Here is a 72,089-nt window from a genome sequence, read left to right on the forward strand (position 1 = left end):
GTACATGCCCCCTTCAATGTAGTGACCAGCATACATTCCCCCTTCAATGCAGTGACCTGCGTACATGCCCCCTTCAATGCAGTGACCAGCATACATGCCCCCTTCAATGTAGTGACCAGCGTACATACCCCTTCAATGCAGTGACAAGCGTACATGCCCCCTTCAATGCAGTGACCAGCATATATGCCCCCTTCAATTTAGTGACCATCGTACATGCCCCCTTCAATGCAGTGACAGGCATACATGCCCCCTTCAATGCAGAGACCAGCGTGCATGCCCCCTTCAATGTAGTGACCAGCGTACATGCCCCTTCAATGCAGTGACCAGCATACATGCCCCCTTCAATGCAGTGACCAGCGTACATGCCCCCTTCAATGTAGTGACCAGCATACATGCACCCTTTAATGCAGTGACCAGCGTACATGCCCCCTTCAATGCAGTGACCAGCGTACATGCCCACTTCAATGCAGTGACCAGCATACATGCCCCCTTCAATGCAGTGAGCAGCGTACATGCCCCCTTCAATGTAGTGACCAGCATACATGCACCCTTCAATGCAATGACCAGCGTACATGCCCCCTTCAATGCAGTGACCAGCGTACATGCCCACTTAAATGCAGTGACCAGCATACATGCCCCCTTCAATGCAGTGACCAGCATGCATTCCTCCTTCAATGCAGTGACCAGAGTACATGCCCCCTTCAATGCAGGGACCAGCATACATGCCCCCTCCAATGCAGTGACTAGTATACATACCCGCCCCCTTCAATGCAGTGACCAACATACATGCCCCCTTCAATGAAGAGACCAGCGTACATGCCCCCTTCAATGCAGTGACCAGCGTACATGCCCCCTTCAATGCAGTGACCAGCATACATGCCCCCTTTAATGCAGTGACCAGCGTACGTGCCCCCTTCAATTCAGAGACCAGCATACATGCCCCCTTCAATGCAGTGACCAGCATACATGCCCCCTTTAATGCAGTGACCAGCGTACGTGCCCCCTTCAGTGCAGAGACCAGCGTGTGTGCCCCCTTCAGTGCGGTGACCAGCATACATGCCCCCTTCAATGCAGTGACTGGCGTACATGCCCCCTTCAATGCACTGACCAGCGTACATTCCCCCTTCAATGCAGTGACCAGCGTATGTGCCCCCTTCAATGCAGAGACCAGCGTGCGTGCCCCCTTCAATGCCGTTGACCAGCGTACATGCCCCCTTCAATGCAGAGACCAGCGTACATGCCCCCTTCAACGCAGTGACCAGCGTACATGCCCCCTTCAATGCAGTGACCAGCATATATGCCCCCTTCAATGCAGTGACCAGCGTACATGCCCCCTTCAATGCAGAGACCAGCATGCGTGCCCCCTTCAATCCAGTGCACTTACCTAGATCAGCAGCGGCGGCGGCGCAGCTTCTCCTCAGTCCCCCATTGCGTCTCCTCGGGTCCTACCGTTCCTGCCTCCTCGGCCAATGGCATGTGGTTTGCCTTGCGGCCAATCAGGATTCAGGTATTATACCCATTCCCTGATTGGCCTGGAGGAGGATCCGTGTGACAATAGCAAATTTTCATTCGCTATTGTCACACAATGGGTGGAGTCGGGGCGCACTGCTCTGCGCCCCCGGTCCACCCTTTGCATCGCCCTATTAGAACCTCTGGCTCTAATCAGGTGATGCAAAAAAAAAAAAAAGCCCCACTGAACTCCATGCATTCGGCGCCCCTACATGCAGAATAGGGGGCCAGATGCATAGATAGGGGGGCGGCGCCCCTGTACCCCCAACACACCAGCTGCCACTGGTCCAGGAGGTTCAGCATTACATAAAGTCTTTCTGAACTGTTCCTTAGTGTGCTGGGGATGCCAAGGGGAAGAGGGCTCATTGCTCCACATATTTTGGTCCTGTCAAAAAATGAAACACTTTTGAGACCAGGTCAAGTGGATCACATATAGATTGACAGATATACAGTTACCAGATGATGCCGCTGACTTCCTCTTCCATTTAGCCATGATGTCCGTAAGAAAAGGAAGGGATGATCAGACAGACAGAAATCTTTTGCACTACTAGGTGAGGTACATAGCACCACATACACCGTGTGCACAATTATTAGGCAAGTGAGAATTTTGACCAAATCTTCATTTTTAATGCATGTCCAACTCCAAGCTGTATAAACTTGAATGCCTATTGGATTTACGCATATCAGGTGATGTGCGTTTGAGGTGTAATGAGGAAGGGTGTGGCCTCCACACACAAGTCAAGGTGTGCATAATTATTATACGGCTTCTTTTCTTCAGGCACAATGGGCAAAAAAAGAGATTTACTTGACTCAATTGTAAAAAGTCTTTCAGAGGGATGCAGCAATTGCTAAGATGTTGGGGCATGGTCAGAGACCATCAAATAGTCAACAGGATCGCAAGAAACGTGTTGAGAAAAAAAAGATGCAGATTAACTGCCAACGATTTGAGAAGAATCAAACGTGATGCTACCAGGGACCCATTATCCTCCAGTGCTGTCATTTCCTAGAACTGAAACCTTCCTGGAGTGCCCAGAAGTACAAGGTTTTTATTGCTCAAAGACATGGCCAAAGTAAGAAAGGCTGAAACCTGACCACTACTAAACAAGACACATAAGTTGAAACGTCAAGACTGGGCCAAGAAATATCTGAAGACAGATTTTTATGGACTGATGAGATGAAAGTGACTTGACGGACCAGATGGATGGGTCTGTGGATGGATTAGTAACCGCACAGAGCTTCACTTCGCCTCAGATGCCAGCAGGGTGGAGCTGGGGTACTGGTATGGGCTGGTATTATTAAAGATGAGCTAGTTGAACCTTTTCGTGTTGAACGTGGACTCAAACTCAAATCCCAAACCTACTGCCAGTTTGCGGAAGACAATTTCTTCAAACAGCAGTACAAGAAAAAGTTTGCATTTTTCAAGAAGACCATGATATTGATGCAGGACAATGCTCCATCACATGCATCCAAGTACTCCACTGCATGGCTAGTCACTAAAGGCCTTAAAGATGAAAGAATAATGACATAACTCCCTTCCCTACCTAATCTAAACCCTATTGAGAACTTGTGGGTCCTTCTTAAAATAGGAGATTTAATGGTAAAAGAAAACCGTACAACTCTCTGAACAGTGTCTGGGAGGCTGTGGTTGCTGCTGCACAAAAGTTGATCGTCAACAGATCAAGAAACGAACAGACTCCCTGAATGGAAGGCTTGTGACGGTTATTGAAAAGAAGGGCGGTGGTCACATTTCATTTAGTTGCATAATAATTCTGCACACTCATAGTTGGCCAATAAGTATGCACACAAATATTCTCCTAAAAAAGACAAAACCTCACTTTTACTTTTTTAAATATTCAGGTTTGAGGTTTTTTAACAACTTGGATTGACCAAGAACACTGTAGTTGTTCAATAATTAAATAAACCCTCAAAAATAATAATAATAATAATTGTGCACACAGTGTATGTGACATGTGTCAATCACAGCCAGTGAGCCAATGAGGAGAGCACAGAGGGTGGGGCTGAGCCGCGGCTCTATGTGTCTTATTGATGCACAGAGCAGGGTTTGGGAGCAAGCATGCACCAGTGCCCCCATAGTGAGCCGCTTGCTTTTGGGGGCACTGGTCAAGGAGGAGGAGCCAGGAACACTGGTGAGGGTCCTGAGAAGAGGGTCAGGGCTGCTCTTTGCAAAACCATTGCAGAGAGCAGGTAAGTATGACATGTTTGTTATTTTCATTTTTAACCACTTCAGCCCCTGGGAGGTTTCCCAACGGCATCCACAGATCGGACCTCCTGAGTGGCTCCCACTGAGTCCAAGATGGGGACAAGGGAGATGCAGGTGCCCAGGGTGCAGTGCAGATATCTACACCCCTACTGGATGATCTCCCTGCAAGCAAGAGAGGCAGAGCCACCTACAGTTTTCAGGGGAGGTACTATAGCTGGCTGGATGCCTAATAAAGCAACAAAAGTAAGATGGTGAAGTTTTTAAGGAATGGGGGGGGGGGGTGTTGGGGCAGTGGAGGGGGAATTGCATTCAGAGGTCAGAGCTAAAGAGGGGTGAAAGTGAGACATGGATTGGGGATGCCGAGGTAGGCAGGTGTGGAAGAGGGCTGTACTCTGTACGTAGCACACTCCTGCACTCTGTGTAACCCCCGCTGCCCCCACCCAAACTCTGCACTTGGAACTAAATGCACTCCTGGTATTTAGTGCCCATTTAAGATCCTCCCACTGTTAGTGAAATTTGACCACACCCACTGGTCATGGTTGAGTTCCTGCACCTATTTCCTGAGAAATATATTGTAGGTTGGGGTGGTTGCCATTTGTTGGCACAGTTTGTGGATTGGTACTGGCACGCATGGGATACCTTCAGCTGCCCTTGCTGGGTGACCTGTGTGTCTCAATACCTGCAACTAAAGCCCTTAGTATGAAACTGAACTGTTAGACTGAGTCAGTCTGGGTTTGTTGCAGATAGCTTGTAAGTGAGCTGGGGATTTTTTTCTGTTTTTTGTACATTTCAGATGCTGTGAATGATCACAAATAAAGATTAAAAAAACAAAAAAACAAAACACACACGCACTCCAGCTCTACATGTTTTAGCATATACATGATTTTACCCATGCCTATTTTACCCATGCCTATTTGACCCATGCCTATTTCACCCATGTCTATTTCACCCATGCCTAATGGCGCTTTTCAACTGCATGGAACCGAACGGTTCGGCTCGCTTTTGCGCTTTTCCACTGCATGGTACCGCATGGTACGGTGTTGGAACGGTTCGGTACAGTACGGCGGCGCTTTTCCACTACATGGAATCGAACGGTGCAGCTCGCTTAAACAGCTCAGTTGTGGTTCCAAAAGGGCCGTACCGGTACCATATCCCACAATCCTTTGCATGCAGCCTTGACTGTTTGTCACTACTAGCCACTGATTGGTCAGAGAATCGTTGTTATCCCACCCACTTTACTTTAGTGGAAAAGCAAACCGTACCAAACCGAACCGTTCCAACACCGTACCATGCAGTACCATGCAGTGGAAAACCAAACAGAGTCAAGCAGGGCCGAGTGGAGCCGAGACGGTACTTGCAGTGGAAAAGTGCCATATTTTACCCATGCTCATGTGGGTTTTTTTTGGCTGTTGTTTCTAGGTGTGTAAAAAATAAATAAATATTGCTTTAGCATTGTAAATGATCAGTAGCATGTGTGACAGGATATAAATAAATAAATAAATATGTGAATTAACCACTTAGGGACCGCCCACCACAGTTATACTGCGGCAGGCAGCCCATCCTGCGCAAACGGACGTAGGTATACATCGGCAGCTAGGAGGCGAGCGCGCCACCGGCGTCGTGCTCCCACCCCCACTCAGCAGCAGGGACTCCGATGCACAGGGTAGGCGGCTCCGATTGCCGCCTGACACCCGCGATCGCTCCGCGCTGAGAGAGAAGAACGGGCAGCTGTTGTAAACACAGCTGACGGTTCTTCTCTCTGGAATGATCACAGGCCTCTATGATCATTTCACAAGCCCCGGCCCATACAGTTAGAATCACTCCCCTAGGCTCACATTTAACCCCTTGATCACACACAGTGTTAACCCCTATCCTGCCAGTGTCATTATTACAGTAACAATTATTACAGTAACAACAGTCGCACAACACTCCCAGTCGCACAACACTCCCAGTCGCACAGCCCGTCAGTCGCACAGCCCGGTCAGTCCCACAGCCTGGTCAGTCGCACAAAACTCACAGTCGCACAGCCCGGTCAGTCGCACAACACTCACAGTCGCACAGCCCGGTCAGTCGCACAGCCCAGTCAGTCGCACAACACTCACAGTCACACAACACTCACAGTCATACAGCCCGGTCAGTCACACAACACTCACAGTCGCCCAGCCCGGTAAGTCGCCCAGACCGGTCAGTTGCAGAGCCCGGTCAGTTGCACAGCGCAGTCAGTCGCAGAGCACAGTCGCACAACATGCACAGTTGCACAGCCCGGTCAGTCGTCCAGCCTAGTCAGTCGCACAGCCCGGTCAGTCGCAGAGCACAGTCAGTCGCAGAGCACAGTCAGTCGCAGTTGCAGAGCACAGTCAGTCGCTTACAGTCCCAAGCTATTCCCCTTTTTTAATTTTGGATAGAGTATGGGAGGGTTATAACCCTTGCAAGGTTTATTTTCGCAATCTTTGTCCCAAGAAGTGAGAGGAAACCCCTGAAAATTAGGAACATTTCTTGGGGATCCCCAGGTCACCAGAACTAGTGTCCCTATTGGAAGAATTCCTCTCTATAACTTTTCTGAGGACAACCCAAAATGTTGGGATTTTCTTATATTTTTACTTTCAATGGTAATGGTAAACAGGACAAAGAGAGGGTGGATCTCCTTAACAGGGGCACAGAAAGCTATAGAACGTAACAGGTATTCTAATTCCTCTCCGCTCCATCCCAAACTAAGAAAAAAGGTTTTACCTTTAGTTATACTTTAATAGGTGAAAAATATGGATGATTTTTACAAATGTTTGATGAAAAAACACAAAAATTTGTGGTCCAATTTGACAAAATTCAAGCTTAGGATAGAACTTTCTATCTGCTCCAGTAATTGGAGAAGAGAAGCCTGTTGGGTATAGATTTTCTACTGGAAATAGTAAAGTGAGTTTTAGCAAGGGCGGAAGCTCCACTGTATGCATCAAAGTCTTCAGTCCTTTTACCCTTTTTTCTAATGGAGTCAGTGGCCGCTGGTCAATAAGGGGCGCAGGGGCACCGCCCCCTCCCCCAAGGCTAGTCACAGTAAAATCAGCATAAAAAAGTGTTCCTTGTTTATTATTGCAGCGGGGAGCCGGACACATTGCTGGCTAAAGGAGGCGTGGGGGTTTAGGCATCATGTGCCTCTTTACTTTTGATGTGATTGGCTGTCCTTTAGAGTGTCCTCGGGGCACAGAGCGATGCGCCCCGGACACTCCCATTCACGATTTCCGTCCTGTGATTGGTCCAGCCTGGACCAATAAGAACGTCTGACATCATAGGGGCGGTGCTTGTGCCGGGCGTCACAGCCTCTCCTCCAGCCTCACAATGGGTTCAGCGTGACCATGAAGGGGAGAGGAGCTAGAGGAGGCAGCTACTGCAGGCACCCCAGATCCTGGATTAAAGAGAACCGTGAGTGTGGCCGCCGCCCCCTTGTGAGCCTTCGGTTGGAGGAATGACAAGGCGGCTGCATTTAGAAGAATCAAGTGCTACATTTCCTTCTGCATCCTCTGAAAGACTGTAGGAGGGAGAGAAGCAGGCATTCTGAGGCTGCAGAAGGAAATGTAGAGCTTGATTCATTAAAATGCAGCCGCCTCTACTGCTCCTCTCATCCAGTGTCTTTTTACTGACCCCCAGTGCTTTCTGACCAGCCCCAGGGCTCCTCAACCCAACTGCTCTCCAACATCCCCCAGTGCTCTCCCCCCCAGGGCTCTCCTACACCCCCAGTGCTCTCCTACACCCCCCCCCCAGAGCTCTCCTACACCACCCAGGACCCTCCTACACCCCCCCCCAGGGCTCTCCTACACCCCCCTACACCCCAGGGCTCTCCTACACCCCCCTAAACCCCCAGGGCTCTCCTACACCCCCAGGGCTCTCCTACACCCCCTACACCCCCCAGGGCTCTCCTACACCCTCCTACACCCCCCAGGGCTCTCCTACAACCCCAAGGCAAACCTTACCTCCCTCTCAATGGATGCAGCAGAGGTATATGCCAATATTCCAGAACAGGGGTCTCCAAAATTTCTAAACAAAGGGCCAGTTTATTGTCCTTCAGACTTAAGGGGGGCCGGACTGTGGCCAGTGGGAGTGGAAATTTTCCTGGCATCAGTGGGAGTGAACATCACCACATTTGGTATTGGTGGGAGGAAAATGTGCCCCAGCATTGGTATTATTGGGAGGAATAGTGCCCCATCATTGGTAATATTGGGAGGAATAGTGCCCCCATCATTGGTATTATTGGGAGGAATAGTGCCCCATCATTGGTATCATTGGGAGGAATAGTGAAAGAGGTAAACTTATGCGCTAAAATGGGGTATAAGACGTGCCAGATATGAGGAAGGGGTAGATAAATACAACAAATAGCGGAACACCACGGATAGAGCAGCCAATTTAGTAGTGTCCCCACATACCACAGAAATTTATAAGATAAAAGAAAATCAGCGCTCAGTTCCTTTTAAAACGATGGACCACTCAAAATAAATAGATAAAAATTGAAGAGAGTTGATGATCAATAATAAATATAGATCCAGGTGCTTGTACAGATAAACGCACAAGCCAGGGAAGATAAAACACTAAATATAAGATGATATATATATGCCGACGTTAAAAAACAATCAAGGGTAAAACAATTCTACTATCCTCAAGGGTATCTAAAAAGGCTGATAATAAGAGTGTAGAATAAATATGGGCGCAATAATAAAAAGGTGACGATGATATTCTATATGTAAACAATAAACAACGATGCCAACTAATTGGTATGGTGATGTATCAAAAAGTGATAAAAGGGTGACAAGAAGTGAAAATATCTTTAAAAGATGTGCAGCAGTAGTTCAGCTTCTTATGATAATATTAAATCAAAATCCAGTGGTGAAAAGCATATATAAAAAAACTATAAGGTATAGTGAATACCAAGTGTCAATATAAAACGTAATGTTGTGAATTCTATACAAAATGTACAAACAATTAATAATAAGTGAGGAAAGTGCTATAGTACTGGAAAAGGTGCAAAAAAGTCCATAAAATCCTTTAACAAATAGTTGCAGTGATTAAAGTGCTCAATGATCCCATGTGAAAATTCGGGTGAGTAGAAAAGTGAGATGCAGCTTCTGATAACAGCCAGGTGCGTGGGTAGGTGAGCTAGCAATCCAACACTAAGTGAAATGGCCGCTCACCTCCATTTACACTCAAGAGAGCGTTTTAGATGCAATCTTTTCCCGTCTCAGACCTCTCAATCTTCTCCAACAACTGTAATCTTTATAGCTCCAATCTTTATGCCGTTTACTCGGGGTAGATATTAGAGTTATCCCAGCACAAATATATCACAATTTTTTCCTTATTCCAACGATCTCCTTATTACCCCACGGTACATTTATCAATCACTCCAATAGGGATACAATAGAAACTCTCATGGTGTAGTATTTAAGGGTAAACTTTTAATGAAAAAAGTGCAGGTCACTTACGCGAACAGTACGCAGAGTAAATACACAGCCGCCGATGCGGTGAACTCCGATACTTCCGGTCTCGGCCGTAGACCGGAAGTGACGTCAATACGGCTTTTCACTGATGCGTTGCGCTACAAATCACATAAATATCCTGAGACTGTCAAGCAACGGCTTACCCTTTGAAGAAGCTACGTGATTTGTAGCGCAACGCAGGGACAGGTCGGAGTGCTGCAGGCAGGGCGAGTTGTTAGGGCATTTTAGGGCGAGGCTGGAGATAGGCAGGGTCAGTGTTCTACAATCGATTTTGCTGTGTGGGGGGGTTTGCAGTGCCGGCAGTGACCGATCTTATCGATCATTTTAGGGCCAGGCTGGAGATAGGCAGGGTCAGTGTTCTACAATCGATTTTGCTGTGTGGGGGGTTTGCAGTGCCGGCAGTGACCGATCTTATCGATCATTTTAGGGCGAGGCTGGAGATAGGCAGGGTCAGTGGTCCACATCAATTTTGCTGTGTGTGGGGTGGTGTGAACACAATCTTTTTGCCCGCTGAGGAGGAGGGAGAAAAAAGTATTTTTTATAAGTCAGTTGTGTGCAGCGTTTTTCCTTCAGTGCTGCTGACTGTGATAATACACTGCTGTGTTCACATGTGCTATTATTGAGTGATTTTAAAATTTATACACTTTTTTCTATTCCACTATTCAATATACACCCTTTTGGGTTAAAAAAATTAAATTGTGGCATAGTCTGTACTAATCTATTTAAAAATTACAAACTTAAAAGGGGAATTTTCTTTTTTTTTTCCCTCCATAGCCTGGCTGATATAAGACACTGCTGTTCACATGTGCTATTGAAAAATCACCAATTTTATATCATATTTTCTACTCCGCTATTCAATCTACACCCTTGGGGTAAAAACAATTAAATTGCGGGATAGTCTGTAACGGTACGTGTGAGATACACCTTTCCAATTTTTGGGGTGCATCTCATACTGCCGAGGATTGCAGGGAGCTTCAGTGTGCCTCCTGCCTGTTCCGAACTCCTCCTACTCCTCATCCTGCCTTTGGGGGTACAAAAAATAGTAATTTGGGCCTAGTCTGGGTCTGTACGTGTGAGATACATACACCTTTTGATATCATATTTTCTATTCTGCTATTCAATCTACACCTTTGGGGTAAAAACAATTAAATTGCGGGACAGTCTGTATCGGTACGTGTGAGATACACCTTTCCAATTTTTGGGGCGCATCTCATACTACCGAGGATTGCAGGGTGCTTCAGTGTGCCTCCTGCCTGTTCCGAACTCCTCCTACTCCTCATCCTGCCTTTGGGGGTACAAAAAATAGTAATTTGGGCCTAGTCTGGGTCTGTACGTGTGAGATACATACACCTTTTGATATCATATTTTCTATTCCGCTATTCAATCTACACCTTTGGGGTAAAAACAATTAAATTGCGGGATAGTCTGTATCAGTACGTGTGAGATACACCTTTCCAATTTTTGGGGCGCATCTCAAACCGCCGAGGATTGCAGGCTGCTTCAGTCTGCCTCCTGCCTGTTCCGAACTCCTCCTACTCCTCATCCTGCGCTTGTGGGTACAAAAAATTGTAATTTTGGCCTAGTCTGGGTCTGTACGTGTGAGATACATACACCTTTTGATATCATATTTTCTATTCCGCTATTCAATCTACACCTTTGGAGTAAAAACAATTCAATTGCGGGATAGTCTGTATCGGTACGTGTGAGATACACCTTTCCAATTTTTGGGGCGCATCTCATACCGCCGAGGATTGCAGGGTGCTTCAGTGTGCCTCCTGCCTGTTCCGAACTCCTCTTACTCCTCATCCTGCCTTTGGGGGTACAAAAAATAGTAATTTGGGCCTAGTCTGGGTCTGTACGTGTGAGATACATACACCTTTTCATATCATATTTTCTATTCCGCTTTTCAATCTACACCCTTGGGGGTAAAAACAATTAAATTGCGGGATAGTCTGTATCGGTATGTGTGAGATACACCTTTCCAATTTTTGGGGCGCATCTCATACCGCCGAGGATTTCAGGGTGCTTCAGTGTGCCTCCTGCCTGTTCCAAACTCCTCCTACTCCTCATCCTGCCTTTGGGGGTACAAAAAATAGTAATTTGGGCCTAATCTGGGTCTGTACGTGTGAGATACATACACCTTTTGATATCATATTTTCTATTAAGCTTTTCAATCTACACCCTTGGGGGTAAAAACAATTAAATTGCGGGATAGTCTGTATCGGTACGCGTGAGATACACCTTTCCAATTTTTGGGGCGCATCTCATACCGCCGAGGATTGCAGGGTGCTTCAGTGTGCCTCCTGCCTGTTCCGAACTCCTCCTACTCCTCATCCTGCCTTTGGGGGTACAAAAAATAGTAATTTGGGCCTAGTCTGGGTCTGTACGTGTGAGATACATACACCTTTGATATCATATTTTCTATTCCGCTATTCAATCTACACCCTTGGGGTAAAAACAATTAAATTGCGGGATAGTCTGTATCGGTACGCGTGAGATACACCTTTCCAATTTTTGGGGCGCATCTCATACCGCCGAGGATTTCAGGGTGCTTCAGTGTGCCTCCTGCCTGTTCCGAACTCCTCCTACTCCTCATCCTGCCTTTGGGGGTACAAAAAATAGTAATTTGGGCCTAATCTGGGTCTGTACGTGTGAGATACATACACCTTTTGATATCATATTCTCTATTAAGCTTTTCAATCTACACCCTTGGGGGTAAAAACAATTAAATTGCGGGATAGTCTGTATCGGTACGCGTGAGATACACCTTTCCAATTTTTGGGGTGCATCTCATACCGCCGAGGATTGCAGGGTGCTTCAGTGTGCCTCCTGCCTGTTCCGAACTCCTCCTACTCCTCATCCTGCCTTTGGGGGTACAAAAAATAGTAATTTGGGCCTAGTCTGGGTCTGTACGTGTGAGATACATACACCTTTTGATATCATATTTTCTATTCCGCTATTCAATCTACACCCTTGGGGTGAAAAAAATTAAATTGCGGGATAGTCTGTATCGGTACGCGTGAGATACACCTTTCCAATTTTTGGGGTGCATCTCATACCGCCGAGGATTGCAGGGTGCTTCATTTTGCCTCTTGTTCGGACCTCCTCCTACTCCTCATCCTCATCTTGCCTTTAGGGTACAAAAAATTGTAATAAGGGCCTAGTCTGTGTTTGTACGTGTGAGATACACCACCATTTTGTAAAATTTTTCCTATTCCGCTATTCAATATACACCCTGTTTGAGTGTAAAATAATTAAATTACGGCATAGTCTGTATCGGTACATGTGAGATACACCTTTTTTAATTTGTTTGGCGCATCTCCTTCCACCGCCGAGGATTGCAGGGCGCTTCAGTTTGCCTCCTGTTCCTAACTCCTCCTACTCCTCTTCCTCATCCTGCCTTTAGGGTACAAATAATTTTAATCGGGGCCTAGTCTGTGTTTGTACGTGTGAGATACACCGTTTTTTATCCTTTTTTTTATTCCGCTATTCAATATACACCCTTTTGGGGTAAAAAAAATTAAATTGCGGCATAGTTTGCATATTTGACTGTGAGATACACCCATGCGATACTGTTGTTGTTTTGTTCCGCTATTCAATAAACACCTTTCTAGGGCAAGATCATAAATTACAGAAATATGAGGAGACCGTCAAATAGGGGCCGTGGCCTGGGTCGTGGTGCTGCTGGTAGAGCTCCTGTTGCAAGGAGAGGACGTGATCGATCTGTGCCAGCTACACGCACAAGTGAAACACCTTCCTCAAGTGTGAGTAGGCGACCGAACCTGCAGCAGTATTTGGTAGGGCATCATGCGCCTCTAGAAGTGATGAGGCCAGAAGAAGTACAGGCGATAGTAGATTGGGTTGCTTACAGTACCTCCAGTTCCTTCACATTGTCTCCCACCCAGTCTACTGCATAAAGGTCAGAGTTGGCACCTGCAGCCAATGTCCAACCGTCTTTCACCTCACCCCCTTGCAAATCAGGCAAGTAGTCTGAGCCCCAAGTCATGCAGCAGTCTCTTCTTCTTTTTGATGACTCTGTCAGCAGGGTTTCCCAGGGCCATCCACCTAGCCCTGCCCCAGAAGTGGAAGAGATTGAGTGCAGCGATGCCCAACCACTTATTTCTCAAGATGAGTACATGTAAGGACCATCGCAGCACGTCTCCGATGATGACGAAACGCAGGTGCCAACTGCTGCGGCATTCAGAATTGTGGAGACCGACAAGGAGGGCAGGGGTGAAGACTGGGTGGAAGATGATGTGGAGGACGATGAGGTCCTCGACCCCACATGGAATGAAGGTCATGCAGGTGACCTGAGTTGTTTGGAGGAAGAGGCGGTGGTCACACAGAGCCACCAGCACAGCAGAAGAGGGAGCAGGGTGCAGAAGCGGAGCGGCCATGCCCTAGACACTACGCCTGCTACTGCCCAACGCAGCAAGGGAACGAGCACACCAAAGCGAGCTCAAAGGAGTTCTCTAGCGTGGAAGTTCTTCAGAAAATGTGCTGATGACAGGACACGAGTGGTTTGCACCCTGTGCAATCAGAGCCTGAAGCGAGGCATAAACCTTCTCAACCTGAGCACAACCTGCATGATCAGGCATCTAAGTGCAAAGCACGAGCTGCAGTGGAGTACACACCTTCAAAACCAAGAAAGGTCTCTGGCTCCTCCTGCTTCCTCTTCTGCTGCAGTCTCGGCCTCTCCATCCACATCTGTAGTGATACCGGCACCTGCCACCCCGCAAACAGACGATCTGTCAGCAACACCACCACCTGGGTCACCAACCATCTCCACAATGTCCCGTGGAAGCATTCAGCTTTCCATCTCCCAAACACTTCAGAGGAAGAGGAAGTACCCCCCTACCCACCCGCGATCCCTGGCCCTGAATGCCAGCATTTCAAAATTATTGGCCTTTGAAATGCTGTCATTCCGTCTGGTGGAGACGCACAGTTTTAAATGCCTTATGTCGGTGGCTGTCCCACAGTACGTCGTGCCCAGCCGCCATTACTTTTCCAGGCAAGCCATCCCTTCCCTGCACAACCAAGTGGGGGGAAAAAATCAGGTGTGCACTGCGCAACGCCATCTGTGCAAAGGTCCACCTAACTACCGATACGTGGACCAGTAAGCACGGTCAGGGGCGTTATATCTCCCTAACGGCACACTGGGTAAATGCAATGGCGGATGGGCCTGAGGCGGATAGCAATTTGGCGCATGTCCTTCCACCACCGAGGATTGCAGGGCGCTTCAGTTTGCCTCCTGTTCCTAACTCCTCCTACTCCACTTCCTCATCCTCTACCGCCTCCTCATCCGGTCAGCGTAACACCTTCACCACCAACTTCAGCACGGCCAGGGGTAAACGACAGCAGGCAGTTTTAAAACTTGCCTGTTTTGGGGACAAACCACACACCGCGCAGGAGTTGTGGAGGAGCATGGAACAGCAGACAAATGAGTGGTTGCTGCCAGCGAGCCTCAAGCCCGGCCTGGTGGTGTGCGATAATGGGTGAAATCTCATAGCAGCTCTGGGCCTAGCCGGTTTGGCGCACATCCCTTGCCTGGCGCATGTGCTGAATTTGGGCGTGCAGAGGTTCCTTAAAAATTACCCCGATATGTCAGAGCTGCTGCAGAAAGTGCGGGCCGTCTGTGCGCTCTTTCGGCGTTCTCACCCTGCTGCTGCTCGCCTGTCAGAGCTGCAGCGTAACTTCGGCCTTCCCGCTCACCGCCTCATATGTGACGTGCCCACAAGGTGGAACTCCACCTTGCACATGCTGGAAAGACTGTGCGAGCAGCAGCAGGCCATAGTGGAGTTTCAGCTGCAGCACGCACGCGTGAGTCGCTCTGCGGAACAGCACCATGCGAGACCTGTGTGCCTTGTTGCGCTGTTTTGAGTACTCCACCAACATGGCCAGTGCCGATGACGCCGTTGTCAGCTTAACTATCCCACTTCTATGCCTCCTTCAAAAAACGATTCGGGCGATGATGGAAGAGGATGTGGCAAAGGATGAGGAGGAGGAGGAGGATGAAGAGGTAACATTTCCAAGGCTTTCAGGGCAGTCATTCGCAAGTGGCTCCGAGGGTGGGTTCCTGCACCCACAAACACCAGGGACACAATTGTCCAGCAGGGGCACAGTTCTGGAGGATGAGGAGGAGGAGATGGAGGAGGAGATGGAACCATGTTCACAGCAGGGTGGCACCCAGGCCAGCTCATGGCCATCACTGGTGCGTGGCTGGGGGGATACAGAGGACACAGTCGATATACCTCCCACAGAGGACAGCCTTTCGTTGCCTCTGGGCAGCCTGGCACACATGAGCGATTACATGCTGCAGTGTCTCCACAACGACCGCCGAGTTGCCTACATTCTAACTTGTGCTGATTACTGGGTGGCCACGCTGCTGGATCCCCATTACAAGGACAACGTACCGTCCTTAATTCACTCACTGGGGCGCGATCGCAAGATGCGCGAGTACAAGCGCACGCTGGTAGACGCAATGCTGCTGGCATTCCCACCTGACAGCGGGGCCACAGTGGAAGCACAAGGCCAAGGCAGAGGAGGAGGAGGAAGAGGTCGCCAACGCAACCAGGGCACCGCCAGCACCTCAGAAGGCAGGGTTAGCATGGCCGAAATGTGGAAAAGCTTTGTCAGCACGCCACAACAAACAGCAGCACCAGCAGCTCATATGGAACGTCTTAGCAGGAGGCAGCATTTCAGCAACATGGTGGAGCAGTATGTGTGCACACCCCATGTAGTGAATGATGGGTCTGCCCCCTTCAAATTCTGGGTCTCCAAATTGGGCACATGGCCTGAGCTTGCCCTTTACGCCTTGGAGGTACTGGCGTGCCCTGCAGCCAGTGTATTATCTGAACATGTATTTAGCACGGCTGGGGGCGTTATCAAAGACAAGCGAAGCCGCCTGTCCAGAGACAATGTGGACAAGCTCACGTTCATTAAAATGAACCAGGCATGGATCCCACAGGACTTTTCCGTACCTTGTGCAGAATAGAGATGGATACCGACCTTACCCAGCCATTGTTCTATTTTTGATCGTTCTCACTCTTTTGGGGTGTACCCTCATTTAAAATGACTGAAAAAAAGCAGTGTTGGCTACCTCATCCTCCTCCACCGCCGCTTCCACCTACACCGTGGCCGCCACATCCACCACCACCTCAACCTCCCTCCTACTCCATATGGGCCTTGTCCTTCACAGATGAAGAACATTGTTTTATTTTTCTGGGTTTTTTTGTTGTTTTAAGTTATTTCCCTATCCACATTTGTTTGCAGAGCACTCACCATGCTCTTAACTACCTTTTGCTGCCATTTGCAGCACTCTAGCCCTTTCCATTGGTGTTTTAGAGCCATTTTAGTGCCTGAAAGTTCGGGTCCCCATTGACTTTAATGGGGTTCGGTGTCCCGGTAAAATTTGGAAAAAGTCCGGGACACGGAACCCGCCGAACACGGACATCCAGGTGTCCGCTCAACTCTATAAACATTACGTTTTATATTGGCAATTGGTATTCACTATATGGGACTTATATTTTTTTTATATATGCTTTTCACCACTGGATTTTGATTTAATATTATCATAAGAAGCTGAACTACTGCTGCACATCTTTTAAAGATATTTTCACTTCTTGTCACCCTTTTATCACTTTTTGATACATCACCATACCAATTAGTTGGCATCATTGTTTATTGTTTACATATAGAATATCATCGTCACCTATTTATTATTGCGCCCATATTTATTCTACACTCTTATTATCAGCCTTTTAAGATACCCTTGAGGATAGTAGAATTGTTTTACCCTTGATTGTTTTTTAAAGTCGGCATATATATATCATCTTATATTTAGTGTTTTATCTTCCCTGGCTTGTGCGTTTATCTGTACAAGCACCTGGATCTATATTTATTATTGATCACCAACTCTCTTCAATTTTTATCTATTTATTTTGAGTGGTCCATCGTTTTTAAAGGAACTGAGCGCTGATTTTCTTTTATCTTATAAATTGGGAGGAATAGTGCCCCATCATTGGTATTATTGGGAGAAATAGTGCTCCATTGTTGGTTTCAGTGGGAGAAATGGTGCCCCATTGTTGGTGTCAGTGGGAGAAATGGTGCCCCATTGTTGGTGTCAGTGGGAGAAATGGTGCCCCATTGTTGGTGTCAATAGGCAGAATAATGTCTTGTATCAGTGGGAGGATTAGTGCCCCAAAAGCCAGGTAAAGTCAAGCAAATGGCCACATCCAGCCCCAGTTTGGAGACCGCTGCTCCAGAAGATTGTGGCATAGGAGGAGATGCAGGATCTGAGGGTGAGATTGTTGTTGCTGCTGATTTTTCTCTGCCATGTGCGGTCCCACCAAGCTCTTTGGTAGAACTGCATTTGGTTTCAGTTGCACATGGTGCCCCAGTGGCTGGTGTTCTTGCTGCTTCTTATCTTCAGCAGACTGTTGAGACACTAAATAAAGGCTCAGAAACTATCAAGCTCTGCTATTATACCAGAGTTTGCTGTGCCATTGAAATTATTTTAGACAGCTTTTTCCTGTGGTCCTCTTCAAAGTGCCCCTGCTCATTATCAACCATTTTTTCATCAATCAGGTTCCACCGCTGCTGCTCCCTAGCTAATTTTTGCTTTGCTCTCCGTGTCCTCTAAGGGGTCTTCAAACTATTGCCCTCCAGTTGTTCAGGAACTACAATTCCCATCATGCCTAGTCATGGCTGTGAATGTCAGAGTTTTACAATGCCTCGTGGAATGTGTAGTTCCTCAACAGCTGGAGAGCTGAAGTTTGAGGATCCCTTATCTAATTATACCAGCACCAACTAAACTATGGTTGTTTTAAGCCTATCCTGTTATAGTGAAGGGATGGGTGCTCCAGCACCCTCAGATTGTCAAAAGGCTTCATCGGACACTGTTGATAAAACTACAAATTTAACATAAATTCAAAATTTGGAATCCTGAAAAATTAAAGTTGACCTGAATTTGAATCTCATCCTGAATGTAAATATAGATTACAGTAATACTACACTTTACAAACTGGTGTTTTTCTTTTAGGATTTACACAATATTCATGTATTTTAATAAGAAATAATGGTTTCTGTTATTTGTTGAGGTTCCACAGTCTCAATGCAATGAGAAGTGTCTTCCTGGATATCGTAAAGCCCCTAAAGAAGTGATTCACTCTTGCTGCTACAATTGTGTTCCATGTGACAAAGGAGAAATTTCCAACAGAACAGGTTAGAGTTTGTTGTTTGTGGTATCAATGTAAATTAATGTAAACCATCAAAAATCATAATTGTGCTGTAATGTATTAGAATTTAAAATTATATTTTTTATTTGATAACAAATTATTTTAATGATAACTTTTTGAAAAGGTACAATCTACGTCACAACAGTATTTTTTACAGTATATAAATTAAAAATAAATATAGAAACAGTAAAAAGTAAAATTACCTAAAGTGTTAATAAAACCCAGGAGCCTGCAGTCACTATATCTGGTCTCCTACAAATAATCAGCTAAATCCCTTTTCTCATCAGTAGTATATTTAGTATCTGACAAAAGTGAGTACACCCCTCACATTTTTGTTAATATTTTATTATACCTTTTCATGTGACAACACTGAAGAAATGACACTTTGCTACAATGTAAAGTAGTGAGTGTACAGCTTGGATAACAGTGTAAATTTGCTGTCCCCTCAAAATAACTCAACACACAGCCATTAATGTCTAAACAGATGACAACAAAAGTGAGTACACCCCTAAGTGCAAAGTCCAAACTGGGCCTAAAGTGTTAATATTTTGTGTGACCACCATTATTTTCCCTTAACCCTCTTGGGAATGGAGTTCACCAGAGCTTCACAGGTTGCCATTGGAGTCCTCTTCCACTCCTCCATGATGACATCACGGGGTTGGTGGATGTTAGAGAATAGAGACCTTGCGCTCCTTCACCTTCCAGTTGGAGATGCCCCACAGATGCTAAATAGGGTTTAGGTCTGGAGACATGCTTGGCCAATCCATCACCCTTACTCTCAGCTTCTTTAGCAAGGCAGTGGTCATCTTGGAGGTGTGTTTAGGGTCGTTTTCATGTTGGAATACTGCCCTGCGGCCTAGTTTACGAAGGAAGGGGATCATGCTCTGCTTCAGTATGTCACAATACATGTTGGCTTTCATGGTTCCCTCAATGAACTAAACAGGCAAAAAATTTGGGGGAGCATACCCATGTATTTCCAAAGCTGCTGCAGCTATGAACCAAAAGACATGTATATTAAAAAAGAATAGCGCGCAAATGCAAAAGAAATTACTACCAAATCTCAAGAGTCCATAAATAAAAATGGGGGTTTGGTCCCACCATATGGCCATATCGTGCTCAAGCCCACAACTGCGTCAAAGTACCCCATTATCAGTGGGTCCTACACTATCCATGAAAAAGAGATGAATCCAGCCCTTCTAACCCTTGGAGACAACACTCCTTGCTGGGAAAAATGTGCAAATGCACTACAGGGGACTCCTCCTATCAGTGTCCACCATCAAATGGATATAGGAGGAGTCCCCTGTAGTGCATTTGCACATTTTTCCCAGCAAGGAGTGTTGTCTCCAAGGGTTAGAAGGGCTGGATTCATCTCTTTTTCATGGATAGTGTAGGACCCACTGATAATGGGGTACTTTGACGCAGTTGTGGGCTTGAGCACGATATGGCCATATGGTGGGACCAAACCCCCATTTTTATTTATGGACTCTTGAGATTTGGTAGTAATTTCTTTTGCATTTGCGCGCTATTCTTTTTTAATATCCCTCAATGAACTGTAGCTCCCCTGTGCAGGCAGCACTCATGTAGCCCCAGGCCATGACACTCCCACCATCATGCTTGACTTTAGGCAAGACACACTTGTCTTTGTACTCCTCACCTGGTTGCCGCCACACACGTTTGACACCATCTGAGCCAAATAACTTTATCTTGGTCTCATCAGACCACAGGACATGGTTCCAGTAATCCATGTCCTTAGCTGCTTGTCTTCAGTAAACTGTTTGTGGGCTTTTTTTTTTAATAAACGTTATTAACACCAAACAGCGGTACATATGAAAGCATGAAACCAATAAACAACATTTTACAATTTTTGAATAGGCATTAGCAGGGCTACAGGCAATGGTTCTGAACGAGTACAAGCAATATAAGGTCCAGACACTAATGCATACATACTAGAATCCTAGTTGGATGGATCTGTATTAATCACCTGTAAGTTGAACCACATTTGGGGAGGGAATGAACAGGGAACTGAAGGAGGAGAGGGTGTGAAGGGGGGAGGGGAGAAGAACAGGAGCAAATCAGGGGCCTACAGTGACTGACCCCTAGCCAGGGGGCGAATATTTGAATGTCCCATTAGTTAAGTCAGATGTCACATCCCTGGGTAGCGAATCCTGAAAATCCTGCCATTTGTCAGTAAAGCGGTCAGAGGATGACTGACAATTAAAGTCTGTATTAATTTGGTCTTTGGATAGAAGGCTCTGAAGTTCTCGATGGACCTGCGATACGGAGGGGTACACCGGAGATATCCAATTTGCAAGGATAACTCTATGAGCCACAAGTAAACAAGTTAGAATCCAGGTGTGAGGATGAGGTGGCGGGCGGTTAGTCCATATATGAACTTGCTTGTCCCAGTAGCCGAATATGAGCAGGAGGGGGTCTTTCGGGAGCTGAATGAGGGTAATCCCTTTAATGAATGAGATCATTTGGTCCCAGAACATGGATATGAAGGAACAGGACCAAAACCTGTGATGCAGGCTAGGTCTGTCGGATTTGCAGAGTGGACAGACACTGCTGTGTGGGTTGTCCTTGTTAGAGAGGAAAGGGATATAAGCCCTATGTAGGATCTTCAATTGCGTTTCCCTCCAGACCTCATTGGGTGTTAAGCATATAGTTCTGTTATAGCCCACAAAGATCTTTGGCACTATGTCCTCTATCGGGAAGTCCTTAGCCCAGTTGGCTGCTGAGGTGGTGGCATGGTAGGAAGAGGAAAGTCGCTGGAATGGTTTGTAAATAGCGGATGTGCTGTATTTCCCGATAGCCAGTAAGGGGTCCGTTAGCGGGTCCTGAAATCTCTGGAGTAAGTCCTTTTGTAATGTTCCGGTACCTTTGGTACCCTAAATTACACTTTCCACAAGTGTATGCGCCCTACCATTTACTTTTGGAAAGGTGCGCATACACCTTTAAGACTGGAGCTGTCATCACTCAGCGCCGGACTAGATGGCTATTTAAGGCGTCGGTTCTCACTCACATGTGTTCGTTCAAACACCCTTATCTGGATGCTAACCTTGCTTGAAGCTTCCATGCTTGCAAGCTTACTTCGCTGACGGAACCTCGCTGCGCTGATCCCTGTATCCCGCTACTGGATCATCCGCCTCTCCTGAACCACCCTTCGGCTGTATCGCTAATAGTGCTAAGTACCCCACAGAGGAATTCTCTATAAACTTATACTAAGCTTACACTATTTAGCTCTGCATAGTAGAGACTGTTTATCACATCTGCATAAACTAGATTGCTAGCTCTTGAGACTACTGCTACTTTTCTGCACTGGGTTGATCTCTTTTGTATGTCCACCTGCTATTCTATCATCTGCTATCATACAACATTGCTAAACCTTCCTGCATCCATCTGCTACTGTCTCACCTTCAAGTGTCTATCACCTACCACCTCCACTCAACCTTCATCATTTTGTTACCACATGCATAAAGTCACTCTAAGAACCAGCTTGCTAATTGTGTGTATTTACTGGCTGAAATAAGACCTTCCACACATGATGAGTCATTGAGGTTGGGAATGGTGTCTCAGCATATCTCTTACATGACTGCTGACGTGGAACTATTTCTGCAGCTGAAAATCCACACCATATAAAAACGCAGGAGCGTTACACCTTTCGGGTAAACTGGAGAAAGCTGAAGCATTGAAGTAAAGAGAAGGTGTGTGATACCGGCAGGTTAAAGTTTTCCAATATATCCCTGATCGCCAGTGGTTTTCCTGAGTTGAGGTCACAGAGGTCAGAGAAGTTTATAAGGTCCTTTTGGTGCCATATGCCAAACACTTTAGAGTGTAGCCCGAGGACAGAATTTGGATTACCCATTATTGACAGATGCTTAGAGACAGAAAGAGATACATGGTCGTTTACCCTTCCAAAGAAATTTAGAAATGACTTTATTGATTTGCTTGGTATCCTTGTGCTTGATCAATAAGGGAATTGTTTGTAGCGGGTATAAAAGTCGGGCAAAGCTGACCATCTTTACTAAGTGGCATCTTCCCAAGAGCGAAAGAGGCAGATCCATCCAACTGTCTAATTCCTGGTAAAGCTTCTGGAAAAGTGGGGTGTAAATGGAGGAGGGAATTTTGCCTATCTTTATGCCCAGATATGTAATATGATTGGATGCCAGTGTGAAAGGGGAGGAGGATGCCCATGCCAGTCTAGATTGGGAGCCCAAGGGAAGAATTTTGCTTTTGGCATAATTTATCCTAAGACCCGAGCAAAGTTTAAATCTGTCGAAGGTGGACACAATCGTATGCATATCCAATGAGGGGTTTCGGGTAAAAGTTAGTACACATCATCCGCAAAAAGAGATATGCGAAGTTCCCGGGAACCTACCATAATCCCATGTAGAGGGGCCACTTCCAGGAGGTACCTAGAAAGGGGATCCAGAGCTAAATTGAAGAGCAGTGTAGACAGAGGCCAACCCTGTCTCGTACCCTTGAATAAGCGGAATTCATTGGTGAGAGATCCGGCCACCCAGAGCCTGGCCGCAGGAGAAGTATACATGGTCTTGATAATATGTGTGAAAGGCCCCGAGAAGCCAAAAGCTGTAAGAACCATAGAGAGCTAGTCAAAGTTCACATTATCAAAAGCTTTCTCCGCGTCCAGGGTTATGATCGCCAGATCACCCACCGATTGAACCCTAGCTTGGTCTAGAGCTAAAAGGACTTTGTGGAGGTTAGAGGCAGCCGATCTGCCCTTGGTAAAACCGGATTGTGCCGGGTGTATCAAGGAGGGCATAATTTGGGCAAGTCTAGATGCAACGATCTTCGATAGAATCTTTACGCCTAGATTCAGAAGAGAAATTGGCCTGTATGAGCCAGGTTCAAGAGGGTCCTTCCCCTTCTTTGCAAGAACTGCCTGGTTGCCAGTGGGAGGGTAGGAACCTCCGGACCAGATAGCGGTGTAATCTTCCAGCAAGGAAGGGGCAATAAACTCCAGTGTGGATTTGTAAAATTCCACTGTGAGTCCATCCGGACCAGTGGCTTTGTTTGGGGCTAGAAGTTTTATGGTAGCTTGGGCTTCTGAGAGGGAGATTGGAGCATTTAACATTTCTAAGTGGTCAGATGAGTTTGTGGGGAGAGTCGTCTTGTCAAGGAAGAAGCGGGCCTGGGTGATATCAAAGGGATCGGGGGAGTATAAAGAGGAATAGAATTTGTGTATAATGGATTTCACCCCTTGCAGAGTAGAGTTTATCATTCCCGTAGGGTCTCTAAGGGATGCTATATGAGTGGGTTTGTAAGGGGCCCCGCAAACTTACCTGCCTTGTTACCAAATTTGTGTAACGTAGCAGAAAAGTGTGCTCGTTTTACATTTTCAAGTTTTTCCGCCCATGTATCAAAAGTTTTTTTAGCATTAGCCCAGTCCTGTCTATTGGCAGGGGAATCCTGGGACAGGAGCGTAAGTTGGGCATGGCGTAAGCGTTCGCTAGCCTGGAGATAATGTTTGGCAGTGGACTTTTTATATGCCAAGGCATAAGAAATAATTTTCCCTCATAGTAAGGCCTTACCAGCTTCCCAGAAAAGGTTGGGTTCGGACATGTGAGAAACGTTATCTATGGAGTATTCAGACCATGCCCGTGTTAAATAGGATTGAAAGTCTGGGTTGTTATTCAGATATCCAGGGAATCTCCACAGATGGGAATCGCTCTGTTTATCCGTGGGGTCCAGTATCAATGAAATAGGGGCATGATCGGATATGACAATGTCATGGATCTCCGGGTCCTCAATCCTAGGGGTGACCGCATCAGAACAAAAAAAGTAATCTATTCTAGTGAATACATTGTGGGGATGAGAATAAAAGGTGTATGCCCTATCAATGGGACGGTGAATGTGCCAAACATCCATAAGGCCTAGGGAGTCCATGGTTGTAGCTAAAGGCGTCAGGGCAGGGGTATTGTGTTGTTGAGCCTTAGACCCAGTCATAGATTTATCCAATAACAGATCCATGAGAGAGTTAAAGTCACCGCCGATCAGGTGGGGGGTATGTGGAGTTCGGAGAAGGGGTGCGGACAGTTCCCGATAGAAAGATTGGTCGGGGCTATTGGGAGCATAGATATTCATCAGCAACAGTTCTCTATTGTTTAACTGCAGATGAGCAGAAACATATCGGCCATTATCGTCAGAGTTGTGGGACAATATTTCGCAGGATATGGGTTTGTGGATCAAGATTAAGACACCAGCTCTGCGCCCCACCGCCGCTGATCCAAGAACCGCACCCACCCATAGTTTCTTCATACGAAAAAAGTAATTTGCTGGCAGGTGAGATTCCTGGATGAGAGCGATGTCAGCTCCAAGCCGCTTAAGGTGTCTCAGAACCTTCATCCTTTTGATGGGGGACCTCAGGCCCTTAACATTCCAGGAAATAAATTTCATGGAGGGTCAGGAGGACAGGGATGTATTGCCGGTATAATTAAACTGACAAAGGAGGGTAAGGCAGGTGTACGTGGAGCCGGGTGCGGCATGACCGTAGGTGAATTGGCGAGGATGATGGGAGGTGAAGGGGTGGAATCAGTGAGGTGTGAGTGGGGATAACGACCCAAAATAGTATTGACAAGAAACAGTAAAGAAAATATTGGAAATACACAGGAAGCATCGTGTGACTTCTCTTTTTTCTGGATGCTGTACTGTGGGAGGCGGCAATCCCTTGGCATAGACTAGGGCATGCCTGGGTATCTACCTCTGTGAAACACCACGGTATAGTGTAGAGCAGCAGAATGATTGACCCAAGAGGGAGTTTACCTGAGGCTGCCACAGTGACAGCATGTTGCAACTAATAAAAGGCCAGAGCCTGCACAAAACATAGAAATAACAGGACACATAAAGAAAATTTGTTGCCACAACAGTGCGTTAGATGAATCAACCAAAGCGGGTGAGTCTTAGGCTGCTCATGGCGACCCAGAATGTAATTTAAATTTGTAGGGGGTCAGAGCCCAGAATCATCTCCATGGCAACATAGAAAAGGAAGAATATTTAGCTCGCAGTGAGAAGACTTCAACGATGAGGGTTTGAACGAATACTGGTGACCGCTTCTGAGTATTTCTGACGTTTAGGAGAATCCTTGCGGGGACTTCTTTGGACTAGTGGACGAGGGACTGAGGAAGGTTTGGAAGCCAGGGAACCAGAACCAACCACATGAGGAGAGCGCAGGAAAGACTCCGCTTCTGAGGGATCCTGAAAAGACAGTTGTTTGCCGGAAGGTGAACGTAGTCAAAGGGTGGCAGGGTATGCCAGAGTAAATTTGATCTGCGGCTGGTGAAGTTTTAAGCAGACGGTCTGGAAAGCCTTGCGCTTTTTGGCCACTTCGACTGAGTAGTCAGCAAAGATCAGGATTTTCATTCCGTCGAGCTGGAAAGATTTCGACTGTCTGAATCTCTGGAGAATTGCAGATTTTTCGGCGCAGTTGAGATATTTTGCTATAATCGGTCGCGGGGTAGATCGCTCAGACGAATGTATCCCCATACGGTGGGCCAGCTCCACCACACATATGCCTTGCAAGCCTAAGGCCTCTGGAATTTTCTTGGCACACAAGTCAAGGATAGTGGAAGAAGGCATAGATTCCGGTACCCCAATAAAACGAAGGTTGCTTCTGCAAGCCCTCTTTTCAAGGTCCTCCAGATTTTGCAGGATTAATTGGTTGGACTTGTCCTGAGTTTGCTCAAAGTTGTGTGATTGGTATACCTCCTCTTCTATATTGGACACCCTGTATTCTACTTCTTGCAGCCCAAGGGAATGTTCGGTAAGCTGTTTTTTGATGTCCTGCATCCCTGCAGTTATGGCTGTCTGCACCACTGCAGTTATTGTGGGGGATAGGAGCGCAACCACAGCATGAGCTATACGGTCCGATTGTGGGTCCCCAGGGATGGCACTGTGTCAGCCGAAGGAGCAGCAGTGTCCATGACGGATGCGTCCGCATCTCCAGGGGGAAGGCCGAGACCGCGGCCTCGATTTGCGGCGGGTCCGGCCAGGCGCGCGGGACGTTTTTTTTCAAAGAACTTGTCCATGGTCAGTATGATACCAGGCTAGGTAAGTACCTGGAGGCGGATGGATGTTTTGGGTCTCAGGGAGGTGCTCGGAGGGTTTTTACAAGCAGATTTGGAGTCCTGCCGTGGGAGCCGAGGGAAGACGCGGCTACAGCATTCGGCGCCGGAACCGGAAGTCTTTGTGGGCTTTCTTGTGCATCATCTTTAGAAGAGGCTTCCTTCTGGGATGACAGCCATGCAGACCAGTTTGATGCAGTGTGCAGCATATGGTCTGAGCACTGACAGGCTGACCCCCCACCCCTTCAACCTCTGCAGCAATGCTGGCAGCACTCAAACATCTATTTCCCAAAGACAACCTCTGGATATGACGCTGAGCATGTGCACTCAACCTCTTTGGCCGACCATGGTGAGGCCTGTTCTGTCCTGTTAAACCGCTGTATGATCTTGGCCACCCTGCTGCAGCTCAGTTTCAGGGTCATCAGTTGGCAATCTTCTTATAGCCTAGGCCATCTTTGTGTAGATCAACAATTCTTTTTTTCAGATCCTCAGAGAGATCTTTGCCATGAGGTGCCATGTTAAACTTACAGTGACCAGTATGGGAGAGTGCGAGTAATAACACCAAATTGAACACACCTGCTCCCCATTAACACCTGAGACCTTGTAACACTAACCAGTCACATGACACCAGGGAGGAAAAATGGCTAAATGGGTCCAATTTTGTCATTTTCCCTTAGGGGTGTACTCACTTTTGTTGCCAATGGTTTAGACATTAATGGCCGTGTGTTGAGTTATTTTGAGTGGACAGCAAAATTACACTGTTATACAAGCTTTACACTCACTGTGTACTCAATGTGAGCTGTACACTCCCATTGTAGAAAAGTGTTATTTTTACAGTGTTGTCACATGAAAAGATACAATACAATATTTACAAAAATGTGAGGAGTGTACTCACTTTTGTAAGATACTGTAGCAATCTTATGATTTCTATCAGTTCATGATAAAGCATGTAGGAGGAGTTTTCATACTGTACTGAGCTGTTCTATCAGGATCTAGGACCCTCTGTCTGGACAGTGCTGATTGGCAGAGGTGTACCTAGGGTCTCCAGCGCCCTTGGTGGGGAGCTGTATTGGAGCTGTAGCGGCAGGCGGCTGCTCCTGGGCAAACCGACGTAGTACTACGTCACTCGCTCAGGAGACTCGTCACTCGCTCCCACCCCCGCTTGTCAGCCGGGAAGCCAGTGCATGTGACAGGCAGCTCAGATGGCCGCCGGCCACTCGCTATCTCCCACCGCTGACAGAGAAGGACAGACGGCTGATGTAAACACAGCCGTCTGTCCTTCTCCCTGAAGTGATCACAGAGGCTATGTGATCCTGCTATATAGGATCACATGTCTCTGTGATGATCTCACAAGCCCAACCCCCCCCCCCACGCAGTTAGAATCACTCATCTAGGCTTACCATTTAACCCCTTGATCACTAATAGTATTAACCCCTTACCTGCCAATGGCATTATTGCAGTAACAGTGCATATTTATAGCACTGATTACTGTAGTAATGTCACTGGTACCCCCAAAAGTGTCAAAAATGTCAGCTAGGAGTCCGATCTGTCCGCCGCAATGTCGCAGCCCCGCAAAAAATCGCAGATCGCCGCCATTACTAGTAAAAAAAAAACAATAAAAATGACATAAATCTTTCCCGTAGTTAGTAGACGCAATAACTTTTGCGCAAACCAATCAAAATACGCTTATTGTGATTTTTTTTACCAGAAATATGTAGCAGAAAACAAATTGGCCTAAATGTATAAAAAAAAAAATTGTTTTTTTTTTTTTTTTGGGGGGGGGGGGGAGTTGTATAGCAGAATGTGAAAAATATGTTTTTTTTTTTTTTTTTTTTTTTTTTAGAATTGTCGCTTTTTTATGTTTATAGCGCAAAAAATAAAAATCGCACAGGTAATCAAATACCACCAAAAGAAAGTTCTGTTTGTGGGGAAAAAAAAAGGACATCAATTTTATTTGGGTACAGCGTCGCATGACCGCGCAATTGTACATTAAAGTAACGCAGTGCCGAATCGCAAAATAGGGCCTGGTCATTAGGCAGCAATTATCTTCCGGTCCTGGTCCTTAAGTGGTTAAGCATATACAGATTGATTTTACTGTTGTGGGTTTAGTAACACTTTAACCACTTGAGCTACGTAAGGTTTTTATTTTTTGCTATTTAGCGCGGCACCAAAAATAAAAGAAGAAAAATACCGCGCTAGTGCAAAAACTAATAAATCAAAGTGAGCTCCAACTATTTAGTGAGATATGCACCACTGGTATTTTTATTTCTATTATATACATGTAAAAAGACCAAAAATTCTGAAAAAAAACCCATAAAACATATAAAGATAAAACATACAGTATCAATAAAAAAAAAAATACATTTCTTCATCAATTTAAAGTAAAATGTCTTTGGTAAAGAAAATAAAAATCCCAATAAGTGTAAAGTCATTGGTTTGTGTAAAAGTTATAGTGTCTACAAACTATAATATATATACAGTATGCTGGATTTTTTTCTTTACAGTGAGGGGGAAAAAAGTATTTGATCCCCTGCTGATTTTGTACATTTGCTCCCTGACAATGATCAGTCTATAGTTTTAATGGTCGGTTTATTTTAACAGTGAGGGACAGAATAACAACAAAAATATCCATAAAGACGCATTTTAAAAAAGTTCTAAATTAAATCGCATTTTAATGAGTGAAATATGTATTTGATCCCCTATCAATCAGCAGGGTTTCTGGCTCCCAGGTGTCTTCTATGTAGGTAACAAACTGACATTAAGAGCACTCTCTTAAAGGGAGTGCTCCTAATCTCAGCTTGTTACCTGTATAAAAGACACCTGTCCAGAATAGCAATCATTCAATCAGCTTCCAACCTCTCCACCATGGCCAAAACCAAAGAGCTATCCAAGAATGTCAGGGACAAGATTGTAGACCTACACAAGGCTGGAATGGGCTACAAGATCATCGCCAAGCAGCTTGGTGAGAGGGTGACAACAGTTGGTGCTTATATTCGCAAATGGAAGAAACAAAAACTAACTGTCAATCTCTCTCGGTCTGGGGCTCCATGGAAGATCTCACCTCGTGGAGTTTCAATGATCATGAGAATGGTGTGGAATCAGCCCAGAGCTACACAGGAGAATCTTGTCAATGATTTCAAAGCAGTTGGGACCATAGTCACCAAGAAAACAACTGGTAACACACTACGCCGTGAAGGTCCCCCTGCTCAGGAAAGCACATGTACCGGCCCGTCTGAAGTTTGCTAATGAACATCTGAATGATTCAGAGGAATGGTGTCGTGGTCAAATGAGACCAAATTTGAGTTCTTTGGCATCAACTCAACTCACCGTGTTTGGAGAAGGAGGAATGCCGCCTATGACCCCAAGAACACCACCCCCACCATCAAACATGGAGATTAAAACATTATGCTTTGGGGGTGTTTTTTTTACTAAGGGGACAGGACAATTTTACAAATGATGGATGGGGCTGTACTTGGGTGAGAGCCTCCTTCCCTCAGCCAGGGCATTAAAAAATGGGTGGTGGGTGGGTATTCCAGCATGACAATGACCCAAGGCACCAAAAGAAGTGGCTCAAGAAGAAGCACATTGAGGTCCTGGAGTGGCCTAGCCAGACCTTAATTCCATAGCAAATATGTGGAGGGAGCTGGAGGTTCAAGTTACCAAATGTCAGCCCTGAAACCTCAATGAATTAGGGAGGATATGCAAAGAGTAGTGGGACAAAATCCCTCCTGAGATGTGTGCAAACCTGGTGGCCAACTACAAGAAATGTCTGACCTCTGTGATTGCCAACAAGGGTTTTGCCAGCAAGTACTAAGATATGTTTTGCGAAGGGGTCAAATACTTATTTCACTCATTAAAATGCAAATCAATTTATGATTTTTTGGGAATGTGTTTTTCTGGATATTTTTGTTGTTTTTCTGTCTCTCACTGTTAAAATAAACCCACCATTAAAATTATAGACTGATTGTTTATTTTTCAGTGGGCAAACGTACAAAATCAGCAGGGGATCAAATACTTTTTTCCCTCACTGTATACCTAACTAATTAAATAATTATACTTGTAATGTTGGTGATCAGAGACTTATAGTGGGACTGTGATAGTGTGGTGGGAAATCTGACGCTACCGGATGCTTGGTGGGAGCTAGGTAACTGACACTCACATCACCAGTTACACTACAGTGATCAGTGCTAATACTATACACTGGCACTGTACTAATGACACTTGCTGGGAAGGGGTTAACATCTCAGGGTAATAAAAGGGATAAGTGTGCACCTAACAAGTGTTAATGTGTGTAAAATGTGCTGCAAATCTTTTTGCAGGGAGAGGAAACAAAGATTGTCTCACCTGTACAGGGCCCTGTGTTGTTTGTCAACACAGGGCTCTGGGCTGTGATTGGACTTAGTTGATCAGCAGGTCTCAGCCCTGAATCATTGGCTGGGACCTGCTGATGAAATCCTGCTGGGTCCAGTCACAGCTGGAGTCAGTAGGGGGGGTTTTGGGGGGACGCGCATGCTCTTAACCCTGAATAAAGCAGTGACATACAGGTACTTTGCTGTGCCTGTAGGAGCTGTCCATCCACAGTACCATGCCGGCGGGTGGTCCTAATGGAGTTAAGATTATCCTGTTTAAATAAAGCGTAGTGCAATATTTTTCATAAATGATGAAAAAACTTAAGTTTTTCTTTTTGTACATTTAAGGTTCTATTTATAAATGTTTTTACAAAAGAATCACACAACTTTCAACCAAGTTTCACAAAAAGCTTTAATGAACCAGATTAGAAAATGTGCCCAAAGTTTAGGCTAGGTTCACGTATATTCAGGTGCAGAAGTGCGTGTAAACCGCACACATTCCCGCACCGGCATGTAGTAACCTTCACTCTGATACTGTTAGCATCTTCATGAGCGCCATTTCCCGGAAAGCATTCCACCATCAGAAGCAGGCCGAAGACACCAAAAAAGTTACGTATGCAGCAAAGGAGGAGTTAGAAGAGATACCAGCTATCATTGTCCTCAGTGTCCCTCCCAACACGATCTATGCATTGGAGAATGCTTCTGACATTTTTACACATTCCTAAGAAATTAGCCCATATTTTTTACAGCCCACCATTTCCCCATTCCCAACATCTGTGCTGACCATTTTTCTGCTGCCTCAACTAACCATGCCACTGCCTTCCACGTGAACTGACCCTAGCCTGTTTATCGACCAGGCATCTGCCTGCCATCTACATTGTTGATCCACCACGTTTATGCCTTCCACGTAAACTGACTCTGGCCTGTTTTTTGACCATGCCTCTGCTTGCCGTCTACACTGTTGATCCACCACGTTTCTGCCTTACACGTGAACTGACCCTAGCCTGTTTATTGACTATGCTTCTGCCTGCCGTCTAAATGGTTTATCCACCACGTTTCTGCCTTCCCGGTGAGGTGACCTCAGCCTGTTACTTGACAATGTTTTTGCCTGCCGCTTGGACTGATCTTCTGCTCTGCTACTGCAGTACACAAGGGTCTAACATATGTGAGGGGCTCCAGAATTGTTTTTCCCGATGGAGAAAATTATTTTTTGGCTTTCTTTGGATATTGTAATTTCTGCATTAAGGTCTGGAGATTAGAGGCTTCAAGGAGATTATAGTGGGAGATGCCTCTATCCTGTGCATAGGCCTTACCTGATGCCCTAAGCCTGATATTATTGCCTGCTGCTGATTTACTGCAATCATGCCCCTGCCTGCTGCAGGAACTGATCACCCACCTCTGCCTGCTACCTGTACTATGGACCATGTTTCTGCCTACTACCAGGACCAATATTTTGGCTGTGCTGACCATGTCCCTGCCAAGACAATTCCTTTGGCTGTTGCTGATCACATCTCTGCCTACTGCCTGGACTAATGCTTTGGCTGTGCTGACAATATCTCTGCCTGCTGCCTATTCTGACTATTGATAATATTCTTGCTTGCTGCCTGGACAAGTGCTTTCATTTTCACTGACTACGTCTCGGCCTGCTGCCAGGACCAATGCTCTCCTCTGTGGACAACTGCACTATTAAAACCACAGATAATATTTTGTTTACCTTTTGCTCAGCAGAATATAATTTGGGGTGTAATTCTTGGTATGTACAGTATATGCTATGTGTTAGAAATATAAAGGGCCTTCAAAAATGATAGGTTGTCAGGAAATTAGATGTGTAATTTATGTCCCTAGAACACCTGATGAGGCTCCTTGCATGTTGGGCCTCTGTATGTGGCCAGGCTGTGAAAAAATCTCACACATGTGGTATCACCATACTCAGGAGAAGTAGCAGAATGTATTTTTGGATGTAATTTTTGGTATGTACATGTTATGTTTTGGAAATATCTCATTTTCTTTCTACATATTCCAAATACTTATGGAACAAAATTAAATGTTCAAAAGACTCATTATGCCTCACAGAATATACGTTGGGGTGTTTGCTTTCCAAAATGGAGTCATTTTTGAGGACGTTCCCGTTGTCCTGGTGCTCCAGGGCCTTCAAAATTGTGATAGTTTGTCAGAAAATTAGATGTGTAATATACAGTATGCTCCTAGAATGCCTGGCGGTGCTACTTGGATGTTGGGCCTCTGTATATGGCCAGGCTGCAAAAAATCTCACACATGTGATACTTTTACCATACTCAGGAGGAGTAGCAGAATGCATTTTGGGGTGTAATTTTTGGTTTGTACATGTTATGTTTTATAAATATCTTATAAATGGACAAGTTTGCGTAAAAAAAAAAAATGCATTTTCATCTTTTTTTCTACATTTTGCAAAAACTTATGTAAAAAAATGACATGTTCAAAAGACTCAATGTGCCTCATAGAAAACTTTTCTTTAAAAAAAAGGGTAATTTTGTGAGCATTTCCAATGTCCTGGTGCTCCAAGGCTTTCAGAAGTATAGTCAAGAAATGAGATGTGTAATTTATGTCCTACAACACCTGACGGTGTTCCCTGAATGTTGGGCCTCTCTAAGTGGCTAGACTGTGAAAAAGTCCCACACATGTGGAATCGCCATACTCAGAAGGAGTAGCAGAATGTGTTTTGGGGTGTAGTTGCAAGTATGCATATGCCATGTGATGGAAATAACCTTTTAATATGTCAATTTTGTGAAAACAATTCTTTATTTTGCAAGAAAATCAAGAAATGAGATCAGTACATCAGATGTGATCAGGTTTGATCAATTTTCAGTGATTGGCACCATAACTTGTAGACTCTATAACTTTCACAAAAACCAAATAATATACACAGATTTATTTTTTTTTTTAACTAAAGATATGTAGCAGTGTAAATTTGGTCCAAACATATGAATTACTATTTTGCAAAATGTAGAAGAGAAACAAAGAAAAATTTATTTTTTCACAAAATGGTCATTATTTTTAGATTTATAGCACAAAAAAAACAGTGATTAAATACCACCAAAAGAAAGCTCTTTTTGTGTGAAAAAGGGACACAGATTGTAAATGGGTACAGTATTGCATGACTGAGTAATTGTCATTCAAAATGTGAGAGTAGTAAAATGCACAAAATTGGTCTGGATAGGAAGGGGGTATAAGTGCCCACCCAGTAGGCAAGTGGTTAAAGTTCACATGAATTGCACAGTCTTCTTGGACCCCAATGTATTATTACAAAAAAATAACATTAATTTTTAAAAATTACAAATTGAGAAGTATAGAAAAACTCTCAATTTAGCTAATTTCTGGTATTGTTACCCAGAGATCCAGGTATCTATTACCTACTTGCAGAATACACAGCAGTTAGGCAATACAGCCTGGTCTAGAGCCCACCCCATTCTGTGATTGGGCAATAAAGAAGCAATAGCAACTAACAGTGCTAATAGTAATGACTGACTATATGTAAATTTCTTTGAATGGATCCATAACCGGATTACACAAACTTATTATCACATAATTCAATTATATCAAACTTCTGTTATACTGACCAAATAGAAATGTGCTCAGAAGTTTGAAACATACAGTAGGGTCTATTTAACAATGTTTTTACTCAAAAATCACTCAACTTTCACCTAAGATTTCACCCATTTTCTAATAGAAGTTTGCTCACATTCTGCATATTTGTTCCAGTCAGAGACCCATAAAGCACCAAAATCATTGGACCAGAATGACATCCCATCTACAGCCAAAGTATTTCTCCAATGATAAGTTTTCTTTTTTAATAAAAAAAGGCTTCCGTGTAAAAATGTATCTTTTTTTTTAATTTTCAGACAGTGAAATTTGCCATAAATGTCCCGATGAAGAGTGGCCGGACAAGAAAAAAATGACATGTATTCCCAAGACACATGAGTTTCTGTCATATGAAAATGATGAGCTGGTTTTAGTTTTATCGTCAGTAGCTGTATTCCTTTGTGTCATAACTTTAGCTGTATTTCATTTGTTATTGGGATACACCCATTGTGAAAGCCAATAACCGGACTGTGAGCTTCATCCTCCTGATCTCCATCTTGCTGAGCTTCCTCTGTGTCTTCTTGTTCCTCGGACGTCCTGTGGATATAACCTGCATGCTGAGACAAAGTTTATTTGGAATCTTCTTCTCAATCGCTGTCTCTTCTGTTCTGGCCAAGACTATCATGGTCTACATTGCCTTTAAAGCCTCCAAACCCGGCAGTGTATGGACAAAGTGGGTGGGAGTTAAAGCAGCTAATGTTGTAGTTCTGACCTGTTCCTCTGTCCAAGTTTTGATCTGTGTTATTTGGTTGTCATTGTCCCCTCCCTACCAAGAGTATGACATGCACTCCTATCCTGGGAAGATCCTCATTCAGTGTAATGAAGGGTCAGTTATTGGGTTCTACTCTATGTTGGGTTATTTGGGGTTTCTGGCAGCTGTGAGTTTTGTTCTGGCTTTCATGGTGAGGACATTACCGGACAGTTTTAATGAGGCCAAGTACATCACCTTCAGCATGCTGGTGTTCTGCAGTGTCTGGATTGCCATGATCCCGGCCTATCTGAGCACCAGAGGGAAATACATGGTGGCTGTTGAGATATTCGCCATATTGACCTCCAGTGCTGGAATATTGGGTTTTATATTTTTTCCAAAGTGTATGTTTTGATGGTTAAACCCTATCTCAACTCCAGACATCATGTTCTGCAGACAAGCAGTTAACATAAAATATATGTTAACAATATTTAGTAAAATACAGTAAAGTTTGATTGTTGGGTAAAACATGTAATTTGTCTTTAATGTGACAGAAATAACCATTTATAGAGAGCTGAGTGCTCCTCACATCATTAAAATCACAATAATAAAATATCAATCGGGCCAATTAAGTGATAAAGGGCATAGAAATAGATGTTAAGGAAAATAAGGTGTCTGTATTTGCAGATGATATTATGCTCTATGTATCTAACCCAAGACAAACGCTGCCTACTATCCTAATGGAGCAAAAAAAAAAATAAGGCAAGATTTCAAATTTAAAGGATAATGTAGAAACGTCTGAAATATTTACCATCCCCATTTCCCAGGGGGAGTTTAGGGATCTTAGACCTATGTACTCATTTGAACGGAAACACAGAGGCTTGAAATAGTTGGGTATAAAATTCTCTACCCAATAATTCCAAAAAATCTTTCAATCAATCCTCTTTAAACATCTACAGATGGGTAGAAATATGGGTGTCTTATCCTCTAAAACCGCTGAATATATTTTTGTGGACAAACCTATGGTGCGGGTCTTCCATCATCTCCCCAAGATTCATAAGGTAGAATGTCCTTTGCAGGGACGACCTATTGTAGCTGGAATTGTCTCCTTATCTGAGTGTTTGGGAGAATGGGTATATCAGCACCTTTGGTCCAAAGACTGCCTGGTTACATTAGGGACACCAGCAAAGTTCTATCCCATATTACATCGGTTAAATGGGTGTCAAACTATGTATGGGCCACTTTGGATGTTAGGGCGCTCTATTCTTTATTCTCCACAGCGCTGGACTGCAGGCAATTCAGTGTCACCTTCGGCATTACAGCTCTTATTCTCTAGAATTACATGAGTTTATTCTATTGAGTGTTGAGTTCTTATTAACTCGTAATTATTATTTTTTTGATGGTGTATACTATATCCATTGTTGTGGGGCATTGATGGGTGCCAGATTTTCACCATCAATGATGAACCCTTACATGGACAGGTGGGAGGAATGTTTTTTGTTCTCCCCCAGCAATTGTTTTGCTAGACAGAATGTTTGGTATGGTCGCTACATTGACGACCTCCTGATGGTGTGGGATGGTGACACTGTAGAATTGCATGAATTCTGTGAGTATCTTAAAGACAACCAGCTAAATCTATATTTTCAATTGAACACAACAATTCTAGTATTAACTTTCTTGACCTCACACTGCAGAGCGATTCTACCACAGGCAGCGTTTCAACATGTACTTACAGAAAATCATGCTCTGGCAATACAACATTGTGTGCAGTTAGTTGTCATCCATCCCACACCATCAATGCCATCTCTTATGGGGAATTTATTTGAGCTAGATGTAATTGTTCAACAGATGAAGCCTTTAAACAGGAATGTAGGGTTATTCATCATTGCCTACAAAAGAGAGGGTGTAGCATTTCCAATATACATTAAGGACTAGAAAGAGCTCTGATGAAGAATAGAGAGGAATTGCTAGTAGACACGTTCAGGAATAGAAAAGGCAACCTCATACTATCAGAAACAATGTTACCTTTGTAACTACATTTTCCTCAAGAATATTATCGAATAACTAAAATAAAAAAAAAGGAATTTGCCTATATTATACACAGACAAAGGTTTAAATGGGATATCGCAAGCAGGCTGGTGCTTTTCCAGTCAAAGAGCACCCACATTAGGAAATGCTTTAACACCTAATATTTTCTCATCCAAGTAATGCCAGCCCACCTGGTTGGCATACCCTGGGAACTATCCTTGTAATATTAAGACTTGTAGGTACTGTCATTTGAGTGTGCCAGGCAAAAACTTTTATAGCCATGGCTACGAGTGAGGAGTTTACCATACAACAATATGTAAACTGTGGCACAAATTTTGTAGTTTATCTGATTAATTGTATATCATGCAATCTACAGCATGTGGGCTTCACCACCTGTCCCTTTAGAGCCCGAATAGGGGAACACTACTGTGACACAAGTTATTTAAATGTTAAAAATACTTCCATAGCAACACGCCACTTTAGGGAACGCCATCAGGGTGATCTTTCCTCATTTCATTTTAGAAGAATAGAACAGCTGTCTCACTCACCTAGAGGAGGTGCTAGGGAGAGAAGGTTACTGGGAAGAGAGGCATGGTGGGCTTTTAAGACTCAATTCTAGATTGCCTCAGGGGTTGAACCTGAGATGGGAATCTAGATCTGCACCTACAATACATTGTCTCTCTCCAGCATCTCTCCTGGTCTCTTTATAACTTTTTTAATCACTCTCACTAACTTTTCATTGTTTATTTTTTCTCTATATATACTATTATTGTGTAGTTTATGAACATTAGTGGCACAGACATGGGACTCCCTAGTATATACTATATTTGATTTTGTGATATGTAGGGCCTCTATATATTTCAAAGTTTTGTGTCTAAATGTAGTTATGATTAAGGCATTATAGGCTGAAACCCATCAACTGATCTTATCAGCAGTTGTGTACTGTGGTTTTTGAATAAAGGTGACGATTTTTTAAGAGCTACTACTGGTGTGTGGATCATCTTTTTATGTATAAAATTGTCTCCCTTAGTAAAGGATGTGTATAATTATATACCTCTTTTGAACAGAATTAAACAGGATTTGAATGGTTACCCTACCAGCAGGCTATCTTGGATGGGCGATGGGGTTTAACATAATTAAATAATGGTGACTCTCCCTATGGCTCTCTATGTATTCCGGACTCTTTTGATAAATTATTATTAACCACTTCCAGGCCGCCTACCGCAGTTTTACGTCGGTATTTTGACTCTAAATACTGGTGTTATGGCAGCAGATAGATTCCATAACCCCAGTATTTTCTTACTCAGCCGGCGGTCCTCTTTCACATAAAAGTGGTTCCAGTGGCAGATTTTCTGCAAGTTCACTTTTATGGGCGGCGGGAGGGGGGGCACCCCGGTCAATTTTTATCTTGTAAACAACAAGAGTCAGAAAAGGACTGGCCCTTAAGTGTTTAAATTATTAAAAGTAAAAAAAAAACTTTTTGCACTTTTCCTGTGTACAAACCACCTATTACTCAACTCTATATACTATAGGAAGCAGCTAGCACCACTATGCATCCAACTATCTGTACAAAATGCAATAAATATATATAGTCACAATGAAGTTCATTAAAATTATAGTGCATAAATAAATAGTGTAAAAATCATCTATATATAATACATTTATATGAGTCCATCTTTTCTTTTTTCTTTTTTTTTGTACAATAAAACTTTTATTGAATTTAAGAAAATAACATATAGTATGGATAAATTCACATAAACAGCATAAATAACACATTTCCGATAGCAGTAGGCATATCACAAAAGATAAAGGTAAAGCTTCTTGAGATATAATCAAGAGAAGGGAGGGAAAGAGAACTGTAGGGAATGGTGATGGGAGAGTTGATGGCATACTATACAGTTTATGCAAGACTATGGGTGTAAAAGTGTATTTACGCTTCATAAAAGGTATGGAGATTTCTGCAGTTAAGCGCTTTTATTTATCTAAGGAAAGAGGAGTAGAAGTACTGTTGACTAGAGTCTGCCCCACTCAGCCCTGGTGTGGGAGGGGAGACCCAACGTCAACATCTGTGGGTGCTAAGAACAAAAAGGTAAGTAATATTCAGATTTGTAAGGACTGATCCCTGGAGTTAGTTAGGTGATATCATCCTTAGTCCTGGACATGTATTGATCTGTAGTTCAGAAATGTATCCAGCATGCCCAAGTCTGGTAAAATTTTGTGGGGGTATCTCTAGCTATATGTATAAGTTCCTCCATGTCCGCTATTTTGTTTATCTTGTGGAACCATTCGGATATGGAGGGAGCATGGTGGGAGCCCCAGTGAATAGGAATACACAGTTTGACTTCATTGATCATGTGTAAGGGAAGGGTTTTGCGGTATTCAGAAATTAAAGTAGGAGAAATATGTAGCAGGAATTGTGCTGGGGTGTACTCCAATGAGAGAGTAGAGACTTGTGATGTAATTTGGTGGACTTGAGACCAAAAAGTTTGGATGCGTGGGCAGGACCACAGGATGTACAGAAGCAACCCTGATTCCTGGGAACATCTCCAGCATTGGTCAGGTATGTCAGGGTTAAATTTGTGAAGCAACGTAGGTGTTGTGTACCATCGGGTCAAGGTTTTATAACTATTTTCCTGTATCGCCACGTTAATGGACCCTTTGTGGGCTATGGTGAAAATACGCTCCCAGTCCTTTTCTGACAAGTCCATCTGTAGGTCGTTGTCCTATATGTGGCATGCCTTCCCCATTTCCCGGGAGGTGTTTGTGAAGAACACGTTGTGTAACATGGATATTACATGTCTTTGGGGAGTGAGTTGGGAGCACAGTGTTTCAAATGGTGTGAGTTGACAGGAAAGTGATCCAGAGATGTCAGTAACTTTAGGAAGTGTCTTGTTTGCAGGTAGATCCAAAACGGGAAAGATTTATCTTGCGTGAGGAGATGGAGTTCAGGTCTCTGGGTATCCCATCTGAGAAGAAATGTTTCACTAGGATTTTGTTATATGGCCAATTGTGCTGGATGTGAGGTATTGCTATTCCTGGGAGGAAAGCTGGATTATTTGTGATGGGCATTAGGGGCCCTGGATTATTAAAGAGATCAAGTTTCGAGCAGACTGACTTGAAAGCGCTGAGTGTATGGCCATTTAAAGGATGAGCCGTAGGTAATGGTGGTAAGTGAGCATAAAGGAGCCATGGCGTGGCAGCAAGTTTAAGAGAGCTAAATGTGCCTTGAGTGTAGCGTGGACTGACCAGTCTACGATTCTGGTCAAGTGACATGCCCAATAGTAGTTTCGCAGGCCGGGTATGCCAATGCTACCTTTTTGTTTGGGCCTTGTCAGCTGATCAAAACTAATCCTTGGTCTTTTCCTATTCCATATAATTTGTATGCACATAGACCGAAAGGTCGTAAAGAATGTCAGGGGAATTGCTATGGGGACCGCCTGAAGGATGTATAAAATTCTTGAAAGGACATTCTTTTTTTTTTTTGGAAAGGACATTTATTTTAACTAGAGCTGCTCGACTGAACCAACAGAAAAAGGAGCAGTTCCATTTACTCAGGTCTGCAGAAATGGAGCATAATATGGTTAAATGATTTTCCTTAAAAAAGGTCACACAGCTTTGTAGGAAGGAAAATACCTAAATATTTGAGTGCAGTGGTTTTCCACTTGAACGGGAAGTTATTTTTACATTGAAAAACTGTTGCAACTGGGAGAGAGACATTTAAAGCCTTTGATTTTGAGAAATTTATTTTGAGGTTTGAGATCCGTTGGAACTCCTTAAGTAGATTGGGAATGGACATGTGAGGGTCCTGCAGGAAAAGAAGAATATCATCTTCAAAAGCAGCAATTTTGTAGGTACGGTCCTTAACCTTCAGGCTCCTAACATCTGAGTTGGATCTGAGACATCGCAGAAGGGGTTCCAAAGTAAGGATAAAGAGAATTGGTGAGAGGGGACAGCCCTGTCTTGTACCATTGTGGATGGTGAAGGCGTTCGACAGGTGGCCATTTACTCGGACTCTGGCTGTGGGGGAGGTATATAATGACATGATAAATGTCAACATCCTATTTCCGAGTCCCAAATGCTGGAGCACTGCTGTCAAATAGTCCCATGCCAGCCTGTTGAATGCCTTCTCTGCGTTCAATGACAAGAAGAAACCAGGAGTGCAGGATGTGGTGAGTCAATGATGTAGGTTAATCGCCTTTATGGTGTTGTCCCTCGCCTCCCTCCCAGGGACAAAGCCGACTTGATCGTTCGTAAATAGGGATGTTAGAAGTGGTTGAATGCGGTTTGCCAGGATCTTGGCAAATAGTTTTACATCCATGTTTAGTAGGTAGTAGTAGTTGACAACTAATGTCGCATCTTTCCCTGCTTTGGGTATAACTGCTATATGTACCTCCAGTAGCCTGTGGGAGTGGGGTGATGTGGAAGACAGAGAGTTGAAAGCTTTGAGGAAGGGTCCGCTAAGTTGATCTAGAAATGTTTTAAAATATACTGCAGTGAACCTGTCTGGGCCTGGACTTTTACCAATTTTCAATTGTTTAATGGCTTATTTGAGTTCTGTCTCTGAAATGGGGCTTTCTATCAGTTTTGCGTTGTCTGTGGAGATTGGGGTAGGGCTGTGTTTCTCGAGGAATTTTTGTATCAGTGTCGACTTGTGAGAAGTTCCCTAAGTGTTGTCGTTGTTCCTGTGTAAATTGTATAGGTCAGAATAATATTGTTCAAATTAGGCCACTTTGTCCGGTGTTTTTATGCTGGGTCTGCCTTGAGGGTCTTTGATGCAATGAATAGTGGAGTTGGATTTTTTTATTTGTACACTTCTGGCTAGCAGTTTGCCGCATTTATTTCCGTGTTCATAGAACAGTTTTTGTGTTAGCATGGCTTTGTGCCTATGTTTGCCAGTTAAAAGTTCATGTAGGGCCAGCCTGACCTGGATTAGTTCTTGATAGGTGTGTTGGGCTCTAGTTTGTTTGTGAAGCGTTTCAAGAGAACTTATTTTAGTCAATAGGTCTGTCATTTCTGTGTGTTGTGTTTTATTTTTGGTTGCTTTCAACGCTAGGAGGATGGCTCTAATTGTGCATTTGTGGGCCTCTCATTGGGAGATCGCAGAGGTGTCAGGAGTGTTATTGTCACTGAAAAAGTTTTGAATATTAAGGCGAATCTGGGAAACATCATGTTCCGAAGTCAGTAAAGAAGGGTCCAAATGCCAAATTTTGGTAAAAGGGGTCTTCTCAGGTAAGGTCAGTGTTTGATTGGTTGGTGATCTGACAGGAGCATTAATTCTATAGATGCGTCAGTTATATATGGGAGGTCCTTTTGGGAGAGGGACAGGTAATCCATCCTGGAGTATCTGTTGTGCGGTGGGGAGTAGAAAAAATAGTCTTTCTCATTTGGGTTTTGAAATCTCCAGGAATCGTGGAGTGATCGTTGTTGCAGGGATTTTTTGATTTTTGAAAAGAACTTGGTATGGTATGGATGACGTACCTGTAGAGGTATCTAAAAGTGGGTTTAGGGCAATGTTAAAGTAGCCTCCCAGGATAGTAATCCCCATTTCAAAGCTAACTAGTAGTGATGAGCCGAGCACCCCCCCCCGGTTCGGTTCACACCAGAACACCGCAAACAGAGGATAAGTTCGTTCGAACAAACAAACCCCATTGAAGTCTATGGGACTCGAACCTTGAAAATCAAATTGCCTCATTTTGAAGGCTTAAATGCAAGTTATTTCCCCAAAAAAGTTTATGGGGGTCCGGGTCTTGTCCTGGGGAATATGTAGCAATGGAAAAAAAGTTTTTAAAAATGATCGTTTTTAAAGGAGCACTGATTTACTGATTTTAATGAGGCTTAAAGTGAAGCTATAAAAATGAAAAAATCCTTCAAATATTGTGCCTGGGAGGTACCCTGAATGTGCCTGTAAAGTAGTGCATCTCTATGATGTATGTAGCCTGCTGCAGCAATACTGACATTTCAAAAGCAAAAAATGTCATATATAACATACATACAATTTTCAAATCGCATGTACTTGTCATACAGGTGCAGAAAAAATGTGCCTTGTTTGTTGGTGGTGCCTGAACACCGTAACCCCTCGCAGATACTCTTGCTGGGCGCAGGAATGGGACCTGCTGGTAAAAATTCCATACAAATTTGAAATTGCATATGCTATACAGGTGCCAAAAATTGGGCCTTTGCTGTTGGTGGTGCCTGAACACTGTAACCAAGCCCTTGCAGATATTCTTGCTGGGTGCAGGAATGGGACATGCTTGTAAGAATTCCATACATATTAAAAATTGCATGTGCTATACAAGTGTCAAAAACTGGGCCTTTGCCGTAGGGAGTGCCTGAACACCGTAACCAAGCCCTCGCAGTTACTCTTGCTGGGTGCAGGAATGGGACCTGCTGGTAAGAATTCCATAAAAATTTGAAATTGCATGTGCTATACAGGTGCCAAAAATTGGGCCTTTGCCGTTGGTGGTGCCTGGACACCATAACCAAGCCCTTGCAGTTACTCTTGTCATACAGGTGCCAAAAATTGGGCCTTTTCTGTTGGTGGTGCCTGAGCACCGTAACCAAGGCCTTGCAGTTACTATTGCTGGGCGCAGGAATGGGACCTGCTGGTAAGAATTCCATACAAATTTGAAATTACATGTACTACAGGTGCCAAAAATTGGGCCTTTGGTGTTGGTGGTGCCTGAACACCGTAAACCCTCACAGTTAGCAGGGGACAGGGCCTGCTGTTAAAAATTACATACAAGATTTCAATTGTAACCTGTCATACAAGTGCAGAAAAATTAAGCCTTGGGGATTGGTAGTGACCTAAACCAAAAACATTGTTGGAAGCTAGCAGAATAAAAGTAGAGGAATAGGATAGGCAGCATATGCAGTCTTCAAGGGATGGCAGACCCCTAGCAAATTCAATGAGTTACATCAGCATCAGGGGCCTGATAGCTCTTGTTGATCCAGGACTGGTTAATTGTGATAAAAGTCAGCTGGTCTACAGAGTCTGTGGACAGACGCACTTTTTTGTCCGTCACAAAACCTCCAGCAGCACTGAACATCCGTTCGTAAAGCACGCTGAAAGCAGTACAGGCCAGTAGCTCCATTGCATATTGAGCAAGTTCTGGCCAGTGGTCCATCCTCAAGACCCAGTAAGCCAGTGAATGCGCAGCTGGAAAGGTCTCCAAGTCTGCTGTTGTGCCTAGATAATCATGCACCATATGATGGAGACGCTGCCAATGTTTGCTTAAAACGAACAGCCTTGGGTGCTGCTGAGGACAAAAGAACTGTTTAAAGGCATCGGTCAGCCGGCCGCCTTCTCCACCGCTCCTCCTTTGGCTGAACGATGCCTCCTGAACACGTCCACAGAATGTTGACCTCCCACCGTCTGGAAAGGCGGTACACAAATGTTTTTTTCAAGGCCTCCTCAAGATGTTTCATCCTCTGCTCCCTCTGTGAAGGCAGGATGAGCTCTGCAACTTTACCCTTGTAACGTGGATCAAGAAGGGTTGCCAACCAGTAATTATCCCTCTCCTTGATAGCACGAATTTTCAAGTCCCTTCGCAGTCTTTGCAGAATCAGGGAGCCCATGCAACATAAGTTCGGGGGGCATGAGCTTCTGAGTCCTCTGGGTCACTAAGGATGACATTGTCAGCAGGAGCAACCTCTCCCCAACCACGTACAACTCCTGGGGTTTCTGAGGAATCAAAACCATCCCTTGAAGACTGCTGTATGCTATCCTCTTGCTCTACATCCATGCTGCTGAAATCCTCCTCCTCCTCTTCTTTGTGTGTGTTTTGTGACCCTGCAGGAATGATATCTGCATAAAGGGGGCCAAGTGAGGAAAGGAAGTCCTCCTCTTCCTGCCCCTGTTCTGCCTCAAGTGCCCTGTCCATGGTTTCACGCAGCATGTGCTCCAGCAGGTAGACTAGTGTCACTAGGATAGTGTCACTGATGCATGCATCTTCCCAAATCAGCATCCTTGTGGCCTCCTCAAATGGTGACAGGACGATGCATGCATCCTCAATCAAAAACCATTGGCGTAGCAAAAAAAAGCCAAGCTCCCCTGACCCTGTCCTTGTGCCATACTCACACAGGTACTGATTGTTGGCCCTCTGCTGCGTGTGCAGCTGCTGCAGATTTGCTAACGTTGTGTTCCACCTGGTGGCCATGTCACAAATGAGGCGATTAGTGGGCAGGTTGAATTCCCCTTGAATGTCAGATAAGCGAGCACTGGCATTGAAAGAACAGCGGAGATGGCCACAGACTTTCCTGGCTTGCCTCAGGAGATCTTGGAAGCTCGGGTATCTGCTCAAGAAATGCTGCACCACCAGATTCAGAACATGTGTCAAGCATGGAACATGTGTCAAGTGTCCCTGTTGGAGGGCGGAGAGAAGGTTGGTGCCATTATCACATACAACCATTCCTGGCTCAAGCTGTCGTGGCGTCAACCATCTCTGAGCCTGCTCCTGCAGAGCTGACAGAATCTCTACACCGGTGTGACTCCTATCCCCTAGACAGACCAACTGAAGCACAGCATGGCATCTTTTAGCCTGACTGCTTGCGTAGCCCCTTCAACGCTTAGGGAGCACTGCTGCTGCAGAGGACAATTGAGCATAAGAGGTCATGGAGGCGGAGGAGGAGGTGGTGGAGTAGCCAGATGTGGCAGAACCAGCACCAGCTTTTTGGAGGCGTGGTGGCAAAACAAGCTGAAACACCGAACCCTGTCCTGCATGCTTCCCAGCTGCCAGCAGAGTTACCAGTGTGCCATAAAAATAAATGTAATGTCCATGTCCATGCCTGCTGGACCAAGAGTCAGCAGTAATGTGTACCTTCCTGCTTTCCGCTTTTGTCCAACGAGGCCAAAACACTACCTTCCACATGACGGTAGAGAGCCGGAATGGCCTTACGCAAAAATAAATGCCTTTCTGGGACCTGCCAGTGTGGTGCAGCACATTCCACAAATTTGCGAAAGGGAGCCGAGTCTACCAGATGAAAAGGCAGCAACTGTAATGCTAGCAAGTTGGTCAAACTAGCATTAAGACGCTGAGCATGTGGATGGCTGGGACAGTATTTATTTCTATGGTTCAGCAACTGGGGTAGTAAAACTTGCCTACTGCTCAAATCAAGTGGTGGTGTACTGTTAGCAGATTGGGTGCAAGTCTCTGTGGCAGTCATTGCTATACCATCATCCCTCTCAACGCAGGTTTTTGAGAAGACATGAGGTATAGTAGGGTTAGAAATCCCAGATGAGGAGCAAGGTGCAGTATGCTTGTTTTGATCTTGTGGCTCTTTCAGGTGCTGTTGCCAACGAACTGCATGGCAGGTCATCATATGTCTTGTAAAGCATGTGGTTCCCAAGCGGCTTGTGTTCTGGCCACGCTTGATCCACTTCAGGCAGATGTTGCAAACAGCAACACTGTGGTCTACTGCACATGTGCTGAAAAAAGCCCACACTAATGAACTTTTGGAAGTCTGCGGGGAGTTTGCAGCACCCTGCAACTGTGGAGCTCTGTGCTGTGATGCAATAGGTTGGCTACTCCTATGGCGGCCCCTGGAGCACATTCTGCCTTGTTGGAGTTGTGCCTCCTTCCTTCACTTTTTCTTCCTCTGTTCTGTCAGGCACCCAAGTACAGTCAATGACCTCATCATCCCCTCCCTCCTCATCACTGGAGCAAACTTGGCAGTATGCTGCAGCTGTGGCAAAATGACTGCTAGTTTCTTGTCCGTCATTGTCACCCCCTCTCTCTAGGCTCACGTTATTCCCTTCCATCAACCTGGGAATCAACACCACAGCTTTCAAATTCCTGCCCATCCTCCAGCAGTATGTCACTGACACTATGATCAAATAGTTCTGGTGACTCCAGTGACTGATGAGGATGGCTTATTTATCCATTCCACCAACTTTTCTACATGTTGTGGCTGAATAACATGGCCAGCATCGAAAAAAAAGGATGGGTGTGCCCTGCCTGCAGAGGATGCACTATGTCTGTGACCACCACTTTTCACTGTGGGCACAGAGGCTGCGTGCCCTCTTTTTGTGGCCTGTGAGCATCTGCCTCTCCTTGTCGGCCGTGGATGTGGAGTTTGTGTGTGTGTGTGTGTGTGGGGGGGGGGGATTGTTACTGGTTGATCAATATATGATCTATTAATCTATATATAATGCACTGCTGATATGTACTGAATGGCCTGATATATAATCAAGTGGCCTATACATATAAGATATCAATGTATGCTATACTGAACTGATCGATAGATACTCAATGGCCTAATATATGTAATCAATTGTCCTATATATAGAGAGAGATCAATGTATGCTCTATACTGAACTGACCGATAGATACTCAATGACTTAATATATGTAATCAATTGTCCTATACAGTGCATTGCGAAAGTATTTGACCCCCATGAACTTTTTGACCTTTTGCCACATTTCAGGCTTCAAACATAAAGATATAAAACTGTAATTTTTTTTGAAGAATCAACAAGTGGGACACGATCATGAAGTGGAACGAAATTTGTTAACAAATAAAAAAAAATAAGAAAAATTGGGCGTGCAAAATTATTCAGCCCCTTTACTTTCAGTGCAGCAAACTTTCTCCAGAAGTTCAGTGAGGATCTCTGAATGATCCAATGTTGACCTAAATGACTAATGATGATAAATAGAATCCACCTGTGTGTAATCAAGTCTCCCTATAAATGCACCTGCACTGTGATCGTCTCAGAGGTCTGTTTAAAGCGCAGAGAGCATCATGAAGAACAAGGAACACACCAGGCAGGTCCGAGATACTGTTGTGGAGAAGTTTAAAGCTGGATTTGGATACAAAAATATTTCCCAAGCTTTAAAACATGAAAAAAAGGGTTTCAAGGCTAAATAAGGGGGCTATATCGGTGCTGTTTATCCCGACCCACGAGACAAAATAATTTTTTCAAGCAAAATAGATAAAAAACATCTTTATTTTAAGATACATTTGCTAAAATTTGATACAACAGACGTACATTGATACAACCACAGACATATATCTGAAAAAAACCATGTATGTGGACCTCTATGAAACACCTTTCCCACACCCAGCCCCACATGTGTATAGGATTATCCTACAGTGGTGCAGGGTGGGGGACAACTGCACCCTGTTGGAGGCAGGGGTGCAGCGCAAGGTAGTGATTCCGATAGCTGACTGCTGCGGATGGACCGGAAAGTGAGCCCAAGATTCCCCAGGCAGACGAGGGTAACCAAGGGACAGGCCGAAGGCCAGGGTAACAGGCAAACAGGAATAGTCAGAGACAAGCCAAAGTCGGTACACAGAAAGATAGATCAAGCACACGGCAGACAGGAAGACAACTAACAAGCACTATTGAACAGCAAAGTAGACCTGCAGTGCACTGGTTAATATAGACTTCCTGTGATGGCCTGGGGTGGGGCCGAACAGGAAGGAGAGATGATAAAAAGGAATCAGAAAGGGAATCTGGCCTCTAATGCAGACATGAAGGAACAGGTAAGCTGCCAAACGCTATTGCAAGTTCATGACATCAATGCACTGTATATATATATATATATATATATATATATATAGAGAGAGAGAGAGATCAATGTATGCTCTATACTGAACTGGCCGATAGATACTCAGTGGCCTAATATATAATCAATTGATAAACTGCAAATTACTTTCCTCTCAATGCCTCAATCACAATCTTTTCCCTGTCTAACTACTGCTAGCGATGTCTCTAATTAGACTACACTGCACTGTCTGATAGACTGCAAATCACTCTCCTCTCCCTTCCTCAATCATGTTCCTCCCCCTGCCTCAACCACTTGCTATCTCGCCCGCACAGTCACACTACACGTGTGAGCAGCCTTTATATAGTGTGGGGCTTGTACTTAGCCCCTGAGCCATGATTGGCTAAAGGCAGCCTGCCTTTGTCCAATCATAGCAGAGATCATTTGATTGGTCAAAGCATGGAGGTCAGAGTGTATGCTTTGGTCAATTACATAACGCGCCGCGCGTGCGCAGTGCATTATGGATGCGGGCACTCAAATTTCCCACAAAGAAGCACATTTGTTCCTCATTCGATGAATGAGCGAACAGCCAATGTTTGAGCCGAACTCAGGTTCAACTTGAACTCACAGCTGATCCCTAGTCATGATGTGTGGAGTCCAGTTTGGTAAAGATGTCTCTTTTGAAATGTACTTGTCCCGCCCTCTTGTCTGCTTTTTCTGTGCCTTACAGTGAAGGTAATCGTCCCGTGATCGCTGTTTCCTAAATGATCGCTTTCTCCCACATCCACTATCAGCTCTGAATTATTACTAATTAGTAGGTCAGGCAGAGCCGTGTTCCCAGCCAGGGTGACCTCCAACTGACACATAAAAGTGTCCCGCAAGAAGTATTGAACCTTAGAGGAGTGGGTCATTGTCAAATACATTGTCTATCAGACTGCTTATGGACCCAATATTGTAACACGTTTTTTTTTTTTTTTTTTTTTTTTTGTAAACTAGAAAAATTATTATATAAATAATTAAACAATTCAATTATTATTATTATTATTTTTTTGGTTTGCTTATTTTGACTTTTAAATAAACAGATAATTAGATCACTCTTTGGTGACAATATCATCAAATTAAAACATTCCCCCCAATAACTAAATAATTAAATTCCTAATTTTTGTATCATAACTAATAAAAGTGATTGGTGAATGGATAGGCCCATAGCTGGAATGTGAAAATGGATCTGGAGCCTAACTGGTTAACAATAATTATATAAGTTTGATCATAAATCTCATTTTCTGTAAACTTTATTTTTTAAAATCACACAGGGATGTCTTCTGTCTGTCAATCTGTATAATCAGATCAGAGAAAATAATTGTATGAGCAGCTGGCAGACTGCGCTCCCCCACCCTCCATCCTCACCATTCTATCAGTACACAGTAATTGTTGTGTCCATACACAGAGGACGGTGTCACCTGGATACATAATTACAGAGGTGTCACCTTCATTGACAGATCACAGCTCCTCCCCCTCCTCCCTGCCGAGACCCTGGGGCCCCTCCCAGCTAAGTGATGATTATTGATTACAATGAATGGCAATGGGGTTGTTTCCATAGCAGAATACAATGAGTTTATTATAACTTTATCCGTACCTTCCCGGGGGACGCTGACACTGAACACTCCCAGCACAGCGAGGAGCACATGAGACACACAGACAGGAAAATACCTTCCAATACAGAAACCTTCTACACAAGTTATGTCTGATCAAATCATTCATTATCATAGATAGATAGATAGATAGATAGATAGATAGATAGATAGATAGATAGATAGATAGATAGATAGATAGATAGATAGATAGATAGATAGATAGATAGATAGATAGATAGATAGATAGATAGATAGATAGATAGATAGATAGATAGATAGATAGATAGATAGATAGATAGATAGATAGATAGATAGATAGATAGATAGATAGATAGATAGATAGATAGATAGATAGATAGATAGATAGAGCGCGATAGATAGATAGATAGATAGATAGATAGATAGATAGATAGATAGATAGATAGATAGATAGATAGATAGATAGAGAGATAGATAGATAGATAGATAGATAGATAGATAGATAGATAGATAGATAGATAGATAGATAGATAGATAGATAGATTTGTAAAAACAAAAAAAAAGTAACATACAATGTATCAATGGTAACAGATAATACAATAAACTTCATTAAATACCCATCTAAGCCCAATCCCAGCTGGAATTTGCTGAATTTGATGTATACATTTTTTTTTTTTTATCTATTTAAATTATTTATTAAATGTTTTAATGCTCTTCCTCCAAAAAAAAAAAAAACCTACCATAAATTGCATCAACTTTCCATACATAAATAAATATAGGAATGAAAATTTGTATATATGTTCTACACAAACAACATCATATCCACTTCCTGACCAGCGGTGTACCGGTACAATGCTGGATTTTGGATGGTTATACTGGGATCACCCCATTACCATTTTTTGGAGCTGGCAGTCGGCTCTCTTGTAAAAGCAATCCTAGGGGTTAATTAGCCACTGGATTGCTTTAACCACCTTCTGCGGCTTGCTCGGGTTCTCCCATCCCACTAGGATCGGCTTTGATCGACTCTCCGCTATAATAACCCAGAAGTAATAACCTGACCTTCTGGTTTACCTGGATGTCAACATCAACATTTAAAAAAAGAAATAAATCAAAGCGTTTGAAAACACTGATCTTGATGTTTTTAACCACTTAAGCCCCGGAAGATTTTACCCCCATTCCGACCAGGGGGTATTTTGCGATTCGGCACTGCGTGACTTTAACGGACAATTGCGCGGTCGTGCGACGCTGTACCTAAACGAATTTGGCGTCCTTTTTTTCCCACAAACAGAGCTTTCTTTTGGCGGTATTTGATCACCTGTGCGATTTTTTGATCATGCGCTATAAACAAAAAAAGAGCGTCAATTTTGCAAAAATAGCAATATTTTTCAAATTTTTTTATATGAAATTCCCCCCCCAAAAAAATGTAAAAATCAAAATTTTTTAACATTTTCGGCCAATTTGTTTTATGCTACCTATGTTTGGTAAAAAAAATCACAAAAAGCGTATTTTGATTGGTTTGCGCAAAAGTTATCGCATTTACTAACAAAGGGAAAGATTTTTGTCATTTTTGTTGTTTTTTTTTTAACGCGTAATGGCGGCGATCTGCGATTTTTTTGCGGTACTGCGACATTGCGGCGGACAGATCGGACCCTTGACTGACATTTTTGACACTTTTGGGGTTACCAGTGACATTTCTACAGTAATCAGTGCTATATATATGCACTGTTACTGTAAAAATACACTGGTAGTGAAGGGGTTAACTTTATTTGGGAGGGAGGGGCTGTGTGTGTCCCTAGGGGCGTGCTTTCTACTGTGATTGGCTGCGGCTTGAGCTGTAAGGACACTGATCAACGGATCTACATAGTAGATCCATGTGATCAGTGTCTTTACAGCGAGGAGAATGACAGGTGGCTTGTTTACACAAGCTGCCTGACATTCTCCCTCTACCCCGCCGATCGCCGAGTGGCCGGCGGACATCGGGTCCGCTGGTCACACGCGCGGGGGGGTCCGTAACCACGCGGGAGCGCGCCTCCGGCGGCGCGCGCTCGCTCCCTAGACCCTCACAAGCAAGCAACGTAGCCCTACGTTAGTTTGCCTGTGAGGGGCTGACAGCCGACGTAGATAGTCGTACGGCGGTCGGCAAGTGGTTAATGCTTTTAAGGGCAGAAGAGATATTTGGGGTCTTATACCCAGATTTTTCCATAAGGGCTCTTTCAGACGGCCGCTCCGCTGCTTTTCTCCGCTGCGGGACTTTTTTTTTTTTTTTTCACGGAGCGGATGACATTTGTGTCATCGGCTCCGTGTGCCCGCATATCATCCCATCCGTTTGCGGATGATATGCGGACATAATGTAAGTATATGGCACTGCGGATGTCAGCGGATGACACCGCTGACATCTGATTTTCCTTCCTTTCCGTTTTTTGCATGATGAAAAAATAGGGTTCTGTTCCGTTCCAAAAAACGGAACAGAACTGAAAGGAAGAAAATCGGATGTCAGCGGATGGTATTCCGCTGACATCCGCAATGCCATTGACAAGCATTATGTCCGCAAATCATCAGCAAAAAAATAGGATGATTTGCAGACAAGTGGAGCGGCCGTGTGAAAGAGCCCTAAAGAGTACCTGTCACATGCCTATTACTATCACAAGGATGTTTACATTCAATACAATACAAGTGATAAATAAATAAATAAATAAATGAAGCAACAATGTAAACATAAAAAAATACAAGAAATTACTTATGCGCAAATGTGCGCACTGTCTGTCCTGCACGCACACAAACAGCGTTTGGCCCATACATGTGAGGTATCACCACGAAAGTCAGATCATGGGCAGTAATTCTAGCACTAGACCTCCTCTGTAAATCTAAAATAGTGACCTGTAAAGGCTTTAATAGCATTGCATATGGATAGTAAAATTTAGGTTGTTTGGGATTAGCGATACACTGAATGCACCTGGGTTAGGTTCAAAGTAGGTTTGGGGAACCCCACTGGGAACAATGGGAGATGAACCTTAGAAATCAGTAATGGCCGTTTCTAGGCTAATAGGCAAATGATTGTCCAGGGATTCAGATCCATGTCAATAGCAATGAACAATGCTTGCTGACCTGCTGAAAGAAAGAAAAAAAATGTTGGCCGCTGACACAATCTGCTTCTATCTGCTCACCATCAATGGAAGGGTTGGTGTGTTTTACCTACTAGGGTCATTCATCGTGATTGCCATAGATTTAAATCCCTGGACAACTTGACTGACAATGGATTTATGTGTTTGTGACAATGGATTTATGAGTGATACTTATTCATGTGTGGGGGCAAATGTTACAGAGACCCCCCCTCATATTTTCATATAAGCCCCTCACTGACCCCCACCTCCACCAGGCCTCACCTTAACATTGGGAAAGGTACTTTGCCAAAGGGGTCTCCAAGGCATACAGTATATGGTTGATAAGGGGGGCATACATTTCCTTCCTTCCACAGCTTACTTCTGCAAAGCTAAGGATCACAGCCATGGCGGGTGTACACCCCCAGCCGCTGTCTCTACAGCTAAAGAGGGTAGTTGTTGAGAGGTGGTAAAACCATGTCTAAACCACAGGGTTTTACCATCCTCCAACCTCATGTGTGAATGAGCCCTAAAGATGCAGCCAGTCACAGTTCTGCGATCACCACCGCACCAGCCAAATTGTTGCCAGACCAGAGTAGCTAGAATCAGTGTTCCTGATTTGCCTGTTTATTATTCACGTTTCTTCCTGTTGCCTGGACCGATCCTTTGCCTGTATGCTGACCATGTCTCTGCCTGTACATAAACTGACCCGTCTGCACATCTTACTGTCTACGTTCCTGTGAGACACCAGTCCCAAACATCTCCTGTGGACAACTGCACTCCTGGAACCACAGGGACTCTTTTGTTTTTCCTTTCTTCGGCCTCCTGTACTCCCTGGCCAGGGAACATGGCATTCCTGGGGGCAGCCATGTACCAGTAGGCTAGGCTGGCTTGGCTTATAGAAACAGGGAGTGCTATAGGTGACGCTACACTAAGCTAAATTCCCTGATCACTCGTGCAGAGGCGACCATTACCAAACATTGGTGTTGATACAATTGGCGGATTTGTGTGATACACAAGATACAACGTCCGGTACATAATCAGTCCAGATGGTGAAAACGTCTCACACATGTGGGATCCCCATACTCAGGAGGAGGAGCAATGTTTAGGGATGTAATTCTTTGTATACCCAAGATGTGTGTGAGAAATATCTTACTAAATTCACCACTTTGTGTAAAAAAATACATTTTTATTTTTTTTCCAAATTTTAAAAAAGTTCAACCACTTCACTTCCAGAAAGTTCACCCACCTTATGACCCCTATTGCTCTGGCGATACCTCACATGTGTGGTTTAAACACCATTTTCATTTGCGGGCACGACTTACATATGCATTTTCTTTTGTGTGCAAGCTCACAGCGACAGGGACGCTTTCATTTTTTTTTTATTTGATTTCATTTTTTATTTTTAACACTGTTTTTTTTTTTTTTTGGAATCTGGAAACATCTCTTGTGACAGTAATAGACAGTGACAGGTACTCTTTATGGAGGGAGCGGGGGTCTAAACCAAACCCCTCCACTGCACTTCAAAGTATTCAAAATGCTGAAATCTGTATTTTTGAATACTGAAAGTTTTTTAAATTTGGCGTCATTAGCCGCTGAGTAAACAGTAAGTGGCGTCATGACGCCGCTTCCGGGTTTATACATCAGAGACTCCAACCAGCCAGCGGACATGCCCGCTGGTTGCTCGGGTCCCCCGGTGCTACGGGAGACCCGGGCAGAGCTGCAGATGGCAGCGGGAGAGGGGGGACGTCCCCTCCTGCTCTCTGGGATAACGAGCCGCATCGACTGTTATCTCCTGGAAGACAACCGTCGGCTCTAAAGAACGGTACCGGGGTGATGCCTGCAGCTGCAGATCATCCCGCTACAACCACTTCTCTGAGCCGATGTACAGGGACAGGTACAGGGACAGGGACAGGGACAGGTACAGGTACATCGATTAGCAAGAAGTGATTAACTGACAATTGAGAAATGGTATGAGGCTGTACCCAAATAATATTGATGTCCTTTTTAACCACAAATAGAGCTTTCTTCTGGTGGTATTTGGTCACCTTTGCAGTTTTTATTTTTTGCGGATTGTCTATAAATGGGGGAACCCTATGAAACTTTTGAAAAAAAAAAAAAAAACAATATTTTTTACTTTCTGCTATAAAACATCCAATAACAAAATGTAAAAAATCCAATTTCTTCATCAATTTAGAATGAAAAATAAATCTGCTTGCAATAAAGGAAAACACACTACCTTCAATCCAAAAATACTAAAGATTGCAGCGCTTCTATAAAATCATAAAAGACCAAATGAAGTCCATAAAGTCCAACTGTGACCCTCCTTCATTCAAAATTAAAGTCACTCACCAAAAGCTGAAAAGGCTCTGTATACCTATGAAGATACCTGTGTAGGTTCCCAAAGGGGCCCATTTTTGTTGAAGTGTGCTTGCCTCTCTTTCACCATTATACCATAAAAAAATATGAATAATGTTCATAGTGCAGTATGTTATTTAAATGTTAGCAAAGGGGGGCGTGGCTAGCTGCGTAACATGGCGGACGCTTAGCTCCTGAGCTCCAGCAAGGCTCCAGCTTAGCAGACCCAAGCAACTGAGGGAGGCTTTGTTTTTCCCCCTAACCACCACCTGCTGACTCTCCACACCCTGGGCCACCATGCTGCGCCGATAAAAGGAGCAGTCCAAACCGAGGAAGCTGATCTCCTTCTTCTTCCAGGTGGGAGGTGGGGAATCCCAAGATGGCGCCAGCTCTCCGGCCTCCACACGCAGCAGTGACCACTCTCCTCCTCGGTCCTATGCGGAGGCATTATCCCACGAGAGAGTCCCAAATCTACCATCATCCCCTACAGCTTCTACACCCCTAAGCAGGAGCCCCTCTAAATCGAGACCCAGACTGGATGACCGGGCACCATTTCTAGGTGAGCTACATAGCCCTGATTTTTTTGGACAGTACCAGAGAGCTCCCAGACTCCATATTATCCTTCCCTACTTCTAATCAGCCATTGATGGACACAACCATGAAAGACATCCTGGTGTCTCTCAGCAGCTCGATCCATTCTGATATAATGCAACTGACCAAACATTTCACCTCTGAGATTAACGCTTTGGGCTCCAGGGTGGATCATATAGAAAACAAGATGGACGAATTTGCCCACACTGTGAATGATTTGATTGATGCACATAAGGAACAAACAGAGGATCAGACCTGGATCAAAGCAAAGTTAGCGGTCCTGGAGGATAGGTCCAGAAGGAATAATCTAAAGATTACAGACTTTCCTGAATCGGTCCAGGCTCCAGAGATAGCCAATACGCACTGGACCTGTTCAAAGCTCTGCTACCAGACACACCTGATCTGATTCCTGAGCTACTTATTGACAGAATTTACCATATACCCAAACCGTCCTTTCTGCCTGATTAGGTGCCCAGAGACGTGCTGTTGCACGTCCACTTTTTCCATGTGAAAGACCAACTAATGGCGGTCTCACACAAGCAAGGATCCTTTCCTTCCCCTTATACCAACGTCCAATTTTTTGCAGACTTTTCTCAGTTCACTATGCAACTTCGGAGAAAGCTGACTACAATCACCAAGGCCTTGCGGAATCACTCTATTGTCTATAAATGGGGCAACCCTACAAAACTTTTAGTAACCAAAGATGGCCATCACCACTCCATTTCCTCGCTGGAAGTGGGTATTCAGCTCCTTAAGAGTTGGGGTATTGTCCCAGACCACCTGCAGCGAGAGAGAGATTGTGCTAATCTTACCCACTGAGATGTGCCTTGAACCAGGGGTGTGGGACACCTCCTACTAAAGCCTTTACCCCCCTGCCCAACATGGCTGGATAGCCCTCCACAGGAGGCCTTGACTTTTTACAGTTAGCCAGTAGACTGACCCCCTCACTACTGGAGCAGTTATCTGTTATACTGCTTACGGATCTTTGATCCAACCTTTTACCATGCCTTACCCTTTTTCCATTTCCATGTGTTTCGTTGTTTTTTCTATGTTCTTCCCTATACAGAGTTCACCATAATGCCTCGACTGCTTTGAGGCCCTTCATCAGAATCTTTCCAGTGGCTGACATCACAACTTCTGATTGTCCAGGTCCTGCTACCTATCGCCTGACTCCCTTTCGTAAGTTCAAAAGCATCACTCATAGCACAGATTTTCTACGTTGGACATGTCGATTACACTTATGTCCCTGGATGTCAGGGGTTTAAACCACCCTGCCAAACGGAAATTCCTCTGGCGGGAGTCCATGAATCAAAAAGCAGATATTCTCTGAATCCAGGAGACTCATTTTCACCAGGTCTCCATAACAGTTTCCCACACATATTTATGGCTTCAATGCCAGCAAAAAAAGGGGAGTCCTAATAGCACCAAGAGACTCTCTTTCCTTTAAACTGTTATCCAAGGTCGAAGATCCAGCGGGCAGGTATCTTATTCTGGTCTATACGATCAACTCCTCCACATACACCATTGTTAATCTGTATGCCCCTAACACCCATCAGCTCCGTTTTCTATGGAAACTAATATGGAAAGTTGAGACCATTAAGCAAAGATTGACTCTCTTGTGTGGAGACTTCAACTTGACACCGAATCCCCAAATTGACTCTACCTCTCTATGTAAACGCAACCCTCTGTCGTTACAGTAGCCATTACATGACTGTGATCAGGGCCAGCCTTCGGTGTTCAGGCACCCTGTTCGAGCTAATCCTGTGGTGCCCCCCCGCGCGCGCGCATTTTATTGCACCTTTTTTGCACTTTATTTTACTTTTCTTTTTATGATCACTAATAACTTAGCCCCCCTTACATCAGAGACCCCTCACACAGAGCCCCCTTTACATCAGAGACCCCCCACACAAAGTCCCCCTTAATTTAGAGCCTCCCTACATCAGAGAGCCCCCACACAGAGCCCCCCTCACATCAGAGACCCACCACACAAAGCCCCCCTCACATCAGAGACCCCCCACACAAAGCCCCCCTCACATCAGAGACCCCACACACAGAGCCCCCTTACATCAGAGACCCCATACACAAAGCCCCCCTCAAATCAGTGACCCCACACACAGAGCCCCCTTACATCAGAGACCCCCCACACAAAGCCCCCCTTACATCAGAGACCCCCACATCAGAGAACCCCCACACAGAGCCCCCCTCACATCAGAGACCCCCCACAAAAAGCTCCCCTCACATCAGAGACCTCCACACAAAGCCCCCCTCACATCAGAGACCCCCTACACAAAGCCCCCCTCACATCAGAGACCCCACACACAGAGCCCCCTTACATCAGAGACCCCCCACACAAAGCCCCACTTACATCAGAAACCCCCCACACATCAGAGACCCCCCACACAAAGCCCCCCTTACATCAGAGACCCCCACATCAGAGAACCCCCACACAGAGCCCCCCTCACATCAGCGACCCCCCACACCAAGCCCCCCTGACATCAGAGACCCCACACACAGAGCCGCCTTACATCAGAGACCCCCCACACAAAGCCCCCCTTACATCAGAGACCCCCCACACAAAGCCCCCTTAACATCAGAGACCCCCACACAGAGCCCCCCCTCACATCAGAGACCCCACACAAAGAGCCACCTTACATCAGAGACCCCCACACAAAGCCCCCCTTACATCAGAGACCCCCACACAAAGCCCCCCTAACATCAGAGACCCCCCACACAGAGCCCTCCTCACATCAAAGACCCCACACAAAGAGCCCCCCTCACATCAGTGACCCCACACAAAGAGCCCCTTTACATCAGAGACCCCCCACACAAAGCCTCCCTTACATCAGAGACCCCCCACACAAAGCCCCCCTTACATCAGAGACCCCCCACACACAGAGCCCCCACACATCAGAGACCCCCCACACAAAGCCCCCCTAACATCAGAGACCCCCTACACACACACACACAAAGCCCCCCTTACATCAGAGACCCCCCACATCAGAGACTCCCCTTACATCAGAGCCCCCCCACACAGAGCCCCTCTTACATCACAGACCCCCCACACAAAGCCCCCTTACATCAGAGCCCCCCACATCAGAGAGCCCCCCTTACATCACAGACCCCCCACACAAAGCCCCCTTACATCAGAGCCCCCCCCCCACAGAGCCCCCACATCAGAGAGCCCCCTTACATCACAGACCCCGCACACAAAGCCCCCTTACATCAGAGCCCCCCCACACAGAGCCCCCCACATCAGAGAGCCCCCCTTACATCACAAACCCCCTACAAAAACCCTACAAAAAGCCCCCTTACAGCAGAGCCCCCCCCCACACACACAGAGCCCCTCTTACAAAGCCCCCCTCACACAGAGCCCCCCACATCAGAGAGCCCCCCTCACACAGAGCCCCCCACATCAGGAGACCTCACTTACCTCACGCTGTCTGCACTCAGCCTTTTTTTTTTTTCTTTAAACTTCCCGCCCACACATCCCCGGGGAGTGTGGACGGGGTGGGAGGAGGAGGATAAGGGCGGGGCGAGGAGGAGCTGACGATCCCTGCAGGGAGGAGGGATCTGTCACCGTGGATCGGAGGCTGAGCTGTGTGTGATACATAGCTCGCCTCAGACTGTCTGCAGCAGTAGGTGAGGTGACCGAGGCACAGCCGCTTAACCCTGTCCAGGCTGCGGTCGCCGCTTACCTCCCACTGAGCGGCCTGAATTGCCTGATCTTCTGCGAGCTGTGATGGCCGCACGGCGCCCTTGTTGCCCATGGCGCCCTGTGCGGCCGCACAGCTCACACACCCCAAAGGCCGGCCCTGACTGTGATTTATATGATACTTGCCGCTGCTTTCATACTGTTGAAAGACTACACTTACTTCTCCACTGCCCATAGCTCCTACTCCAGGATCAACCTATTCTTAACAGATAGGTGGCTTCTGCAGAAAGTTCAGGCAGTTGAGATTGGTGAAATTTATTGGTCTGACCATGCGCCTCTGATGCTCACCCTTGGTGACTCCTTTCCACCCACTTCAGCATTTGTTTGGCGAATTAACCAGTCATTGCTACAATGCTCTGACACCAGAGGTACCTTGGAAAGCAACCTAAAAGCCTTTTTTGATTCGAAAGATGGCTCTGTTGAGGACCCCTGCATCCTGTGGAATACCCACAAATCATACATATGTGGCATATTTATAAATCTGGGCTCTAGCGTTAGGCGGGCAAGGCAGCAGCGTATATATTCTATTCTATCAGATATTAAAACACATGAAAATCAAAACAAACTTAATCCGATCCCTGACCTTTCGGTTCGCTTGATATCCCTTAGGAATGATCTCCGAGACCTCCTGATAGAATCGTATGAGAAATCTATTAGACATCTAAAAATTACTCACTATGTTAGTGGAAATAAAGCGGGCAAGCTTTTGACCCGCAGGCTCCAGGAACATAGAAACAAGACCAAGATTGACCACCTCTCCCACCATGCCACTGGAACCAAAGCTTACAACCCCCAAGACATAGCTGACACTTTAAGTGACCATTATGGGTCACTATATAACCTGGAGATGGGCATACACACTCCCCAAACCACTCCGACTATGATTATAACTTCTTGGACTGAGTCAATCTTCCTAGACTGTCTGACGCTCAGCTACAAAAACTTAACTCTCCCTTTATGATCCCTGAAATCTCTAAACTTATAGGATCACTACCGTGCAACAAATGTCCTGGCCCTGATGGCTATGCCGGAGAATATTACAAATCGTTCCGAGACATACTATCCCCCTATTTATGTGGGGTTTTTAAGTCTGCTGTTGTCTCGTCCTCCTTCCCTAAAGAAATGTTAGATGCTCTTATAGTGACATTGCCTAGGCTGGGAAAATTACCAGAAAGCTGGGTAAATCAGCTGACGTTCCCCAAAATTTTAGACCGATCTCAGTTGTATGCAAAACTGTTGGCTTCTAAACTGGCGGAAGTGCTGCTGGACCTGGTGCACCCAGATCAGACTGGCTTTAATAGGGGCAGGCAGGCTACCGATGCCACCAGGAGGGTTATTGATTTGATTCATTTTGCTAACATCTCCAAGACGCCCTCTATACTTTTGGCTTTAGACACAGAAAAAGCATTTGACCGCATTCACAGGGTTACCTGTTGAAAGTATTGCAAAAATTTGGGTTCAAAGGTCAAATATTGTCATCCATGCCAGCCTTATATACTGAGCCCTCTGCCCAAGTGTACACGGGCAGCATGCTATCTCGGTCATTTTCTATTACCAACGGTACCCGGCAAGGGTGTCCTTTATCCCCGTTGATATTCAACTTACTAATTGAACCCCTGGCTTTCTATATCAGATCCCATCCCAACATCAGAGGACTTGAAATAGCAGGCCGACCTCATGTTATTGGCCTATTTGCCAATGACATTCTTCTGATGCTGTCAGACATGGAATCTTCCCTTAAGGAAGTTTATGATGCCTTACTATTGTTCCAGGAAGTGTCCTACTACAAGCTGAATGCTACTAAATCCCATATCTTAAACCTAGGGATCGCTGCAGAGGTGAAATTGAGGTTAGAATCACTCTACCCTTTACTATGAAGAGACGTAAGTATAGACTATTTAGGGATAAAGCTCACGAGAGCGAATGATTTGTTTTTAGAGCTAACTACTCCCCCTTTCTGGCCGAACTACAAACTCATTTGTTGAGCATTTCCAAGGTAGAGCTATCATGGCTAGGCTTGGTGGCCTTCAAAATGCTAGTCCTACCTAGACTCCTCTACCTGTTTCGGACGCTGCCGATCCTTCTCCCCAGGTAGTTCCTTGCTAAACTACAGACTACAGTCAATAAATTTCTTTTGCAAAATAAGCGCTCTAGATGTGCTTTTAGCAAACTTACCCATCACAGGAGGGCTGAGGGCTTGGGACATGTAAATCTCTAGAATACTATTTGGCCTCTATCATAACCCAACTGAGGTGTTGGTTCGTGCCATCCCCATGCTCTTCTTGGGTGCACTTTGAATCTGACCTAACGCCGGGCAAACACCTATGCGCTTTACTACTTTCTCAGCCGTTTAAAAAAATTCTCCCATTTAGACCTTCCATTGCCAGTTCGGGCCATATTGCAGGTCTGGAGCCACCTAACCATCTCTGCGAGGAGTGGCATTGTGGATGCCATTCCAGTACCCCTGGAAGTGTGCTCCCTGGTGATCCCTAACATCAACCTTAGACTATGGCTAGAAAGAGGAATAGATACTGTCCAGGACTTATTGGAAAATGACACGATTAAACCCTTTTCAAAGCTCCAAAGTGTTTATGACCTTCCACACAATGAATATTTTACATATATGCAAATTTCCTCCCTACTGCGTTCTTGCCCCAAAAAACACTGTCTTATCCCGACTAAAATAGCCAATTTTCTACAAGCCCCTGCCCTTGCCGAGAAAGGGATATCTTTAATATACCTTCACCTAGGAGACAAAATGACCTTTGTCAAAAATAATTCCCACCTTGCGTGGGAACGAGATTTGGCCACGCAATATACATTAAAACAATTGCAGAATGCAACAACGGCTGTATACTCTTTCACTAAGTATTTGAATATGTGGGAAATGATGCATAAAATTACCTATCACTGGTATTTGACCCCATCTCGCTTAGCCAAGTTTTATCCCCATACATCAAATCTTTGCTGGCATGCTGTGGGCAGGTGGGCACACTGTTCCACCTTCCGTGGTCCTGCAGATGTTTGGCCACCTACTGGCTGAAGGTCTTTCGAATTATATTAGATATTAGTGGTATACTACCACAATTGACCCCTGAACTAGCATTACTAAACTTGGGTATTGATCTGATTTCATATCCCCTGAGAACGACAATTATTAATCTGTTCCTGGCAGCTAGGCTTACCCTATTAAGGAACTGGAAGTCTATAAGAGTTCCCTCGCTTAGTGAAGTACTTACTCACATCAACAATATGTGTATGAGAAAATGTATGCCCTGGCCTCTGACAACTGCCATAAAATGATTACATTCTGGCATCCCTGGGCAGAGTGGTATGGTAGCTAAGTCCGGACTCCAGCTTACTATAGCTGAGGTAACTTATTTCAGAAGGTATGCTAATGGTACTGTGATGTGCTGATACTGATATGTACTAGAGATCTTAACTCCTGTCCCCCCCCCCCCTAATTGTATGAGGTTGGGTTGTAATGTTATGCTCTTTATGATTATTTTGTAGCATCCCAGGATGCGGGCTAATGCCTCAATGTGTGGTCATCTGGCTCTGTTCAATCCTAGCCCATATCTCGACTTTGTTGTACGGTTGTACATTGTTATTCGCTATTGTGTGAAGCTGTTTTTTTGTGTATGTTAAAACCTTGTGAAGCCTGGCAAGTCTAGCAATAGCTTAGCAAGTCATTTTCAAGCTTTCAGCTTAATGCTTACTATCTAGGGATGAGTCTTGCGTGTATCCTTTGCTCCCTTCACCCTCTTTCCCATGTCATTAGGCACATGTGAAATAAACCTTCAAAACCAAAGCAAGTGACTTGAACCCATTATTTTAACCAACATCAATACAGGAATTTTACCTTGAGAGGAACATGTCCGGTACTGTACATTTATCACCAAGTAAGCTGGTCTGGGAAATTTGTAATGTACTGTAGCTAGTAGGTAGCAGAAGGATCATATTAGATTCCTTTAAAACGTGTCTTCCTGCTTCATAATGGTTCTACACAATCTATGTTACAATCATTGTCAAAGGCAGTACTATTGCTATAAGTTGCAAACAGATTTCGATAATTTCTTGTCAAGACTGTCACCAAGCCAATAGACAGGAATTGAGGAGAAATGTATCCAATGGGGACACACTATTACCTTGCTAATGCGTTGTTGGAGGGACACTGGTTTCTTAGAAAAAAACCCTATCCTACACCTCTATATTCACTCTGTCATTAAGCCCTAGTCCTTCCTCCTGAGCAAGTGGCACTGGAATGACTAGTGTGGGGACTCTGGAGGAGCAGTGATGTCCCTCTTCCAGCCATGTAACATCACTTAAGCCAAGAAACTGCCTGATAGACACAAGTACTGTTACAGCGGAGGACGACACATGCTTATCAACACTACATGGGTATTGTGGATGGATATGGAGGAGGAATCAAGTAAATGAGCACTGGTAAGCAAGGTGAGATTTTGTTTTTATTTCAATATCCATTCCATGTGGAAAAATATCTTTTCCACACCTACATAAAATTGCAAATGAAACATTTTCAAGAGAAAGATTATCTTTAAACAAAATAATGAATATAGTTAAAGTTACTATCAAGTAATTAATGTGAGATGTGAACATTTTTAGCATAATAACAACTATGACTCGTGTTATTTAAAGAGAGCTTGTAATCTTGTACTATGTATAATTAACCATAACTAAGAAGTCACACATCAGTAGAAGGGATTCTTCTGTTGTACATTGTAAAAACTCTACTGATAATTCTGACCACCTAATGGAGTATTCATTTTATACAATCTAGTGTTCAGCTCAGGTCTGAAAATTATAATATAACATTTAGGAAAAAATATACATCCTAACAATCCAGCACTGGAAGTCAGTATGGCGAATATCTCCACAGCCACCATGTATTTCCCTCTGGTGCTCAGATAGGCTGGGATCATGGCAATCCAGACACTGCAGAACACCAGCATGCTGAAGGTGATGTACTTGGCCTCATTAAAACTGTCCGGTAATGTCCTCACCATGAAAGCCAGAACAAAACTCACAGCTGCCAGAAACCCCATATAACCCAACATAGAGTAGAACCCAATAACTGACCCTTCATTACACTGAATGATGATCTTCCCAGGATAGGTGCGCATGTCATACTCTTGGTAGGGAGGAGACACTGACAGCCAAATAACACAGATCAGAACTTGGACAGAAGAACAGGTCAGGACCAAAGAATTAGATACTTTGACTGTGACCCATTTTTTCCAGGGACTGCCAGGTTTGGTGGCTTTGAAAGCAATGAAGACAATAATGGTCTTGGCCAGAACAGAAGAGACAGCGATGGAGAAGAAGATGCCAAATAAAGTTTGTCTCAGTATGCAGGTTATATCCACAGGACGTCCGAGGAAGAAGAAGACACAGAGGAAGCTCAGCAAGATGGAGGTCAGGAGGATGAAGCTCACAGTGCGGTTATTGGCTTTTACAATTGGAGTGTCCCAATGATAAATAAAGTTTTTCAATGCAAATAATGTAATGACTGAAAATAATGAAGACACTAATGAAAAAACTAAAACCAGCACATCATTTTCATAGGACAGGAATTCATATGTTTTGGAAACACATTTTACTTTCTTCTCATCGGGCCACTCTTCATCAGGACATTGGAAGCAGTTTTCACTATCTGCAATGAAAAATAATACTGTCAGGAATTTTTTTCCGGCATTTCCTAAATCTCTCAGTGTCTTTATTGATTAGATAATCCAACCATCAATCCCAAATATTGTGGCAGGCTCAGATCCATGGGAGTTGATTTACTAAAACTGGAGAGTGCAAAATCTGGTGCAGCTCTGCATAGAAACCAATCAGCTTCCAGATTTTTTTGTCAAATTGAACATGCTGAAGTTAGAAGCTGATTGTTAACCATGCAAAACTGCACCAGATTGTACACTCTCTAGGTTTAGTAAATCAACACCATGGTGTCATTGCTCTATGATAGGCTTTCTGTAATATACAATGAACAAGCAAATACCCGATCAATCTATGAGATTTCTAAGACATTGCTATCTTGTGGAAGGAGACAGATACACAAACCTCTTTCTTCCAGAGTTCCCAAGCATATAATAAACTAGCAAGCTTATGAACCACCTATACCCTACCTATAGAAAGAAATATTAGTGTTTATCACATAAAATGTGCGTATACTACCACAACAAATTCCTCTACAAATATAGCACAGTATTTTTTTAATCAAAGAAGGTTAACACAATTTGCTGCTAATAATATAGATAGGGAATTCCACGCTTATGGAGATGGTAATTGGCTGCAGCCTACCTCAAAAATATAGACTATGCAGTCTGTATTCAGTAAAAGTGTGGGGATGGTGAGGTGGGGGGCGCTGCCTAAAAGTATTGAGGTATAAGAGTGTAGTACTGATTGAATAGCTAACACTGCAATAGATATATTGCAATCATATAACAGAAACAATCAGCAATATAAAAAATAGTGCAATGAGTGATAATGATGGTGAATATTATGACTAGAGCTGAGCGGACACCTGGATGTCCGTGTTCGGCGGGTTCGGCCGAACTTTAAAAAAAAGTCCGGGTACGTGTCCCGGACTTTTGACTAACTTTTCCCGGACACCGAACCCCATTGAAGTCAATGGGGACCCAAACTTTCAGGCACTAAAATGGCTCTAAAACACCAATGGAAAGGGCTAGAGTGCTGCAAATGGCAGCAAAACGTAGTTAAGAGCATGGCAAGTGCTCTGTAAACAAATGTGGATAGGGAAATAACTTAAAACAACAAAAAAAAAAAAAAAGAAAAATAAAACAATGTTCTTCTTCTCTGAAGGACGAGGCCCATATCGAGTAGGAGGGAGGTTGAGGTGGTGGTGGATGTGGCGGTCTCATAGGCGTGCGCACAGGGTGTGCCGGATGTGCCTGGGCACACCCTAATCACCTAGGGCACATAGCATTATCGCTCTGTTTGCCAGTGAGGAGATGGGAAAGATCTCCCTCGGACCTGCTCTGCTCTATTTCACTTTGCCAGCAGGGAGAGTAATGTATCGGGGCCATGTACATGTAGGCAAACACATGCATGTGTATTTAAACTTTGGGGTGCACACCCTAATGCAATAGGCTGCGCACACCTATGGGCGGTGTAGGTGGAAGCAGCGGTGGAGGAGGACCAGGGCCGGATTAAGAGCATCATGGGCTTGGTGCTGAGGATTTTGAAGGGCCTTAAGGGCCGTGCCTTGGCATGCACCCAGAGGAGGAAGGATGCAGCCATGCATGCCTAATTCAACATGGGATGCTGTCTCTGAAGCCCATAAACACATCCATGCATCGGCAACTGTCCCTCCATGTCCGGCCTTCGTGCCGTGTGGGGAGGTTCTGAGGGAGCTGCCTGGAGAAGCGAGCATAGAAGCCAGACTTCTGTGTTTACAAGTGACAGAAGAGCGGTAACAGTGAATATGGCCAACCCGGGGCCTATATAAAGGTAGGGGCCTGGAGCTGCAGCTCCAATAGCCCCTACGTTAATCTGGCCCTGAGGAGGACGAGGTAGCCAACACTGCTTCTTTTCAGAAATTTTAAATGAGGGTACACCCCAAAAGAGTGAGAAAGAGCAAAAATAGAACAATGGCTGGGTAAGGTCGGTATCCATCGCTAATCTGCACAAGGTACGGAAAAGTCCCGTGGGATCCATGCCTGGTTCATTTTAATGAACGTGAGCTTGTCCACATTGTCTCTGGACAGGCGGCTGCGCTTGTCTGTAATAACGCCCCCAGCCGTGCTAAATACCCGTTCAGATAATACACTGGCTGCAGGGCACGCCAGCACCTCCAAGGCGTAAAGGGCAAGCTCAGGCCATGTGCCCAACTTGGAGACCCAGAAGTTGAAGGGGGCAGACCCATCATTCAGTACATCTAGGCGTGTGCACACATACTGCTCCACCATGTTGGTGAAATGCTGCCTCCTGCTAAGACGTTCCATATGAGCTGCTGGTGCTGCTGTTTGTTGTGGTGTGCTGACAAAGCTTTTCCACATTTCGGCCATGCTAACCCTGCCTTCTGAGGTGCTGGCGGTGCCCTGGTTGCGTTGGTGACCTCTTCCTCCTCCTCCTCTGCCTTGTGCTTCCACTGTGGCCCCGCTGTCAGGTGGGAATGCCAGCAGCATCGCGTCTACCAGCGTGCGCTTGTACTCGCGCATCTTGTGATCGCGCTCCAGTGAGTGAATTAAGGACGGTACGTTGTCCTTGTAACGGGGATCCAGCAGCGTGGCCACCCAGTAATCAGCACAAGTTAGAATGTGGGCAACTCGGCGGTCGTTGTGGAGACACTGCAGCATGTAATCGCTCATGTGTGCCAGGCTGCCCAGAGGCAACGAAAGGCTGTCCTCTGTGGGAGGTGTATCGTCCGTGTCCTCTGTATCCCCCCAGCCACGCACCAGTGATGGCCATGAGCTGGCCTGGGTGCCACCCTGCTGTGAACATGGTTCCATCTCCTCCTCCAGCTCCTCCTCCTCATCCTCCAGAACTGTGCCCCTGCTGGACAATTGTGTCCCTGGCGTTTGTGTGTGCAGGAACCCACCCTCAGAGCCCCTTGTGAATGACTGCCCTGAAAGCCTTGGAAATGTTACCTCTTCATCCTCCTCCTCCACCTCCTCATCCTGTGCCACATCCTCTTCCATCATCGCCCGAATTGTTTTTTCAAGGAGGCATAGAAGTGGGATAGTTAAGCTGACAACGGCGTCATCGGCACTGGCCATGTTGGTGGAGTACTCAAAACAGCGCAACAAGGCACACAGGTCTTGCATGGAGGCCCAGTTATTGGTGGTGAAGTGGTGCTGTTCCGCAGAGCGACTCACGCGTGCGTGCTGCAGCTGAAACTCCACTAAGGCCTGCTGCTGCTCGCACAGTCTTTCCAGCATGTGCAAGGTGGAGTTCCACCTTGTGGGCACGTCACATATGAGGCGGTGAGCGGGAAGGCCGAAGTTACGCTGCAGCGCTGACAGGCGAGCAGCAGCAGGGTGAGAACGCCTAAAGTGCGCACAGACGGCCCGCACTTTCTGGAGCAGCTCTGATATATCGGGGTATGGCCCTGGGAAACCCTGCTAACAGAGTCCTCAAAAAGAAGAAGAGACTGCTGTATGGCTTGGGGCTCAGACTGCTTGCCTGATTTCCAAGGGGGTGAGGTGAAAGACGGTTGGACATTGGCTGCAGGTGCCAACTCTAACCTTTCTGCAGTAGACTGGGTGGGAGACAATGTGAAGGAACTGGAGGCACTGTCAGCAACCCAATCTACTATCGCCTGTACTTCTTCAGGCCTCATCACGTCTAGAGGCACATTATGCCCTACCAAATACTGCTGCAGGTTCTGTCGCCTACTCACACTTGAGGAAGGTGTTTCACTTGTGCGTGTAGCTGGCACAGATCGACCACATCCTCTCCTTGCAACAGGAGCTCTACCAGCAGCACCACGACCCAGGCCACGGCCCCTATTTGACGGTCTCCTCATATTTCTCTAATTTATGATCTTGCCCTAGAAAGGTGTTTATTCAATAGCGGAACAAAAAAACAACAGTATCGCACGGGTGTATCTGACAGTCAAATATGCAAACTATGCCGCAATTTAATGTTTTTTACCCCAAAAGGGTGTATATTGAATAGCGGAATAGGAAAAAGGATAAAAAAACTGTGTATCTCACACGTACAAACACAGACTAGGCCCCGATTAAAATTTTTTGTACCCTAAAGGGAGGATGAGAAAGAGGAGTAGGAGGAGTTGGGAACAGGAGGCAAACTGAAGCGCCCTGCAATCCTTGGCGGTGGAAAGAGATGCGCCAAACAAATTTAAAAGGTGTATCTCACACGTACTGATACAGACTATGCCGTAATTTTATTTTCTTACACTCCAAAAGGATGTATATTGAATAGCGGAATAGGAAAAATGTTATAATACGGTGTATCTCACACGTACAAGCACAGACTAGGCCCCGATTACAATTTTTTGTACCCTAAAGGCAGGAAGAGGAAGAGGAGTAGGAGGAGTTGGGAACAGGAGGCAAACTGAAGCGCCCTGCAATCCTCGGCGGTAGAAGGAGATGCGCCAAACAAATTTAAAAAGGTGTATCTCACATGTAGCGATACAGACTATCCCGCAATTTAATTTTTTACACTCAAACAGGGTGTATATTGAATAGCGGAATAGGAGAAATTTTACAAAACGGTGTATCTCACACGTACAAACACAATCTAGGCCCCGATTACAATTTTTTGTACCCTAAAGGCAGGATGAGGAGTAGGAGGAGTTCGGAACAGGCAGGCGGCAGACTGAAGCACCCTCAAATTGTCGGCAGTATGAGATGCGCCCCAAAAATTGGAAAGGTGTATCTCACACGTACCGACACAGACTATCCCGCGATTTAATTGTTTATACCCAAAGGTTTTGATTAAATAGCGGAATAGAAAATATGATCCAAAAAACTGTATGTATCTCACACGTACAGAACCACACTAGGCCCCAATTACTATTGTTTGCACCCCTAAAGGCAGGATGAGGAGTAGGAGGAGTTTGGAACAGGCAGCACCCTCAAATCTTCAGAAGTATGAGATGAACCCCAAAAACTTGGAAAGGTGGATTTCACACGTACCAACACAGACTATCCCGCAATTTAACTGTTCCCCAAAGGTTTTTATTGAATAGCGGAATAGAAAATATGATCAAAAAAAGTGTATGTATCTCACACGTACAAAACCACACTAGGCCCCAATTACTATTGTTTGTACCCCTAAAAGGCTGGATGAGGAGTAGGAGGAGTTTGGAACAGGCAGCACCCTCAAATCTTCAGAAGTATGAGATGAACCCCAAAAACTTGGAAAGGTGGATCTCACACGTACCAACACAGACTATCCCGCAATTTAATTGTTCCCCAAAGGTTTTTATTGAATAGCGAAATAGAAAATATGATCAAAAAAAGTGTATGTATCTCACACGTACAAAACCACACTAGGCCCCAATTACTATTGTTTGTACCACTAAAAGGCTGGATGAGGAGTAGGAGGAGTTTGGAACAGGCAGCACCCTCAAATCTTCAGAAGTATGAGATGAACCCCAAAAACTTGGAAAGGTGGCTCTCACACGTACCAACACAGACTATCCCGCAATTTAACTGTTCCCCAAAGGTTTTTATTGAATAGCGGAATAGAAAATATGATCAAAAAAAGTGTATGTATCTCACACGTACAAAACCACACTAGGCCCCAATTACTATTGTTTGTACCCTTAAAAGGCTGGATGAGGAGTAGGAGGAGTTTGGAACAGGCAGCACCCTCAAATCTTCAGAAGTATGAGATGAACCCCAAAAACTTGGAAAGGTGGATCTCACACGTACCAACACAGACTATCCCGCAATATAATTGATCCCCAAAGGTTTTTATTGAATAGCGGAATAGAAAATATGATAAAAAAAAGTGTATGTATCTCACACGTACAAAACCACACTAGGCCCCAATTACTATTGTTTGTACCCCTAAAAGGCTGGATGAGGAGTATGAGGAGTTTGGAACAGGCAGCACCCTCAAATCTTCAGAAGCATGAGATGAACCCCAAAAACTTGGAAAGGTGGATCTCACACGTACCAACACAGACTATCCCGCAATTTAACTGTTCCCCAAAGGTTTTTATTGAATAGCGGAATAGAAAATATGATCAAAAAAACTGTATGTATCTCACACGTACAAAACCACACTAGGCCCCAATTACTATTGTTTGTACCCCTAAAAGGCTGGATGAGGAGTAGGAGGAGTTTGGAACAGGCAGCACCCTCAAATCCTCAGAAGTATGAGATGAACCCCAAAAACCCCAAATATCATTCAGCTCTGCTGCAGGCCACAATTTAATTTTTTTTAACCCAAGGCTGTATATTGAATAGTGGAATAGAAAAAAGTGTATGAATTTTGAAACCACTCAATAATAGCACATGTGAACTGAACACAGCAGTGTATGATCAGTCAGCACAGCATAGCTGAAGGA

At 44.7% G+C, this 72,089-nt stretch overlaps 1 protein-coding gene and 1 pseudogene across 2 annotated transcripts in view; one reads left to right on the forward strand and one right to left on the reverse strand.

Annotated features, from left to right (window-relative positions):
• Nucleotides 1-17,431: 17,431 nt before the first annotated feature.
• LOC309569116 (vomeronasal type-2 receptor 26-like) lies at nt 17,432-35,594 on the forward strand (annotated as a pseudogene). Its single transcript has 3 exons — nt 17,432-17,698; nt 18,306-18,429; nt 34,752-35,594. The product of its transcript is annotated as a vomeronasal type-2 receptor 26-like (transcript).
• Nucleotides 35,595-64,812: 29,218 nt separating this feature from the next.
• Nucleotides 64,813-72,089, reverse strand: part of LOC309564496 (vomeronasal type-2 receptor 26-like) — a gene marked incomplete at both ends in the record, with an annotated part of 419,164 nt that continues 411,887 nt past the window's right edge. The window contains one exon of the mRNA XM_082269122.1: nt 64,813-65,735. Within this exon, the coding sequence (XP_082125248.1) occupies nt 64,813-65,735 (923 nt within the window). The remainder of the gene's footprint in view (nt 65,736-72,089) is intronic.

This window comes from Pelophylax lessonae (assembly GCF_965119305.1).
Source record: "Pelophylax lessonae genome assembly, chromosome: 1".
Lineage (NCBI taxonomy): Eukaryota > Metazoa > Chordata > Amphibia > Anura > Ranidae > Pelophylax > Pelophylax lessonae.